A 72,089-nucleotide genomic window follows, 5' to 3' on the forward strand; every position below is an offset into this window, starting at 1 on the left:
AATTACTTGGCCTGATAAAGAAGCTGGACATGCAGACTGTTTTACAAACATTTGTGAAAGAATGGTCAGCTCTCAGGAGCTCAGTGAATTCCAGCATGGATCTGTCACAGGATGTCACCTGTGCAACAAATCCAGTCATGAAATGTCCTCGCTCCTAGATATCCCACGTCCAACTGTGAGCTTTATTATCAGGAAATGGAAGAATTTGGGAGCAAGAGCAACTCAGCCATGAAGAGGCAGGCCACATGAACTGATGGAGAGGGTTCAGCAGATGCGGAGATGCATAGTGCAAATAGGTGGTCGACTCTGCACAGTCACTTGGATTTCCAGGGCCGAGCAGCTGCATCCAAGCCATGCCATACCCTTCAATCATGGTTCGACTATGGTTTAACTATACCCATACGTAAATTAACCATGGTTTTACTCTGAAAACTAACCATGGTTTAGTGGTTGGGTGGGATTTCAACCTGCAACCCCTTGGTCTTAAGTCCAACTCCCTAACCATAACACCACGGCTGCCCACATACATGAGGCACTGTAAAGCGCTTTGAGTGCTCGAAGGAGTGGAAAGGGGCAGTATATATGCATCAGTGAGTGATGATGAGTGATGTAAAGTTACTCACCATACAGCTGCCGAGTTTCTTGTAAGCCCTCACCGTGAGAGACCCAGCTGTGATGTACTGAAAGATAGAATTATCAGTTCTATTAATTGTAGCACTCAAATGAACTGTTTTTTTTTTAAATTTCTTTTCTTTAATATTTTATGTACCCAATAATGGCAACCCAGCACATGCACAAGTATGGATTAAGTTAACAATTGTGTTAGTATGTTTTGTGTGTTTTGTAGAAATAATAAAACATAATAAAACAATAAAATATTATATAATAAAAACAATAGGATCTCACAATATAAAATATTATATAATAAAACAATAGGATCTCACAATATAAAATATTATATAATAAAACAGGATCTCACAATATAAAATATAATATCATAAAACAATAGGATCTCACAATATAAAATATAATATCATAAAACAATAGGATCTCACAATATAAAATATTATGTAATAAAACAATAGGATCTCACAATTGTGGCTCCCCAGAAGGGAATCCCGATGTAAATGGACAGAGTTGGATGAAATGCACCAACGATGCCAAACAGGAATATGACAATTCCTATCATTATCTGGACAGCCTGCAGAGAGAGATAGGGGGGGGGGGTGGGAAGAGAACGAGAGAGAGAGAGAGATTTCATAATGACTCCTTCCATGAGAGCAGATTTCGAAATCACAGGAAGGAAGTAGCCTACTGGACTTCTCAAGAAATTGGCAAATAACACATGATGTCAGCCAGGGTTATGAGAAACTTACGCCCAGGATAGACGGTTCCCCTTTCAGGAACTTCTGAAGCCGAGAGGAGGGTGCTGGAGCAGCTCCAGTCTGGGTTAAGCCACTGCCTTGGGCTCCTTGCTGGAGATACACATGGCCATCGCCTTGGGCTCCTTGCTGGGGGTACACATGGGTGACTACCACCATGCCACCAGTGTTGTATGGGACTGAGGTGGAGGCCATGGTCGCTAATAACAGAAACAGCATAATACCAATGTCAACTACAACATCATATTCATGTTCTCTTTTACACTGCCAATCAGTTCCCTACCACACAATGACAAATAATTAATTTAGCAAAATCAACATGAATACTCTACCAAGAAGAGGTTTAATTCGGTTCCCCTGCGCATAGTCTAGCATTACGCGCCCTCCAGTGCGCGTCTCCTGTCAACAGGATGTTTATCTGGATCTCTGAAGGCAAGAGAGAGCATGGCTGGTTGTCGGTAACAACAACTGGTTGTTTGACCAGACACGGCATTCCTAACCCAAGATCAAACTACTATGAAAACAGTACAACCATGCACATTAGTAACCGCAGTATAGTAGGTATCCGACTTTCACTCAAAGGCGCACAACATGGCCATTCATGGAGTTCGCGTATTATTCACACCAACCTTCCAAGTTAGTCTGTGTATTTTTTTAAACAACAATTCCACCACTCCTAAACCAGCCAAAAACAAAATCGTAATTCCTTACGGTTACTTGAAACTGCCTACTTTCTAATAGTAGCCTACCATTTAACCGAAATTAATAGACTGTTAGGCCTATACAGAGTACTTCATGATATTTAAAGAACACACTCACCTTTGGTTGATGTAGGTCTACAACAAAAGTTCTGCTACAATGCAACGCTTCCTAAAATCCTACTCGTTCCTTGCTTGGTAGTGACGCTTCTCTGGAGTGACCATCTGCGTCACTTACGATATTTGTTGTCCCTCTAGTCTAGCAGATGTTGCACAATGGTAGGTACACCATCTGGTGGTAAGAATGAGTATTGCAGGTCCTGTTGTAAGATGAAATGAAGTCAAAGTGAAATAAAAGCCCAACTGGGAAACTCCAACTCCCATTGTCTTTGTGACACAGCACTCCACAGCAAAAAAGTGAACACACTGCGCACAAGAAAATTACATTCATGTCTCACCCGTGCAATATAATGGTAAGACTGTACAGAACAGTCAAAAGATGTAATTTAAAAAATTAAGTAATATGAAAGCCGTGAAAGCCCATTGGGAAACTCCAACTCCCATTGTCATTGTGACACAGCACTCCACAGCACACAAGTGAACACTGCACACTGCACACAACGAAATTGCATTTATGCCTCACCCGTGCAAGGGGAGCAGTGCGGTGGGACGGTACCATGCTCAGGGTACCTTAGTCGTAGAGGAGGATGGGGGAGAGCACTGGTTGATTACTCCCCCCACCAACCTGGCGGGTCGGGAGTCGAACCGGCAACCTCTGGGATGCAAGTCTGACGCCCTAACCGCTCACCCATGACTGCCCTAATATAATAACCAGAGATGGAATCAGGCCTGGACTGGGAGAACAAAATGGCCCGGGCATTTTTGGCCCAGNCCGGCCCCTCATAATCAGCGGAGCACATGCGATTACTTATTGACCAAGCGGCCTATGCGAAAAGGCGCAATATTCATGCATGAATCTCTCTTTCAGCTACCAGAAAACACCAGGAAATGTGTGCTGACTATATCAACTATTTATTTAAAATGAATCTTAGTTTGGGCAGTGGTTTAGAAATGCAATAGATGACCACACTCACAGCAAAAGTAATCTAGGCCTACTCTACTTCTCTCTCTAACTCAACCTCATCCTGGCCTGGTTTGACTAGATGAGAAGAGGGAGATAGATTATTTATCACAATGTATGCAGCACTTGCAAAATATTCAAATTAATAGGCTATGGTATTCAGTGTATTGTTTGTCTAGTAATTTATACAAGAAAGATGTTTGTGTCACAAGTCTTATTTTCTCTTGCTGACCCATGGGCACCAGAGGAGGTGTGACAGGCAGCAATGCCCAGCAGGTATTAACAGCTACCTGTACAATCCTGAGTGTATAGCCTACTCATAAATTGACCTTGATTAATGTTAAATTGAGGGTTTCNTATGAGGCGCCGCCTAGCCAATATGTCAGGAATTGCATACACATCACCGCTAAAAGCTTGCATGTACCTTACTTTTCCTCGCACATCACCGCTAAAAGCTTGCACGTACCTTACTTTTCCTCGCACATCACCGCTAAAAGCTTGCACGTACATTACTTTTCCTCGCACATGCACCCGAAAGGTTTGCACGTACACTGTTATTTGCTTGCACTCGAACAGGAAAACGTTGTGCATACGCCACATTTTCATGCACGCAGTAACAAAAATCTCACACACAAACTACTTTGACCTCGCACACACACCACTTTTGCCTCTCACACATACACACATTACACTCATACGCACAATACTTTTATTTGCACATGCACGCCAAACGCTCACACATAATTAGACTTTACTTCGCACATATCCCACTTTTCTATGCACATACACCCTTAAAGCTCGCACACATACCAGTGTTACTACGCACATGCTTGACTTTTCCCTCACGCACATACCACTTTTTTCTTACACATCACTACCATTCAAAATCGAGATTTCAGATGGTGTTTATGACAGGGAAATGGTATGTGTGCGACGACGTTAGTGTTGTGTGTCTCTGAGAAAGTGGTGTGTGTGTGTGTGTATGTGAGTTGTAGTGTGTCACACAAAAAGTGTTGTGTGTGCGAGCTAACATGTAAATTAAGGGCCGAGCTCCGCCCAGGTGCCAGCTCATTATGCAAATGCAGACCGAGTAAAGAAAACATTGAATGGTGCCAATTGGTGTTGGTGTCGAATTATTAGAACGAGCTAAATTGTTAACACCTGCCTGGATGTTAACGCCTGAATTTCCAGGAGAATCTATAATTGTGTTTAAAAGCCCTATAGCCTGATTTAACATGGCGTCCCTGTCCCTGGTATGCGCAGCCATTTCGAAGTCCGTTCGTCAGTCCGTTAAATGTGCGAGCAACCCACGTTCAGGCAAAGAAAGTGGGTTGGGCTGGTTTTCCGGTTGTTGTTTTTTCACTTCCTGTCTTGAGTGGACGCTAATATTTTTATTTCTGAAACTGTATCACCATTCATTTTATTATTTATATATATAATTATTTTTTACATAATAGAAGGGTAACGTTCAGAATGGTCAGAATATTCAATGTTTTCTTTACTCGGTCTGCATTTGCATAATGAGCTGGCACCTGGGCGGAGCTCGGCCCTTAATTTACATGTTAGCTCGCACACACAACACTTTTTGTGTGACACACTACAACTTACATACACACACACACACACCACTTTCTCAGAGACACACAACACTAACGTCGTCGCACACATACCATTTCCCTGTCATAAACACCATCTGAAATCTCGATTTTGAATGGTAGTGATGTGTAAGAAAAAAGTGGTATGTGCGTGAGGGAAAAGTCAAGCATGTGCGTAGTAACACTGGTATGTGTGCGAGCTTTAAGGGTGTATGTGCATAGAAAAGTGGGATATGTGCGAAGTAAAGTCTAATTATGTGTGAGCGTTTGGCGTGCATGTGCAAATAAAAGTATTGTGCGTATGAGTGTAATGTGTGTATGTGTGAGAGGCAAAAGTGGTGTGTGTGCGAGGTCAAAGTAGTTTGTGTGTGAGATTTTTGTTACTGCGTGCATGAAAATGTGGCATATGCACAACGTTTTCCTGTTCGAGTGCAAGCAAATAACAGTGTACGTGCAAACCTTTCGGGTGCATGTGCGAGGAAAAGTAATGTACGTGCAAGCTTTTAGCGGTGATGTGCGAGGAAAAGTAAGGTACGTGCAAGCTTTTAGCGGTGATGTGTATGCAATTCCTGACATATTGGCTAGGCGGCGCCTCATAGTTTCTTCTAACAGGTGCATTAGAAGAGGGGTTAATTTCCTGTTATCAAAATGCATCTCTCATTGCATAAGGAAGCTACTTTAATAGCTTGAATGATGAAAGAAAATCATGAACTGCCTATCACCACAATGCTTTAGTGTGTCGAATATGTTAAGAAAGCATTAACATACTGAAGTTTCAAAATGAGCAGTGCTGAAAGTGGTAGGCTACATAAAATAGTCTACAGATAAAACTGTATCAAAAGCTTATTCAAAAGAAATTCTTCAATCATTTATCATTTCTAATTGTCCTGGATAAAATAACAGCTGAGAGAGATAGAGAGAGAGATGCTAGGTCTTTACCTACAGAATATGGTTTGATTGTGCTCCAAGAATTAAAAAAAAAATCCGTTTGGCAAACCTTTTCCACACGCGAGACGCGACAACCGTTATATGGACATTTTCACTGCGTGGTAAATGTGATTACGCAAACGATCGCTGAATATTTAGTGAGAGTAGGCATGAGTTTGACAGTCTTCGAAACGCATTTGGTACACGGAATGCTTTAGAACAACACCACTGGTGTTCCATTTAATGCTATACATTTGGCACACTGCCGTGGCTACTATATTGTTAATATTATTCACGTCAGTGGTTTGGTGTATGGAATGTTTGTCTTCTCAAATGTCCGTGAGTCGTGCGACCGGTTCAAAGCACTCAAGCACACTTATAGTGGTGGGAATTAATGGCCTATTTAATATTAATGTTTAATGCTGAAGTGAGAGTTGGGGAGAGGCATGGAGTATCCTAAAGTTTGAAAGACTTGACTCATACCTGTCAGGGCTCGTAGAGGCTACTACTGCCGCTTCCACTTGCTGTCTCCTAGCGTGCTCCTTCATTTCCAACATGCAGAAGTTGTTGTCCCTCTCCTGCTGCTACAACACTATATGCGTGAACACATTATCTTGCCTCTGCTGCAAGTTTTTTTTTATCCCTTTTCCGCAAGCTTTTCCACTCCACCTTTTAGTTTTAGTCTCTCCATGTCTCAAATTTGCGCGCGTAATGCATGGTAGGGGTGGGGCCGCAATGAATAGTTAAGTCCGACTCAGATGCACCAATGGGACACCCCCTCCCTCTAGCCCCTTTATGTGTGGGCTGATGTCATTGGAGGAGGGCCGAGGGCCGTCAGCACGAAATTGTGGGCCGCCGGTCAATTAAAAAAAAAAAAACATTAATAACAATTATTTTTAAAAACCGACATCACCGGCCCTCTAGGGGCGTCGGCCCACCGGGATTTTGCCTGGTTTGCCAGATTGCCAGTCCACCCCTGGATGGAATTATAATAGCTAGCTGTAGGTGACAGACAATTGCTGCAATAATGTGACAAGTTTGTCTTGCGTCCCACTAGGGCTCATTGGTCACAGCAGTATCCCTTTATTTATTTATTTATTTATTTATTTATTTATTACAGTATCAAGAAGATGTTACACTAGTACCAGTATCTTCTCATGGAGAGACGTCTTCTTCAAATGCAAAAGGGCTTCACTGCTCTGAGAGTAAATATTATCACACACAAACCGGATTCCAAAAAAGTTCTGGAAATCTGCTCATTTATAATGGTACACGACGTGGAAAAATCTACAATAAAAAAGTAACTGGGGCAGGGCCAATAAAATGTGGTTAATTGGATAACACTAACGAGGACACTTAACAAAAACAAGTCGAGTCAAGTCAAGTTTATTTTTATAGTGCATTTCATACACAGGCGCCATTCAATGTGCTTCACATAAAAAAATAAAGGTAAAAAAAGGAAAGGAAACAAAAAAGTACTAGAGTTAGAGACAATTGTTTTTATTACATTCAACTTTACTCTTATTATTTTTTTTAGGGTTTTTAGAATACAACCATGTGCCACTTTTGCATAGATGTTTATAGTTAGTTGAAATACTTGAAAATGTCAAGGTGTTGCAAACTGTCTCGAAGTCTCTGAAATGCCTTAGATTCCAGAGATGTAAAGCTTTCTATGGTGGGTGCATTTTAACATCACCTGGAAGCTGGTTCTAAAGCTTTGCTGCATAGAAGCTAAAAGCTGCCTCTCCACAGTTTGTGTTAACTTTTGGAATACCAGCAAATTGTTATCCATTGACCTTAGTGACCTGGTTGGTGCATGCATACCGCTGAAACATATCCTGTAGGTAGCTTAATGATTTAAACACAAGAAGCAATAACATCAACTCAATTCTGTAGCTCACTGGGAGCCAATGCAGTGATCTCAAAATTGGAGTAATGTGGTCGAACTTCTTTGTTTTCATAAGAACCCTTGCTGCCGCATTCTGGATTAGTTGAAGTTGTTTGATGATCTTTTTGGGGAGGCCTGTAAAAAGGCTATTGCAATCCACTCTACTAGAGATGAGGGTGTGTATTATCTTCTCCAGATCATGTTTTGACATGAGTGAGGCCTCTAAGTTTAGCAATGTTTTTCAGGTGGTAAAATGCAGACTTAGTAATGGCTTTTTTTAGGTCGCTGTCAATAAGGACAACAAGGTTTTTAACTGTATCCCTTGCTTTCAGTCCCTTAGTTTTAAGATCAGTGCCACTCTTTAGTCTCTCCTCCCCTTTCCAAAACACAATTACCTCAGTTTTATCTGAGTTCAGCTGGAGGAAATTGTGAGACATCCAACTGTTAATTTGGTCAATGCAATGATAGAGTGATTCAAGAAGGGCATAGTGATTGGGGGACAGAGATAAGTAAAGTTGGGTATCACCCGAATAGCTGTGATAATTTATTGAGTTATTCTTGATGATTTGTCAGAGTGGCAGCATATATAGATTGAATAATAGTGGTCCCAGCATGGAGCCCTGATGGACCCCACAGTTTAGAGATATTGGTGAAGAAAGAGGTATGGCTTCCAATGGTAGGATTTTAACCAGGTGATTACAATGCCTGTGAATGTGTGAAACCAACCCAGTGTACCAGTCTATGTAGTAGTATAAAAAGAATGACTTTAAATATTGTCTACAAATAGTATATACATCATCAAAGTAACCTGAAAATAACCTGAATATATGGGCACAGACAACAATGACCAGCTAAGTCCAAGTACAAGTGCACTATTTGACATCCAGTAAGTGTCATACAGGGTTGTGTTTCTCAAAACCATATTTGCTAGCCAGTTAGCAACTTGGGTAGTTGCTATGGGAAATTTGCATTGCAACCAACAAACAAGCTAATATACCTATTTAACAACTATGGTTATGAGAAATGCACCCCAGGGTTTTTTTTTTACATACAGCCCCCTTTAAATTGCACATTAATTACCAGGACTTCCCCTTTAATTACTAGGAATATGGCTTGAATATGACTCGAAACAGTTTTTATTTCATTGATTCCTTATTATTACATTATTACCCCTTGCTTACACACATATAAATGACACATCTACCAATTGACACAAATGTGTTGTCCCTGGGCACACACACTACACGAGTTGAAATTCAACAGTATTAGTCTGATTTCTGACACTGTACCTATTTGAGTGTAGAGCTGGAAAAGATCCATACTGGGCTTGAACTTGTGTGTCCGCATATGAATGGCATGGCTGCCCAGCAGTGTGGCATGGCACCTCCCTCGTGCTCTGACACATTTTCACATTACATTACATTACATTACACGTAGCTGACGCTTTGTTTTCACCAAAGCGACTTACAGTTATTTTAAATACAGGGCATTGGTTACAGTCCCTGGAGCAGTGTGGTGCCTTGCTCAAGGGCACTTCAGCCATGTAGTGAGGTAGAGGTAAATCACCTAATAGAAGAGCCCAGCGTCCTCATTTTCTCAGAAAATGAGGACTCCAGGCTCTTCTATTATATGATTTAACTCTTAACTTAACCTGGTTTACTCCTTAACCAGCTTCTTAGTATAATGTTGCATTCACAAGCTCGGGACCTCTCTAGACAGCTGACGACACTGCTCACATGACAACCGAGTTCTGGAGTTTGGCGCATGAACGCCACTGATCGCGGAACAATCAGGAATCATGCCTGTTTTGTTTTGGTCCTCTTTTCTTTTTTTCACCTCCACTTGAGCCTCCACATCCACGACATATCATTTTAGCTGAAGTAAGCTAAATTAAACAGTCAGATGCCAGCATTACTGACATATGTGCATCTGCAATTGAATGACATTAACTGGTGTTGTTGATAGTGATTACAAAATGATATTTTAGCATTTATGATACTGTTTACATGCTAGTTGCAAGCATGGGCGCCATGTTGATGATGCGTGTGTCGTCACACAAAACACAAGCTCGGGAACTCGTTGTTCTATACTTCCGCCAGAGATCAACCTCGATAACGGGGCACCTAAGTCACGCCCTCTACTTCCTGGTTCATGGGGCAGTCAAAAAATAATTACTGTGCTTGAAAATGAGTGTTTTTTTGGACACCAATACAAACCTTGGACCTCCACCTATGCACCACAAATCCAAAAATCACAAATTTTCAAGCCCAGTAATCATTTTTGACCCCCTCTGCCCCATGAACCAGGAAGTAGAGGGCGTGACCCATTATCAATCTGACATTGCGTCACCAAATGTTCACTCCCACTTTCCCGAGGTTTTAGGTCGTCTTTCTTGGGATTCTCGACTTTATGAACGAGCCATAAGCCCCAAGGCTGTCACGCCACCCATCGTCTCTAGAACAAAACCAGCCTCAAGATTCTCTAATCCACTTCCATGTGAAAGTGGCTGACTTTTTCATAACCTGCCTTCAAATGGCCCTTCTTTCACGCCACCTGTTTTAAAGTGCTCCGTCCGGTGGGTCCTTAGAAAAGCAGGATCCAACTAAGCCTCAAGATTCCCTAATCCACTTCCATGTCAGGGTTGGCTGACTTTTTCATGGTGTCATGGTGAATTTGAAAGTGGTGGTAAGTATTCATGAAAAAGGTAACATTTCTGAATGGGCAGCATGAATTCTGGAAATAAACTAGGCCTACTAAAATATATTACAGTGGGTGCATTGTAATATGCGGACTTCCGTCCTCCCTTCCTCACTTGCATGCTTTGGGGCCTCGTGATGACATCACCAATGGCAGAAGTTTAATTCTCTTGTCAATTCTAATGTCATTTTCTCATTTGCAATCGGGATGGTAAAAGAAGAACAGCTCCCCAAACGTTGTTGTGGCCAGGCTGACAGCAGGGAAACCTTATTGTTCAGAGGCGGGGCGTCAGTAAAACGCGAGGCCACAAGCACAGGCCGAGGACGGGAGTCCGCATATTGGAATGCACCCAAAGTGCACCTTTAAAGGGACACTGCAATCACACAGGAACCTGCCAGTGTTCAGTCTCTGGTGCCACCATGTGGTCAAAGTGGGGTAGAGAGCCTCTGCCAAACATGAAAGCCGACACTATTTGGCTGCGGTGCCTGTGGCAATAGCAAGTAAAAAAAAAAGGTTCTGCATTCCCCGGGGCCCATCAGCCTCATTAGTGCAGTAGGTAACTTGTTAATCTCAAGTCAAGTCAGCTTTAATTGTCAGTTTCTTCATATGCACAGGTCATACAAGGAAATTGAAATGACGTGTCTCTCAGGGGTCCCCAAACTAAGGCCCGGCAGCTGGATACGGCCCGCCACGCCCCTTTGACCGGCCCTCCCCTCTCTGCATCACACCATTTGAATTGGCCCAAAGAAGTAATCCTCACAGAAAAAAAAATAATGATGAAATATATTTTTTAAATATTGTATTTTGTTTATCAACAGGCCTTAGTTTAATTTCTGTAAAAAATGGTGCATATTATGGAACTCTGAAAGGACTGTATAGGGTTGGTTCAGGGAAAAATAGTAAACTGCACAGGTTGTCCGGCCAGAACAAAAATAGATAATCCCAAATGAAGAGACACACACACACGTTGTAGGGAACCCTTGAAACCAATGAACCGTGGTTTACTATAAAAATAGAAAACAGAAAATACAAAGAAGACATGAGTGAATCATACATAATAAACATGAATATACATAATAGTCCTAATTACACAAATGCACAACATTCATGAATGAAAATACAATATATACAAATATATACAAGGGGAGATAAATGCTGAGAGCAAGTATCTTACCATAAGAGAATGGATAAATGTCTAAAACAAATATCCTGAACCTACATACATGTGTAAATGCCTACAGCAAGTTACACAGTGCAAACCCAATGAAACACACCGAGTGTGTTGCATAAGGAAAAAAGGAGCGTGGCTCCTTTAAATGGGACGAGACAAGCGCTCCCTGCGTGACATCACGCACAGAGGAGAACAGGTCACGCAGCTCTTGAATGAAACACTGACATGTGTAACGCTACTCTGCCAAAGTAACACACTGCGCAACATATCAGCGACATTCTGATAAACCCGTGGCATGGAAGAACAATAAATGCTATTACAAATATAACAAACAAACAGTGAAACACGGACATACTCGCGCTGCCGTCGCGATGTTGCAAAATAACAAACAACCGCGAGTAGTACACAAACAATACAGTAACAACACAGTAATAGCAACTTACGTTCTCAAAGACGCACGGTATAACACAGAGAGGTGGACATTAGGAGTCTGAGATGTCCGTGGAGTAAAGAGAGATTGAAAGAAACGGAGAGAAAAGGTAGAGATGACTCCTGCATTAACAAACAGTCCAGCGTGGACTCCTGTTCTGGTCACACTGCGCTGCATCGCATAGCTCCGACCCTGCTGACCAGTTTGTGGCGCGAAAGTCTATGCAAATGAGCTCGTGTCCAGCTCGTGCACGAAGGTCTGCACCAATCGTATGAGACAATAACAGCGTGTGCAAAACGTCACTGGTACAGACACAGACACAGACACAGACACAGACACAGACACAGACTCAGACACCCTGACGCCAGAATTCTGAACAGCCGCCCCCAACTTTGGCAAAAAAGTTGTGTCCATGAATGTCAGGCGTCAGGCAGAAGCGTCCTCAGGAAGTGCTGGAAGTCTCACCAGGCGTGAGACTGGGCCGGTGTAGGTCCACGGTCAACAGCTCCTGGCATGGCTGCTGTTGGTGGGTGATGAGTCCGGTGTCTAGGCCGCCCCATCTGCCCACAGAGACTGGGTCGATGAGGCTCTGATGCTGGAGTGGAGTGATGCTGCTGATGCTGCTTCCCTTCCACACGGCTATGTGGGACTGCTGACTTGGGGTGGTGGCAAGACGACTGACGCTGCGTGGCGGCACGGCCGCCGGCCGCCCCATGACGGGCTCTGATGGGTGTGCGCTGTGGCCCCTTCCTGACCTCATGCACAACCGGAGCTGATGATGACGGGTGAAGCTGTCGCGGAGGGAGGCGCCAGTTGGGGCTGTCAGCTGGACTGCTGGCAGAACTGACTGCCTGATGTCTGTTGGCTGCTGCCTGAGCCAGCCTGCCGGAGGTGCTGCGCTGGTGATTGGCAGACTGCTGGTGGCTAGCAGGTGCCTGTGCTCCAGTGCACAGGCTGGAGGAAGTGGAGGAGTGGTGCTTCATGGCCTTGGCAGGACCTTGAAGTGTCCATCCGAGTCGTGTCTGCAGGGCCACAGGACAGCCAGGAGGGCCTACGTGCACTGGCTGGATGGGCATGAGGAGGTCTGGGTAGTCCGAACCGATGAGGAGAAGTGGCTGGACTTGTGTGAAGGTGTTGAGAGGCAGACCTCTGAGATGGCGGTAGGTCCTTTTCAGAGCCTCAACTGGGTGTGAGTGGGGAGACAGTCCAAGATCGGGTGATGTGAAGGCCCGCTGAATCTTGTACTGCCTCTGTGGGTGACTGATGGAGGACACAGAGAAGGACACTGACATGCCAGGCACTCTCCTAATGTCATGTCGAATGGTGCGGAGGGCCAGGTCCTCACTCGGTCCCTGTAAGCCAAGCTGCTGTGCTGCTGGGTGGAGGAGCATGGTGCGCTCGGAGCCGTCATCGAGGATGGCGTAGGTCTCCATCCTCTTGCCCCGGTGATGCAGGTGCACCTTCACCATCTTCAGCAGCACGCTACTGCCTCTCCTTGCTGGGTCGAGGTAGTAGGTAGCGGGTTGGCTGGCTGAAGACGGCGCAGCAGTCTCTGGCTTGTTGCGGTTGTTGACCTCGTGCAGGATCTCCAGGTGACGGCGGTCGCACTTCCCACAACGTGCCTTGAGGTAGCACTGGGCCGCCTGGTGGCCGCGTCCACACCTCCAACACTTGTTCCCAGCCTTAACCCACTCTGAGCGGAGCTCAAGAGACAGGTTCTTGAAGGCTGAGCACTGATTGAAATAATGCTCCTGACTGTTACAGAAGGGGCAGTACTTCTTGGGCTGATCCTCCTGAGGTGATGGCGGAGCTGGATTGGATGGGGGGTCTACCAGCAGGACTGTGGTAGGCTGTATGGCAGCAGACTGTTTCCCTCTGGGGCCCCGCTGCTGCTCCGGCTGGCTCGCTACTGCTGTTGCTGCTTTCGTCGGGTCGATGGTGTCATCCATCTGCACGGCAACCTCGTGCTCCAGCCAGTCGGCTAAGTCCCGTAGAGTGGGGACAGGCACACGAACAGGATCGATGTACCGCCTGAAAGCTGCACGCAGTTCGTGGGGCAGTTTGGGCAGCAGTCGTGACACATGTGACCCAGTCCGTAACTCCAGCTGCTCCTGAGTGCCCATCTTATCCAGCATCCCCACCAATGACTGGACCTTCAGGGCGAAGAAGCGGAATCCTTTCTGGTCACCACTCTTGACGGGGGGTTCCAACAGTAGCAGATTAATCTGCCTGAGTGCCAGCTTACGGGGCTGGCCGAATAGTTTGGTGAGTGCTGCCATGGTGTCGCTGTAGGGGGAGCTACTGTGGCAGTAGGCGTCAGCAACCAGGGCAGCTTCCTCCAGCTTCAAGTGGTCCAGCAGCACCTGATACTTGAAACGCTCGGTCGCGTCATATGGCAGGACGTTATCGAGCGCGAGCTGCATCCTGTGGAACTGCCGTGGGTCGTCCTCTGTGAAGAGTGGAATCTTCATTTTGGGCCCACGGTAGGTCGTCTCCCGATAGGGCAGTGACTCCAGCCGGCGTGGCGGTGGTGGCAGCACGTACTGCTCCGGAGCCTCTGCAGATGCGTGGGACGATGGCTGGGGTCGCGGTGCAGCTGGGGGGTGCCGCGGGCTGTACGGCATGGCATACCCTGGCGTGGCCACGTTGGATGGTGAGGACTGGTGACCCTGTGGCAGGTGCATGCTCCGAACGCGCTCTGTCAGTTCTGCAATGAGCGGCGATGTGTGTAGGGGAGCTGCCCTCTGGTGTGGGGTGGACGTCACTGCATCCGCTGTGGTGGTGGCGATGACGTGTGGCCGAGGTAGAGGTGGCTGGTCTTGCAGCTGTGGTTCTTGCAGCTGTAGCTCTGGCAGCGGCGCACGGCGTGTGGCGCTCACCGGATGAGCAGGGCTATGTGAGTGGTCCTGATGCAGGGGTGATGAGGTGGCTTGGTGGAAAGGAAGCTCCATGAAGAGTGTCCCTCCTTCGGCGCTGCGGTTACCACCTGGTGAGTGGGTTCCAGGTGTAACTGTCTGCACCTGGATGTCTCTGGCAGGTGAACGTGGCGGAGTGACGCGGTACTGCTGCATCAGGAACTGCACTTCCCTCTGTAACTGCTTACAGTCCTCTCGCACTTGCCGATTGTCCTCCTTCATCTGCCTGCAGTCCTCTCTCACCAGCCGGTTGTCCTCCTTCATCTGCCTGCAGTCCTCCTTCATCTGCCTGCAGTCCTCTCTCACCAGCCGGTTATCCTGCTTCATCTCCTGGCGCATATCTTGGAGTGCAAGATAAATAGCTGCTGACATGTCTATAGGAGTCTGTCCAGCAGGGGGTGTGTGTGTCACCTCCCGAGGCCTGCTGTCTTCCGTATCAGACTGGTCAGCAGTGTGTGTGTGTGACTCATCCTGTGGCAGGCGTCGCTGGGGCAGGTCCACCAAGTAGTCGTCCAGGTGGCGAGGCTGGTGCTGCTCACGACGGGGATGGGTGTTGCCATCAGGATTATCCATCTTCACTGTGCAAAAATACTATATCCGGCTCGAAGGACCATGTGAAAAATGGTGCGTATTATGGAACTCTGAAAGGACTGTATAGGGTTGGTTCAGGGAAAAATAGTAAACTGCACAGGTTGTCCGGCCAGAACAAAAATAGATAATCCCAAATGAAGAGACACACACACACGTTGTAGGGAACCCTTGAAACCAATGAACCGTGGTTTACTATAAAAATAGAAAACAGAAAATACAAAGAAGACATGAGTGAATCATACATAATAAACATGAATATACATAATAGGCCTAATTACACGTATGCACAACATTCATGAATACAAATACCATATTTACAAATATACAAAAGGGAAAATGAGAGATAAATGCCTAAAGCAAATATCTTTACCATAGAAAAATTGATAAATGGCTAAAACAAATATCCTTAACCTACATACATGTGTTGCCTACAGCAAGTTACAGTGCAAACCCAATGAAAACACACTGAATGTGTTGCATAAGGAAAAAGGAGCGTGGCTCCTTTAAATGGGACGAGACAAGCGCTCCCTGCGTGACTACACGCACAGAGAAGAACAGGTCGCGCAGCTCTTGAATCAAACACTGACATGTGTAACTACTGCCAAAGTACACTTCTCAACAAATCAGCGACACTTTGATAAAACTGTGGGCGGCATAGAGGAACAATAAGTACTATTACAAATATAACAGACAAACAGTGAAACACAGAGAACATACTCGTGCTACCATTGCAATGTTGCAATATAACAAACAACCGCGAGTAGTACACAAACAATACAGTAACAACACAATAATAGCAACTTACGTTCTCAAAGACGCACGGTATAACACAGAGAGGTGGACATTAGGAGTCTGAGATGTCCGTGGAGTAAAGAGAGATTGAAAGAAACGGAGAGAAAAGGTAGAGATGACTCCTGCATTAACAAACAGTCCAGCGTGGACTCCTGTTCTGGTCACACTGCGCTGCATCGCATAGCTCCGACCCTGCTGACCAGTTTGTGGCGCGAAAGTCTATGCAAATGAGCTCGTGTCCAGCTCGTGCACGAAGGTCTGCACCAATCGTAGGAGACAATAACAGCGTGTGCAAAACGTCACTGGTACAGACACAGACACAGACACCCTGACGCCAGAATTCTGAACAATTTTCACTAACCTAGTGTGAATCACCAGAAGTTTCTTGTCTTGATAGTCTCTAATCTATCCAATCATTTCTATTGTATCACTCATAAACTGTCAATCACCATATTTTTCTAACCTTCCCTTGCTATTTTCACATGGCTATTAGAAATTAAAAGGAATACATGTGGTATTTCAAATTGAAAAACATGTGAAGTACTCACTTCTTTTGCAAATCACTTGTAATGATGAACTATTTTGTGCTAGAAATTATGGCTATAACAGGCAGTGGCCTAGTATACAGCCCACATGATTGATCCTGGCCCCTGATCACAGTCAGGAACGCTAATGTGGCCCCCAGAGAAAAATGTTTGGGGACCCCTGCTCTATACCATGAAAGGACATAGACATACACAGGACTGACATTTACAAACTGACATCAAAGTGCAAGACAGGACAGTAAAAATTGTAGTGGCAAAATTTCGTTCCTTTGTGTTCATTTAATTAAACCACTTCGTGTGGGCAGCCTAAGGATTTCTGACTCGTCTCCATATCCAATGCACCGTCATTCATTTCAGTTTCAGTGTACTCACGGACCAGTTGAGTTTCCTTTTAGTTTTCTTTAATTCTCGAAGTCTTGGTAACACAAAAACATCTTGGTACAAAACATAAAACGTAAAATGAAACAGGAATATCACTCGGTCACAATATTAATCTTTCTTTCTTCTTTCATAATGCACGGAACACAGACATGGGAGCACGGTCAAAAAGCTATGTGCCTTCGTTGCTGCACACGCGTCGACTGACCAGCACGTCTCTCATTCTAAATTACACATATCCCATGGAATTCGGTACACATGTCATGTGTCATCCTTAAACACTCCCTTAACACTGCCCTCTCAGCCTCTCCGTCAGATTCAACGGAGTGAAGTGTAAGTTGAGTGGAAACCTGTTGTGAGTGACGCTGCGCACAACAAGCCTTCCCGCTGCACTAGCCTACTGAATACAAGTTTTGGGACTTTTAAATCAACTGAAGTGCCTGGACCAAGTTTTTTCCCCCTTGCTTTTTTTTAACATTGCACGCTCCAAGAGCACGAGTGGTTTTTGAGGGATACTAGGTGGAACCCCTGGGGGCCGTGAGGGGATGCTAGGGGGTCCGTGGCAAGTTGGAAGAGAAAGTATATCAAAACAAAATAGATAATTTAATAACTGATGAACACCAAAAAAAACAAAGATATGCTTAATGACATTCCCATTAGTTAAGATCTACATTTTAATAACCTATTGCGTCTCTGAACATGACTACTATTATCATAATTTTATACAGTATATTCCAGTGGGTCACTGACAAAGACTATGGCAAGGGTGCACACAAAAATAGTGTGGCACAACCCAAATTAGGGTGGCCTTGGCAGGAATCTACTGGTATTTGGAGAGGGGCTGGTCATGGAAAAGTTTGGGTAGGCCTATGTAACAGAGGCCAACTAGCAGAGTGGGATATTAGTAAATCTCCTTCCCGAACCCTCATACAGTATCGGTAGTGCTGACCTATTGGACCGCTCCTTTAGCTCAGCAGTATCATGCTGTACGTCTCATTCCCAAACTGATGCATTGACTAGGAGGTGGCGGGTTCGAGCCCTGTGTGGCAGTCTGCGCTGTTGGTGTCCTGTGTTGTTCTTCTCTTCAAACTATTGGACTTAATTTCAATGTTGTTTTAATAGTAGGGAATTTCATTCATAAAAGAGGTGTGCCTCCCATGTGTTAAGAAGTCTGGAAGCCCAGATATCCTTGATGCTTTGCTGTCAGCTGTTCTTGTTGGTTGACCTGGTGTCCCACACGTCACTCTTCAATATACCCTGTAGATTTCCATGCCACGTTTTGGCACTAACTCACCAGTTTAATTCTAAATCACCAGAAATGAAACCCTATTGAAAATGAATGGGGTTTTATTTCTGTCGAGTTAGAATTAAACTGGTGAGTTAACACCAAAACGTGGCATGGAAATCTACGGGGTAAATTGAAGAGTGAAGTGTGGGACACCAGGTCAACAAAGAAGAACAGCTGACAGCAAAGCATCAAGGATATCTGGGCTTCCATAACTCCCATGCACTGTTTCTGCCATTGACTTCAATGTTAAACGCACCATGGCCGTTATTAAGACAGAGAGAGTCCTAACCAAGTATTCAACATTGCATGTTATGTAGAAAGTACCAAATTCCAACTGATTTAATGTGACCCGAATTTTGATGAAGGAAAATGTGATTTTATTACAATATTCTAATGATGCGAATTCCCCAATTCATGGGTTTTTTGAGCTGGAAGGCCAACGTATATAAAAAGAAAAAAATGAATGATTAGAATAGTTAAAAAACTGGGCCATGAATCTACAATCCATGACAGTTTGACATTATTGATGGAATTATGGAAATAAATCAATGCTATTCATGCTAATCATGCTATTCTAATAAAAAGGCCTGGAGCTGTATTTGGCCATACGGTCGGGCAATTTCTTTGGCCCTCAGACTCATATGCGCTACATGATTTGGCCCTTGGCGAAAAAATAATTGGAGACTGTAGTAGGCCTATATAGTTGGCCTATAGTCTATGTAATATATTTTAATTCATGCTGCCATCACACTTACACAGGGACAAAAAAGGGCCGGGACATTTTTGCACAGCCGACTTTAAATTGTGGAACGAAGAAAATACGAACAGCCCAACAGTATTTGCCCCTGAGGCCCGTTGGCACATACAGTAGGAAATGTGCTGTATGCCGGATTACCATCTTTCAGTACAATGATTTAGGAACATATGAATTACCAACCCTTGTCACTAGGAGGCAGAAGCAGTTCACAAAACTTGAACACTGCTTTTCTAAAGCTTCATCACACTCATTTCACGCATGCACGCGCACGCACACACACACACACACACACACACACACACACACACACACACACACACACACACACACACACACACTCACTCACACACACTGTGACATACACTGTGACACACACACACACACACACACACACACACACACACACACACACACAAAGACACACAGGCTCAAAACCCAGAAAAAACCCAGAAAACCCAGAAAGTTGAGCGGTTTCTGGGTTTTGAGCCTGTGTGTCTTTGTGTGTGTGTGTGTGTGTGTGTGTGTGTGTGTGTGTGTGTGTGTGTGTGTGTGTGTGTGTGTGTCACAGTGTATGTCGTATGAATTACCAACCCTTGTCACTAGGAGGCAGAAGCAGTTCACAAAACTTGAACACTGCTTTTCTAAAGCTTCATCACACTCATTTCACGCATGCACGCGCACGCACACACACACACACACACACACACACACACACACACACACACACACACACACACACACACACACACACACACACACACTCACTCACACACACACACACTGTGACATACACTGAGACACACACACACACACACACACACACACACACACACACACACACACACAAAGACACACAGGCTCAAAACCCAGAAACCGCTCAAGAACGTCTCCCCCAGCTTCAACAAATCTGAAAATAAAAGTGAGTTGGTCCACATGTGCAAGATCGGGAGTGGAGTCAACGATAACAGAAAAGTATTTGGCCTCTTTTATCTCACTGATAATCGCTTCCTTTGTTCTTTCTCCCATTAAGTGGATAAATTCCCCACAGATTGTGGATGAGAGATAGGACACAGAGCCTTTGCCCTTGCCTCCAAACCTTTGGAGATGGTCAGCTAGAAAAGGGTCAAATTTGGCCAACAGTTTGATAATGCCTAAGAAATTACCATTGTGAGGTGATCCAAACTGCTCGTCATCTCCCCTGAACGCAAGGCCCCATATCCCATGGCTCAGGGGCCCTTTGATAGCCGTCCCCCGTGGCCCAGGGGCCCTCTGATTGCCGTCCCCCATGGCCCGGGGGCCCTCTGGTTGCCATATCCCGTGGTTCAGGGGCCCTTTGCCATCCCCCGTGGCCCAGGGGCCCTCTGATTGCCGTCCTCCGTGGCCTAGGGGCCCTCTGGTTGCTGTACGACATGGCCCAGGGGCCCTCTGGTTCCTATGTCCTGTGGCCGAGGGCCCTCTGACTGCTGTCACTCCCCCCAGCCCATTTCAGTTAACCCTTATAGACTAAAGAAGTACAACTAAAGAAGATCCTAGAATAGAGGGCTCTATCGCAATCAGCATCAACATCGGTATCTGGATTGTTGTTGGGCCCCCCCTGGGCCCCCTGGATCCATGGGACCCGGGGGGCCAGCCCCACTCGCCCGGTCGGTGATACAGCCCTGGCCTCAGGTCAGTTGACCAAGGCCTCCTAATCGTGCCCCCCTTCAGACTGAAGAGTAGAGGAGACAGAGCCTTTGCGGTCATAGGCCCAAAAAGTCTGGAACGAGCTCCCAGCCCACATACGTTCAGCCCCATCCCTATCGGTTTTTAAAAACCATATTAAGACACATTTTTATGCCTTAGCTTTTAACTCTTTATAAACTTCCTAGTTTTTCTTATCTAGTGTTTTACTTATTGTTTGCCCTTCTTTTAATTTGTTACATGAGCCCTCTGTAGTTTTAGCATATTTATTGGCACCTTAATTAGCCTCTATTTTTTTTTTTTTTTTCAGACACTTCTTGTACGTATATATGCACTTTCCATTGGTTATTATTGTTTTTAAGTGTTTCAAAGATTACACTGTTTCCATGTTTATTTTTATTTATTTTTTGTTGTCTTAGTGTGTCTTAAGGGGTCCTCAGTCATTTTATCTGCCTGTCCAGCACTTTGGTCAGCTATCTTGTTGTATTTTAAAGTGCTCTATAAATAAACTTTGACTTTGACTTTGACCATAACGCTGTCATGTGCTGCCCATTCGGCAGCATGATATTGCCTCTGAAATAGGCCTACATGTTTATTTATACCAAATAACCTTATCAGTATTGTGTTTACAGTAGGTGTGGTGAAATACCAGTCTCATAAGTGGCCTCTTCCTCATGCCCCAGTGGCGGCAAAAAGAAGCTTGAGCAGGCTTAAAAATGTAAACACAGAGCACATGGCAGGAAGTCACTCGAGGGCTACGATTACACATCAGCCCACTAAAAGACACACCCCCGCGTGTCTGACGCAAGCACAAGTTCAATGCAGAACCATTTTCTGCGTATGCTTGTAGTACGCTGATCAGAGAGAACGCGCAGTAGAGTCTGGTCGTTGTAGAACAGTTTCTTAACAGGAGTAGGCTACCATAGGCGAATTGTAACAACCGCAATGGCAACAACTGGAAGTGTCAACATTTTCCACGGTAATATTCCGATATTTTTGAAGTTTGGTTTTGGTTGTAGTTTTGGTTGTAGGCTACACCGATAGTCTTGTCTAGACTAGACAGAATCGTCTGTTGTGATTTGACGTTTGATAGCATAGGTTAGGCCTAGTTTTGAGTCGAAGTTTCAGATGTAAGCCCTTTTTAAAGAAAGATCTAAGATTGTCGCCTTTGCCACGCAAAACGTAAAGAATGTGCGCGCAGACCACGCAGATGAGTAGTCTAGTCGAGAAGAGATGGGTTTCTTCTGAGGTGATCTGGGCGAAGTTACAATTGTCTCCCGTTTTAAAATAATCGAGGTGTTTTCCGTTACAGTATAGGCTTTCCTTTTGTTTTTTTATGACATTGCGCTCATTTTCATTGTTTCGTTTTCATTCCATTGTTTTTCCACGCTGTAAAACGTGTGCTGAGGGATTTTAGACAGACTGTCTTTGCACGCGCGCTGTTGTGAAAAACAGAGTAGAACGCACAGTCCGATCCGTCTGTCATCCCGTCGACTGTCAAAATTTGGCCTTTAGAACATTTCCAGAATTTTGGCTTAAAATATGAGAATTTTCCCGAATTTTGGGAGCTCAAAGTTGACAGGTATGTTCTTGGGACGTGACCATGTTATGTGTCTTTTTTTTTAAAGTTCTCACCCAGGTCTTGATCTTCGCCTGGCTTGTTGGTGCGGCTCCCCTTCTGCCTCCATACGAGTGCAAAGGGTCTGAACAGCCTGATGGCACCGTCACGTTCAACCTTCCTGGAAACTTTCCAGACCTAGTGGCCAAGTGTGAGCCTGAGATCCTTATTAAGGTAGGTCTAGTCTTTCAGACACATGGTCATCTTTAAGACAAAACTTGTCATCTAAAATGTGTCAGATCTGAATTGTATTGGGCGCGGGCACACGTGTTGCATTATGGGATATCGGATCCATGTTTCGTGCCTTACCGCTAGTAAACAAAGGCAGACGCGAAACAAAGACCGAGGAAGAAACACGATTTTACTGAGAGAGAAACATGCTAAAATGCAAGAAAGGGTGTGGAATATATAGGGACACGTTGCAGAAAGAAGCCAGAGATCGGTATATGGAGAAGATTGGCCTTATAAATGGACTGGATCCGTATGAAGTCCCTAGTAAGGAATGAAGTTGCCTTACTGCCTAAGTTCACCCTTTCGGATATCATTGCTTATCTAGTCTGCTCTGCTGTGTCAGTGCTCATACTCTGAACGAGTTTAAGTGTTACAAGTCAGTAGAAGCCTTCAAACAAGTGAACGCTGGACATCTGAGTGGTATGGAGGTCATTAAACAGGAGGAGAATGTCGTGGTCAGAGCAGCCCTTACGGAAGGAAAATATATTTTTGAATATATGAAATGAAAATATATTATAATATACTACAATATATTGTTTGCCAATATATCATTTTATATTGTACAGCAGTATATTGCACAATATAAAGTGATATATTTTGCGGTATACGAGAATATAGACATTATTGCCGTTTTCGTATATTGACTTATGTATTGCATTATACTGTGAAATATATTGTTGGATATATGGAATTATATCCCATATAGTATATGACTTATTGATAAATCATATATTGATTTATGTATTGTATTATACTGTACAATATATTGTTGCATATATTGAATTATACCCCATAGTATATGGCTTATTGATGAATCATATATTGATTTATGTATTGCATTATACTGTACAGTATATTACTGCATATATTGAATTATACCCCATAATATATGGCTTACTGATGAATCATATATTGAATAATGTATTGCATTATACTGTACAGTATATTACTGCATATATGGAATTATGCCCCATAATATATGGCTTATTGATGAATCATATATTGATTAATGTATTGCATTATACTGTAAAGTATACTGTTGCATATATTGGATTATATCCCATAGTATATGGCTTATTAATTAAATCATATATTGACTTATGTATTGCATTACACTACACAATATACTGTAACGTACTTTATACAAGGCATTTATGAAGTAGACCAAACATCAATTCAATTCATTCAACTGTTGACATTGGTTTATTAAAAACATGAAACCAACCGACCCTTTAACACCACCGCTCACACATGCAGAGACAGAGGGGCAGACAGGCAGGGAAACGACTTGACAACGACACCGGCCAACAGGCCAAATGCTGGTGAAACTTGCCTGTGGCCAGTAACAATTTCAGTCTCCCACTTTGGCCAGTAATTTGTACTTAATGTAAATGCAGAAATATTCAAAAAAAAAAAAAAACCCAAATAAAAAAAAAAAAAAACCCAAAAAAAAAAAAAAGAAAAAAAAAAAAAAACTGTGGCTGTGGCCGGTAAGCGAAACACCTCACATAAAGCACTGGCACACATGCACGCGTGCACACACACGCGCACACACACAAACACATACGCGTGCCCGCGCCCACACACACACACCCGCGCGCGCGCACACACACACACCTTCAGATATATTTAAAAAAATAAATAAAAAAAAAGTGAAAGTGAAGGTGAATTCAGGGGCAGACCGCCCGCAGCCTCAGTCACTCAAGGTCAACAAGAGGGCTCATAGGCCTGTCCATGGACTTCTTTTTCTCTTGGTGAAGCAGTTCACAGATTCTTTTATTTAGCGACATCCGGATCTCCCCCATCCTCGCACCTGGATGTGCCTGAGCAACAGCATCTGCAAAAGTAAAGTAAAAAGAATGTTAACTCTCTAACCCATTGTGCAGGCGAGACGTTCCATTTCTTTTTCCGTTGGGAAGCGACAAGGAAGCAGAGGCTAGTGACGTAAACAAGCGAGGCGAGCGGGCGGGAAAGTTGGGCTCGGCTGAAAGATATGCTAATGAAACGTAGTGATGGGAAAAAGTTCAGTTTCAGTTACAATCTAGGGCCACACAGACCCAGGTTTTCAGCAGTGATTTGCCGCCAAATAGTAGTTCATGCTCTATGACCTCTTTCAAGTCACTCTGGATTAAAGTGTCAGCTAAATGTAATGTAACAAGTGTACTTCTTGTTAGAAAAAATGGAACAGGTGCACAGAACGCTGAAATTGTGTTTGACCAATGTGCAGTTGAAACTTGAAGGGTATGCCACTAGTTTGGGGCCAAATACACCGTTGGTTCATGAAGGGTTTTATTTTTCATGTTAAGCATTGTGTTACATTCTCATACTCCTTCCTTTCAATAGTCTGAAACAAGTGCCCAACATTGCCCAGCTTTGTAAACCCAGGTCAATGATTTTAACCACATTTAGCCCAATGAACCCTTGAATGTAACATGTTACATCAGCAAGTTTCACACATTCAATGTGCAGTTAATAATGTAGCTCAAGTAAACTCTAAATCTGGATGTCCTAACCCACTGCCCCTGACCCATCCAGTCTCAGTACCCCCAACCCCCCCACCCCCCCCCCCCCCCCCCCCCCACACACAACCCACACACACACCGTCCTACAACCAACCACACCTTCACCCTGCAATAAATAACTAGGTTACATCCATTCCATAATTAACATAAAAATAATAAAAACAGGGATACATTCATGTCTACATATCCCCCTCCCAACTTTTACCCTAGCTTCCATCCCCACCAGCAGTACCAACACTAGCTGCAGAGGTCCATTTTGTCCCACTCAATCTCTCTTATTCCCGGTTTATTCAGTAGCTTGATTGAATGAGGTATAAAGGATTTTTTGAAACGATTATATTTGCACCAAGGGAGTCTGAACCTCCTCCCAAAGTTCAGATAGATGTATTCCCCATTTAGTGCATGATCACCAGTGAGTGAGCATAGTAAAGGCACAGTATTGCTTACCATTTCAAGTACTGGAATGCACACCAGTCCATGTGACTATTTTTTCCTCCAGACCATCGCTGCATACCTCTCCAGCAACCTCTGCAAAAAAAGTTAAAAGAGCAACAGAAAATTAACATTCACTCACACACTTAACCTTAAATAGGCACAAGGATACCCACCAAGCTCATCACTTCTATATCATTGTCAGAATTGTGAGCTAAATCTGGGGGGGGGGGGAGAGAGTTCGGTAGACTGGTGGAACTACAGCATTCTAGCGAGCAGTCGCAGAGCCTCGTAGTGGCACTCTGTGTCTCGTCCCGACAACAGGGAAGACAAGACATTGAAATCGCAGCAGCCAGCATCGTTAACAGTTGCACGTCTGTTCTTGGCACGAAGGCACTCTTTTATGAAGATGATGAAGCGAAGGAAGACTTAAACTCATGCATGTAACTGGCGAGAATGAATTCCGATGAACAAGAATGACTCGCGCATTCGTTTAAGAGTAAACATGAACACCAACATGACTCAATGAATGCAATTGCTGTGAGCAAAGCAAACTCCGAACTATCACAGAGTAGCTGAAGACAACGACGTGTAGGCTACCGTTTTGAAATTCACCAATTTGACGACAAGGCTTCGTTAACCTCTAACAATGGGGCACCTAAATCACGCCCTCTACTTCCTGGTTCATGGGGCAGAGGCAGTCAAAAAATAATTACTGGGCTTGAAAATTAGTAGTTTTTTTACACCAATCCAAACCGTGGACCTCCACCTATGCACCACAAATCCAAAAATCACTCATTTTCAAGCCCAGTAATCATTTTTTGACTCCCTCTGCCCCATGAACCAGGAAGTAGAGGGCGTGACTTAGGTGCCCCATAGCTCTACAAGAACGGTACAGTGCAGTTAGTTCGTGAGCAAGTTGCTCAAAAAACCTATTGATGTTACCACAATGGGAAAACCGAAGCAGCAACAGCTATGCTTTACCAAAAATAATGCAGGACATTGCCTCGTCTTACTTTACTGAAGTGCCCATTTTTTAAGCAAGTTAGCGATGTGCATTTAGATCTTGTCGCACTTCACTTCTGCTTTGATTCCCTTGCGTTAGCCGAGTAAGCTAGGCGGCTAATTATTTTTTTTATTTTTTTTATTTTTTTTTTTTTTAATTAGAAAACAGACAAGTACAGAGACTTAGAAACAGACAGGGAAACGAAACATCTACGCCAGGGGTATGAGACAGAACAAATATACACATCTATTACACAATTTTGAATTTTTTACATAAATTTACAGTTTTGATTGCTTTTTTGTTTGGAGCGGCACATATTGTTTTAAAATAAAAGTCCACATCTTTTAAAAAGTAAACAAAAGAAGGCCTCGTTTTGTTAAATTTGCATTTGTGAAAGTTATATTTAGCTAGAATAATAAACAAATTAATAAGAAAATATTCCTCCTCAAGCTCTTCACTATAATTGGTGAAACCAAAAAAAACATTCTGCAAGCGTAACTGAAATTGTTCATGAATATGATCTATAATAAAACAGCAAAACCTTCTCCAGAATTCTCGGGAAAAATCACAGAACCAAAAAAAATGAATCAGTGTTTCTGTGTCTGTATTACAAAAAGTACAGTGAGTTTCAATATCATTACTGAATTTAGCTAAAACAGATTTAACAGGATAAATACGATGAATGATTTTAAATGACACTTCCTTTACTTTGTTAACTAGTAGAAACTTGTTTGGTAGTGTCCAAGCCTTTGTCCAGCATATATCAATGGCATGTCCACTCCATGCTGAGGTTGCACAAGGTACTGAAACAATGTCCTTTAGGAACAGATTGCGCACAGTCCGGTTATTATTACAGGTATTGGACATCAAACATGTTTTACCAACATATGTCTGAAGAGGGTCAAGCTGAGGAGCAACATAAGAACAACCTTTCAGGAGCATAATCACTCCCAGTGGAATTGCATCAAAAACAATGGCAAATTGTTTAGGAGTAACAGGAATTTTTACACACTCAAGAAATTCTCGGTAGTTGAAAAGGTTACCCTGTTCATTAAGAAGTTGATTTACTGCAACAATTCCATTCCTGAACCAATTATCAAAAAATATAGATTTCTTTTTATAGCATATATCCCTATTATTCCAGATAAAGTAATTATTTGGAGAAAAATTATGCTTGTAGATAATAGACCAGGACAAAAGAGCTTGCTTATGAAAGTTTGACAGAGAGACAGGAAGCCTGTCAATATTGTAATTACAAAGTAGAATGAACTTTAAACCACCCAACTGAGAAAACACATGACTAGAGATGAAATTCCATATGGAAGCAGGCTCTTTTAAGTGGTTTTTAATCCAGTTAACTTTAAAAGTGTTATGTAGCGTACTGAAGTCAATAACATTGAGCCCACCCTTGTTGTAGTCATTCATCATAACAGATTTTTTAACATAATGTGTTCGGTTTTTCCAAATAAAATTCAATAATAGTTGGTCGATACTTTTACATGTTTTTGTATCCACATCCAGTGCTATTGCAGCATATGTTAATCTGGATATTCCTTCCGCTTTTGAGAGTAGAGTCCTACCCTTCACTGACAAATCTCTTTGCAGCCACATGTTAAACTTTTTTTTGGTTTTATCAATTATAGGATTAAAGTTAATGCTACACCTGAGATTCTGATCCTTAGTTATAACTATACCCAAGTAGGTAACTTGCTCCTTTACTGGTATATTGGAAATAGACACAGCGTTACATTCTTTGACTGCCATTAGTTCACATTTGTTCACATTCAAATGAAGACCTGACGCTGAGGAAAACACCTGAATAACGTCTAGTGCAGCAGAGACCTGTGTTGCGTCATTTAAGAAAAGTGTAGTGTCATCAGCCAGTTGACTTATAATAATCTCTCTATCTAGCACAGACATTCCCTTTAGCCCACTGTTCTTAATATGATTTGCAAGTAGTTGGGTGCATAGCAAAAATAAGTAAGGGGAAATGGGGCACCCTTGTCGAATGCCACATTTTTGTTCAAACCTGGGAGATGAGCCATTCTTTAATTTAATTGAACTATTACCATTACAATACAGGGTTCTTATAGCTTTACAAAAGAAGTCACCAAAGCCAAATTTCTTAAGTGTCTTAAAAATAAATTCGTGTTCAATTGAGTCAAAGGCCTTGTAAAAGTCTAAAAATAGTATAAAACTGTCATTTGGAATATAATCCGGATAGTCCAGTATATCTAGTACTAATCGAATATTGTTAGAGATGTGCCTATTTTCCATAAACCCTGATTGTGTTTCGTCTATAATGTCATGCAATGTAGATTTAATCCTTTTGGCTAATACAATGGCTAAAATCTTATAGTCATTATTTAGCAAGGTAATTGGACGCCAATTCTCTATTATTAAATGGTCTTTTTTAGGTTTCGGCAATAGAGTAATTAATCCTTGTGTTAAAGTTGGCGGGAGAGTGCCATTAGAGATACTTTCATTGAACACTTGTAATAAAAAGGGGGCTAATTCTTTACAAAAGGCTTTATAAAACTCAGAGGTGATGCCGTCCACACCAGGTGATTTATTAACTTTCAGACTTTTTATAGCATCAATAATCTCCTCAACAGTAACAGGGCAGTCACCGAGCTCTTTATCAGTCTTGCTTATTTGGTTAACACTTACTGAATCTAGGAAAGAGTTGGCACTTTCTTCACAATATTGAGAACTGTATAATTTTTTATAGAAGTTAGAGCAAAAGTTTGCTATGAGTTTAGCATCATCACAGACTGTGTCTCCTATTCTAAGTTGCTCTATAGTGTTGTAAACAGACTGAGATTTTTCTAGTCTAAAAAAATAGGCTGAATTTTGCTCCCCTTCCTCCAGCCAGCGTCTTCTAGATCTTACAAAAGCCCCTTCAGCTTTAGCTTTATATAGATTATCAATTTTACCTTGATAGTCCAACAAAGTCTCTTTGTCTTCAGTGGTAAGTTTATCCGGGCATATAGAGGATAAGGTGGTAATTCTCGCTATTATATTTTCCTCTTCAGTTCTTTTTCCCCACTGAATAAATGCACTTGTATTGAAGGTTGGATTTTTCTCTTTTTTTCTGGCTAGGCGGCAGTACTAGGCGGCTAGGCGGCTAATTAACTGAGGCCTGGCTTTCTAGGCTGACGTTGGGGCTCAGCAGTATTAGCCAGATAGATGTTGCTAACGTTCTCTGACAAGCCAAATAAAGTGGGCTCACCTGAAATTGACCACTACAACCATATAATATCGACCCAAGTATTACGTTTACGTTTTCAAGATGTGTAGAACCAGACCTACTGTCAATGAGAACTACACACCATTTCGACAACGCAAATATCGCTAGTAGTACAATAGCTTGGTAGCGCGGGAAATTCAAAAAAAAAAAAAACGTATTTCTAGTCCTTGGGGGAAAAAATAAACAAACATCCAACTTCGATAACCACTTGGCTAAACTTTGCACATCAACCACTGTAGACGTTTCAGACTATATGCTTGTATATTTATGTTAACAAACTACTCTTTATAACTTACCTCGAGGCGGCTGGTTGGTTTGTGTCACTGTGGTGGGGAGTCTGGCTGGCGACAGTGTGGAGCTAAAATCCGGACCGCGCTCGAGCCGAGACGGCTCTCTCGCCACTTTAGCTTCAGGTTGAGACAACGTGACGTAGGCGCGTCATACGTGATATGAGAGCTGAGATGATTCAATCAGAGACTCCTGTATATTGATCAATATATTATATATGGCCATATATGGTCCACCTAAAATGACTTTATAATGTCGAGTAAATGTCCAATGTCGTGCAAAATGTGCTTGCTGAACTAAAAACATCAAGAAATACAGACTGAATAGTGGAATACAGTTTTGTTTTGCCAGCCATATATTTTAAAATATATTGATCAATATATAGTAATATGATGTTCAATAATATATTGCTATATATTTTCAAATATATGAGCGTGTTTGTGATATATTGTGATATATTTTCTAATGTATTGCAGTATAAATTGTAGTATATTGCAGTATATTTTCCTTCCGTAAGGGAGAGGTAAGCTAAAATCTGTTTCTACTGCTGTACAGCTGCAACACGTGTTTTCAAGTGTTCTAAACGGTATTTAAGGCAGTGATCTGACTAGATGTAATGTAAACATTCAGTGGTTGTCATGCACGTCCTAAGATATACAAAGAAACAGTATATTGTACATATTATTACAAAAATAAACACAGCAGTAGGCTATCAGGCATTGATGTTAACTTTTGCTCACAGGCTAGTAGTTTTTATGGTAATGGTGGTCAATCTACTAGTGGGTAGCAGTCCTGCATAGAGTGAAACTTTGTCATTGTTATGAAAGTGAACAATGCCTATCCATTTTTTTGTTTCCTTAGGTCATGCACTCCCAGCGCGTAAATGACCCTCCGCTGAAACAGTGGATCATCATAACTGGCAGCTGGGAGGTCAGCTGTGCCCACTGTACCTGTATGGCTGGCATTGCGGAGTCCTGTACGCATGTTGGGGCTCTGCTGTTCGCAATAGTCAACTTACCGCAAACGAGAGGCAAAGACTGTGACAGCACTATGCAACTCAAACAAGGCCACAGGTATTACGCACAGGTGCAGACACAGATCTTTGTGACAGGTTCCTCTTACTGTGACTTTGTAGTGTGGACACTGAAAGATCTGGTCGTGGTCAGAGTTGTGCCAGATGTTGTGCCAGATGTTGGCACAGGAATTTTTCCGCAAGGTTTCCCTCCCTGAGCTCATCTGCCGGTACTACTGTACACCCGAGACCCCTCTACACCACAGCGCACCAGAGTTTTTACTGTGAAATCAAAGAACAGCAAAGCAGCCACAGCACCAGCACCAAAGCAGCAGTGGAAAACAGTGAGGAACCCAAAATCAGCAAGGAATGAGACCAACAAAGAATATGTGTGGTGTGTGTACAGAGTGCCTGAGGAGCTAGACACCATGGTTTGCTGTGACAACAGCAGCTGTACGACGCAGTGGTTCCACCTCACCTGTGTTGGACTTGATGCGGCCACTGCAGAAGAGAAGGCATGGTATTGTGATGCTTGCCTCTAATCACAAGGTGGTAGTTTTGCAGAGGTATTCCTGCACTGCACTGAAGTTCTGCACAATTTCTTTTTTTCTTTTTTGAATATTTTTTTTTTTTGTATACGGTCTGTTAAGATAATTTGTCATTTAATATAATTTGCCCCCCCCCCTTTATAGTACTCAGGTGTTCTGAAGTTGAACTACTACTGTTAAGATATTGCAATAATTTCCTTTGTCCCCCCCTCCCCACCATTACATTAATATTTTGCCTTGTACTTTTTCAAATGCACCGTTTTGTGCTCTCAGGTTCTCAAGTTGCACTGTGAATTTATGTCAACACTACTGTTAAGATATTTCAATACAATTACAACATTTTTACTTACTGTACTTACAGATCTCAGGTTATCACTAGTTGCACTTTCAGTATTTACAGTGATTCAAAACGACATACTTGAAATGACTTTTGTCTTATTACTTTACTTGTGAATAAAATTATACACACTTGAGTCTCAAAGCACATTTATTTCAGTCAACTTCAGCTTTGCACAACACTCCTGCTCATGATGGTCAGAGTACAACATACAGACACAATCTTGTCAAGGAATGTTTTTTCTTCACCTTCACATGGCAACACCATGTTGATGGGCACTTTTGCAGACAAAATTGTGTATTTGTTTCAGACAGTTCCAATCACCCTTTCCACGTGAATTCGGAGATGAGCAATTGTCCTTGTGTTTTCCACATCTCTTGCTTCCAATTGACAGTGTCCTCTTGTGAAGGCGGGGATCTTTACCTCAGCACACACCGGCCCCTGGTCAGCTTCATCCTCTAGGCCTGCAGGTGCTGATGCTGATGCTCCCCCAGTTGTCTCCACTGTGGACCAGATACAGATTTTATTAGCCCAATGTGTCATGCAAATACAATGCCCATGCAAAAGGGACAAAACATATCTTAACAAGGCTGATGAGCAGAATCAAAACCACTCGCCGAAGAGTCAAAATAATCATTGTTTTGAAACACTTAACATTTCATTGGACAGACATAGATTTAAGAGATGCACCCAATCTAGATGGAGAAAAGACATTAGAGCCTTAGAGCCCTCATTGTTTTTAATTTTGTCAAAGGTATGTAAGGCTTACCTGGTGTAACAAGGGGTGTCTCATCCATCGACGCTATGCTCTCAGTCCTTCGTCGTTTTCTTTGTTCCTGTCTCATAGCGAGAAGTCTCGGTGGTGGTGGTGACTGTCTTGGTCGTGTACCCCAAGTGCAGTGATAGTGCCCAATCCGGATGGGAGGTGTTCATTTCATTTGCTGGTGTACCTAGTGAAACAACCAGTGTTATGCTGTGCAGCTTACTAATACGTATGTAGCAGAAAATAAGAGTGTTGTAGAAAGGGAAATCGGGTGCTACACAGTCCTCTGATGAAGACGCATATCGAAATCTTACTGATAGTAGGCCTACTGGTAAAATAAACAATAGGAAAGACAACCGTGTGGCACCAGATACCTTTCCACTTATGATGTAGCCCTGCTCTAAATGCACCTGGTTTATCATTTAAAAGCATGGAGTGCACATTTCCTTTGTTTAAAAAGGGTGTTGTTGTGTTTCAATGGACCTGGCTAGCTATGCCAGCTACAGTAGGCTGTAGATTAGCCAACAGTGGTTGATGAAAGAAACAGTGCATTTAACGAAAACTATTTCACTTACCAAAATGAAAATGCAGAGAGCACACTCGTCAGGATTGAGTGGAAAGTTATTTTTGGTCGTCTTACAGCAGCGACCCATGCTAGCCGACGACACTTTGTTATGTCCCAGACTTGGTCACCATGGTGCTGCCTCCAAGAAGGAAATGAGTAGAAAGATAATCCAATTCCCCCTTTCCTATGGTGGCTTGCGCTATTGCACCCCACGACACAACAACGATGGACAATAGTGGCAAAGAAAAGTGAGCAGCAAGATAGTTAAAAATCACAATTAAGTAGCAAGACCAGGCGAGACTACGTCCTGCGCTGCGCTGGAAAACAATGGGGAAAAGGGACGTCTATGCACTAAACATGGCAGATCCAGCGCGGTGACGTCATATGCCCGTTCCCAATACAAATTTGAAGGGAGTGTGTGGAGTCCACATACTTAGCCTATGTTCAATGTTGCCCTTAGGACACTTCTCTTGAAGACATCATTTATATGATATATGAGAATGGGAATGTTACATGTATTCCGCCAGTGGAGCCACTATGCACAACTTCACCTTAATCCACTGCCCACTGTCTGTCAAGATTGGCCTGGCCTGTCCATTTCGGGTAAGAGAGGTTTTAGCTTGTTAAGTTACATTTCACTTGGTTCAGTGATAAGAATAGTAATTTCAGGCTAAGCACAAGCTGTAGGCCTAATGGTATTCTAAGTATCTGCTTGTTTTGCAGTTTAAGAAGTCCATAAGATGCTCCTGTAATTATAGGCCTATCTGCTTTTTCTTTTTTTTTACTTTGTCTTAGAATTGAAAGCTTAATGCCTCTGTGTATATCAGTCTGGGCTTCATTAGAGCAATTGATGTGGTAACTCTTCTCTAACAGTCAGGTGTGGTAGAGTGCTCAGCACATTATCTGTTGGTGTGTTATGCTGGTTGAATGATGTCTCTTTGTTTGCTCAGGTGAGTCCTCCATGAACTCAACACAGAATCCGAGTCTCACAACAACCGAGGCACCTGCTTCTGACCATAGCTGTAAGTCCTATGAAACTGTCAGCAATGATTAGTTGAAAGGCTTTGCATAGAGCAGCCAGGCCTCAAGTTGCCTTGCTCTCATTGTTTGGTGAATTACTAAGTATCTAAACAGACTTATACAGGTAGCCTATATCATTTTTGGGAAGAAAAGGGAGACGACGTCTTCTTTTTCTGGACAAACGTTTTATTTAAAACAAAAACTTTTGTCAGCAACGTGTTCTCACTTCAGGAAGTATAATGTAGCCGAGTTACCCGTGACATGCATTATAACATTTGGTTCTTTCCGTTGAAGAACACTAATGACCTGTGGGCTAGAACAGAGCTACCTGTGTGTACTAAAGTGTCGACTTATTATGACTAATGCTTTAATATGTGTCTTCATTTAGTAAACGACAGCCCCCATCGTCGAGTGGGTGTTGCCTCTGCTGGTGTGATCATCGCACTGTGTGGCTGTCTGGTTCTCTGGATTGCTTTGTGTCGGTATGTATCACTTCCCAGCATTTCTTTTTTAACCAAGAGATGGAGAGAGCCAAAGATTCAAGTAGCCTACCTTGTTCTAATTTCATCCAAATACTACTAATAATGTATTAACATTAATTTCATTTAATAACTATTCCAGTAAGAAGAGGGAGAAGGACATGGACCACCCTCTGGGGGACTCCAGTGCCGAGACGTCGCCATCGAGCTCCAGTGAGCAGCTTCCAGGGTCTCAGAATCCCACTGATCTAGCAGCTCCCATCATGGGCCACGATGACCACGGAGGAACCTGAGAAGTCCCCATGAGTGTCGGGCGAGAATGTGGAGAAACACATAATAGATTTGTTTGTAAGACTGTGGTGGTATCACATGTATGAGAAATACATTTTTAACGAGTGAATCAGTGAATGGCCGGTTGGTTAATGAAGGTCCCGGCCAGCAGTCATGGTTTCAGGTAGGAGAGAACAGGGCTGCCACCTGGGACAGCATGTATGGGCGGTGGCATGAGCACTTGAGAAGAATATAGTTGTCACATCCCTGTTTTTACAAATGCGTTTCAGTCATTTGAATTTTTTTGTACAGATTTTACGAAAAACAATTTTAAACCTGATGCTGCGTTGACCTACACAGTAAATGTTGTGGTGTTAATTCAACACTTAAAGAGTTCATTTAAATCCAAATGATGCCAAATCAACTCTTTAAGTGTTGAATGAGCACTGAAGAATTTACTGTGTAGGCACTGGAGTGACAAAGACGCTGCATTCAGGCGCTTGAGATATGAGTTTGTCAAATGCCGGAATGTAAGAGCTGAATGAACACATTCTAATGTAAGATGAGGGTCCTAGCTTTTAAATGTAACTTTAAATGTAATGTTTGTATGTGCTTCGGTGCTTCAGGTTTTCATAGGCTGAGGGCACCTTTTCCCAAAAAGGGCTTAGGCATTCAGCAGGTATTTTCGCAGGTGCCTTGGGCTTATAAATGAGTTAAGTGTAGTGGGAGGGACATGAATGATATCACATTGGAAAAGTTTGAGACTGCCGTTTACAACAGAATGTGAATGAGGTGTGGGGGACATAATTGAATCCTTATTACATTTGTGTACATTGAAATAGGGTCCATTTCAGATGTAGCCTTTGATGTGTTGGTGCACTAATTCATTCCGGGGTAAGGTAAAGTCTATGTGCGTGTACAAAATGATCTGCTATTCAACCACAGTGCAAATAGAAACTCAAAACTCATGTGGTCCTGTTAGATTAGTCTCTCTGATTGCACTGTTACAATCCTGTGCTACTTTTCTTATGTCTCCTATTCTGTGTTTTGTTGTGTCCCTTTTACTACTATTTCCAATGTTAGCAGATAAAGTGTATTTTTAAATTATTATTAAGTGTACTGTATCTGTAGGCTACTGTAAATACGGTTACGGGTAAATTCACTATTAGTTTCCATGCTCATGCTTTGCTTTATAGCTGACTGCCTAGCGCATATTAGGGAAAATACACTTAGACGCTTGGAGCTTATAGTCTCTCTCTATGTTGTGGCAGTTAATATACAAACCCCAACTCCGGTGAAGTTGGGACGTTTGGTAAACTGAGAATAAAATCAAAATGCTATCATTTTCAAAACATTCAATACATTCCTTAGATGGAGAATAGTGAAAAGACAACATATAAAATGTTAAAACCGAGAAAAAATATTGTTTTAGGGGACATATGTACTAATTTCTAATTTGATAACTGCAACACGTCTCAAATAAGTTGGGACGGGGATCAGTGAAATGTTATAAAGATCCAAATAAGATAAAACAAAAAGGAAGAACATTTCAAAATGAATTGTACTGATGAACAATTTGAATGTCCAGGTATAAGACAATCACAGAGAGGCTGAGTCACTCAGAATTAAAGATGCAGAGGGAACAATTACCATAGTTATTACATAAAGTTTTGAATTCCCTTGATTTACCGTGATTGAGTGTAGATAAGACATATTTTTGTCATTAAAATCATTGTATAGGTTCATGACATCATGAAATATACATTGGCTGTAGTCTCACTAGCACTCCGAGAATTACAGCTAGTGAAAACTTGACCATATTAAGGACGCTTCATGTGTGCAAATGATAGAGGGGTTTAACATTCCCCTATCCACCCGAGCTCACTTGAAATAGACCCAGAAGACATGGGAAACTGTCCTTTGCTTACAGAAGTCAGCAGCAGATGCAGAAGTCTTTTTGAAAATAATAGTCTTGCACATCCTGTGCAAAGGTGAAAATTGACCATGCAACGTGTGTTAGTGCTAACTTCAAAAGTCAGCCTCCATGATAGCATGGGGGTGCAGTAGTACATTGGTTAAGCTGTTCTAACTCAACTGTATAATTGAATACAGTACTGAATGAAATAAATGGGTTTTAAACAGCATGAAAAGCCACTCATGCAATATATTTTGAAGGGAGATCTTCGATTACTGCCACATAGTAAGGACAAATTGTATTCTCTACTATGTTTTAACAGTTTAACTCCAACATAGGGACCAGCAGGACATAAAATGACAGGCTTTTGGTCAAGACCTGTCACACTGTAAGCACTACAGAAAGGAAAACATTGCAAAACATGACAAGGAATACACCTACCATTTAAGCTGTTGAAATCATGTCCAAGATAGGAATCAACACTGTTTTTATATAAAATCATCTCATCGGTTAATGCTATTAACTGTTAAGTGTTGTCTTTTGTTTTGTTTTTAGTCTTCCTCGTCATTTGCTGCCTTTTATTGTCCCCGTCCCAATTCTATTCAGACACGTTGGATTTACATATTCATGAATATCCTTTTTTTGTCAGTTTTGATGGCTGATATGTTTTCTTTGTACCGTTCTCCAACTAATATCAGAACCAGACTTCTGAAAATGGCAGTATTTTGTTATTATTCACAATTAACCTTGCGTCCCAACTTCTATGGAGGTGGGGTTTGTAGAAGAGGCAGTGTAGAATGTTTGAGTGGTGACGACGTCAAACAGTTTTCAGCTCGTCCGAAAGGCAGCATGCTATGTATGGTAATTTCTGGTCTAAAATGTCCCTATTTCAAGTAAAACAACAGCTAGGAGAGAGAGGAGATAACAGTAGGAGCTAGGCATAGAAAGAACAAATCTCTAGACAAAAAACTTGTAATGTAATCTTTAATCATTTTATCTCCTACCACTTCAGCTGGATCATGAATGTGTTTACAAAACAAAAAAATCTGCCCTGAGTTTGAGTGTGTGATCCAGATGTTAGAGAGATACGCTCAGGACAGCCAAATTATGCAGGCCTTCTCAGTTGATGTGAGTCACAGGCAGCAGTCAAAAGGCTTTAGTTTAGAGTAGACCACAGCTTGCTTAAGTACCACAGCTTCAATCTCTGTTGGACGCTGTGTTTACTGGAGTGGGTTTAAACATACCACATCACACCTTGTTAAATAAACACACTCACCACAGTGGGTTTTAAGGGTTTTCCCACTGTGGTTTGCTTAGTTGATGTGGTAAATACATCTGCCCTATTGGATGAATCTAAACGGAGTTGTCTGTTGTTGATCTAGAGAAATTTATTTTCAAATGTGTCTCCTGCTGCTGAAAATATCTGAAAATAAATGGAACCATGTCAAACAAACAAGCTAAAGAGTGCAATACATCTTTCCATACATCTGTTTTGGTGATCTCCCATCATCAGCTCTGAAGTCTGACATTTTTTTAAGCATTTTTGGGGGCTTTTCAAGCCTTTGTTGGTTATTATCTGACAGGACAGTGAAGCAGAGACAGGAAGCGAGGTGGGGGAGAGAGAGACGGGGAAAGGACTGCAAAGGACCCGGGCCAGGAATCGAACCCGGGTCAGCCGCATAGTAGAAAATCTGTGACTTGCAGGTGATTTCCAGTGTAAGTAAGTGTATTCTAAGGGATCTCAATTCACACGTGGGCGGGAAATGGTGCAAGAGTCCATATGTGTGAATTGACTTGAACTTGCAAGTCACATATTTTAAAAGGTTGGAAAGTCAATTGAGTCCAGTTGACAGAAATAAATTATATGTGCTCACCTATAGGGTAGGGCTATAATAGACTATAAGCCTACCCTAGGTGAGCATATACTATTTCACATGAACACAAAATGGATATTTCTCATGATCGCTGTTTTAAATTTGAGTTAATCTCGGCCAGTGACCTTTTGCTATGTGATGCAGTGATGTATACCATTCACCGTTGGCTGGGCCTGGGACAAAGTCATCGGAAAGGCCCCCCCACTCAATACAATGTAATGGGGACCGAATTCTGGTGAACTGTACAGTCATTTAGAGATAAGCAGTAACACATCAATCCCTGGGGTGGATTTGTCGAAACCAAAGTTGCTTACTACATTAGCTACTTTGTTGTTTTCAATGCATTTTCCCATTGGCAACTACCGAAGTTGCTAACAGGCTAGCAACTTCTCTTTTGAGAAACTCACCCCAGCAGTATGTCTGTCTATACAGGAAGTCCACCACATGTCCTCCTCCCTCTTCCTGATGACATGTTTGCTCGCAGAAACCTATTTGCCTACTTCATGCTAGCACTTAATTTTAGTTCATTATGAAAGCAGATGTGACTAAGTGGTGTTATTATGCAAGACATTTGCACAGTATCTTTTGAAGCCCCGTCATGCAGAATGTCAGGGAAGTAAACGTGACATGTTGAAATCACAAAAACAAATTTCCTTGTGGAGGTACAGTATGTCTTTCGGGGCCTTGCCTCACCTCTGTAGATCCTATTTTCAACACATGCGTGCTGCTGAATATATCCATGTCACATGTGGAGGAGGAGGCAATACATAGGCCTACTTGCAACATTCAACATTGTCTTTTCCTGTAGAACAAGGTGAGGTGAAGCGTTCTTAAACTTCAATGTTTTGGGAGGCACAGCATGATACCGCTGAGCTAAAGGACCAGTCCAATAGCTAAGCACTACCGATACTGTGTATGAGGTTTTGGGAAGGAGGTTCACTAACGTTCCACACCACACTCTGCTAGTTGGCCTCCGTTACACTCACCCCCCTACACCACACTCCCATTCCAGGTTACGGCACCAATGTAGCTGAGGTGTTCCTACGCACTCCGCCCCTCGGGTCTCGAACTAGCCACCTCCTAGTCAGCGCAATGGTTCGGGTATGGGAGGCACAGCACGATACAGCTGAGCTTAGGACCAAAATATAACTCTGTATGTGTATACGTATTGCATTTCTATTATGTAAATGTTTCTCATGTCTTGTTTGTATTTCTTTACTTTTATAGTAAAACCACGGTTTTCACTTCTACATCTGTGTGTGTCTGACTTCATTCGAAATCTTCATACTGTTCTGTCCGGACAGGCTGTGGTGTTTGTTGTATACCTGATCCAGCCCCTTTTCAATACAGTCATTTTTCGGGTGTATCACACAGCACTTTTGTCAAGGTTTACTTATGTTCCACGCCACACTCTGCTAGTTGGCCTCCGTTACACCTATGGGAAGACTGCCAAATGCTTGACAGGTGCACTAGGGAGGAGTGCACTTAGGGGCAGTACCGTACCAGGTGAATTTTGACCAGAAAAAAAGCCTGCCATTTTGAGTGGTGGCAGCCTCCTCTAAATTGTGGGCCAGTCTCTAAGAAATGACAACAAAAAAAAGCATCAGCATCGACCCCGGAGGCCCGTATGAGGCCCTGTATGCTGGATTACCAGTCCAGGCCTGGGCAGTGCCATGCCCAAGGGAACTCAGGGGATGCGTTCCAATATGCGACCTTGCGTCCTCCACTTGTGCTTGTGGCCTCGCACCAGGAAGTAATATGTCACGATGACATCACTGACAACAGCATTATATTTCAATATCTTGCAAGGGCGCAATTGAAAAGTCGTTTTCTCATTTGCAAACTGGATGGTGAATGAAGAATAGTCCCACAAAAATTGTTTTGGCTTGGCTGACAGCGGAGAAACTTAAATGTTTTCTCCACGGAGGAGGGGCCAGGAGGCGGGGCGAGGCCACAAGCACAAGTGGAGGACGCAAGGACACATATTGGAATGCACCCAGGGAATCTGAAGAACAGCGCTGGTCACTCACCCCCAGGGCCGCCACTAGGCATAAGCAGAGTAGGCAGAGCGTTTAGGGCAGCGGTTCCCAAACTTTTTTCTCTGCGCACCCCCTTGTACATTTCAATGTGGTTCGCGCACCCCCTGAGTGAATATTTTGGTGTGCTGATGGCCCCGCAAGTATGGATTCACTGCTCATTCACTGCACATTATGCACAGTTGTTTTGGGAAAACCTCTCTTCCAATAGTCTTGGAACTAAACTACAATTCAGATGGACCCTTCCAGCATATAATGCACCATACTATTAAAAACTACTTAATGTTCATTAATGCTAGATAAAAAATCACATATCCACCATTGCTCTATTCAGCTCGTGCACCCCCTTATGGCAGGCCACGCACCCCCAGGGGTGCACGCACCCCAGTTTGGGAAACCCTGGTTTTGGGCATCAACCACTTTGCCCCCAAAATTGGGGCCTCCTAAATTGAGATAGGCTGAAAGATGCATTATTATTAATAATTATGAGGGGCCTCCTGACCAGTTATGCTCAGGTCCTACAAAACAAGCGGCCCTGCTCACCCCCTCCACACCTGTCGGTGTTGTGACTTGATCCTGTGACTTTCAAGCTGCAACTTCCTGAACACCTGCTTTAGCCAGGAACTGCCATGAACTGGCAGTAAGAAAAAAAATCTCGGATCTGATATAGGCTATGTACAAGTAGTAGGCTATGACTTTTTGTCATTACGTGGTTTGTATACAGCAGGCCTAACTCCTCGGCTACGTCTGGAGGGGGGGGGGGACTGTTTATATTATTATGTAGCTCAACTTTGGCAGCAGAACTTTCCCTATTCGACAGCATGGGATATTCTAAAGGTCTCGATGAATGGGTTTCGCCTTGGGAGCTCACAAAGACAGGCAAAAATGCAGGAAGGTCTGGCCAGAGTCAGGCTAGGATGATGATGAATGAACATTTTATTTTAGGCCTGGGGCATTAGGATTCCCAGGTAGGTTCCGCTCTCGCTGTGACGCGCCACCTTCGGCTCGAAGATATTTGAAAGTCATGATAATGGTGGGGCAGGCCAAAAGGGGAGTGTCTGTTTCCCAAGTAAAAAAAAAAAAGTAAACACGGAGCACGTGGAAACCACGTGGAAACCACGTGACCTTCTTTAAACACCCACAGCCTACTACAGTGTTTATTTAGATTTGTCCTAGTAAATATGCCTATGCACTAGGTGATAGCCTATCCAGTCAGTAGAACCTACAAAAATCAGCTCACCTCGCTTTTCTTCACACCAACATCGCCGATTCACCACATGCGCCAACATAACATTTGTGTTGGGTCCTCCCTCGAATTAATCTCAAACTGCAGTTTTCAGAAAAAAAAATGCACAAGCTATGCCTCAACTAATAGCCTAAGACAACGGTAATACGAGCTCTGTTAATGAGAACAGACATTTCCCTTGACAAAATTACGGAGGCATGTGATTATGATGATGCAATCTTAAAACAAACTCTGAAACACAAGCAGAGACGTAGAAGATCACGCCAGGGGGCGGGCAGACGAGTTTACAAACAGTAGGCCTAGGTAACTTCATGTTGGAGTGCAGATCACCGTAAGCACCCCGCGGATGACAGTGGGAAAGTCGAAAACCAAAGCCGAAGAAAACTAGCTCTAGACTGTGGCATAGCAGTATCCTAGGATATACCACATCAATACCACATACAACCACAATGGCAAACCCTCGAAGCGTCCTGTTCTTTTCTCAAGGTAATGTTGTAATGTGTAATGCTACGCAGAACTATTGCGATTCTCCGCGGAGCCGACTGGGGATTTTCCTAGAACTAGAGCTGTCGGCATGAACCTGCTCGGGGGGTTTCCTGCGACGCGCGCCCGCTGTGCCGTCGTGTTGAAGTCGGTGCCTGGAGAAGAAGGCTTATCAGGCAATGTTGTCATAGCGTATCAGAGAGTAACTTTGTCCGTCTCTTTAAAAAAAAAAACGGTTGTGATCCGAATGGATATGGTGCTATGATCATGATATTATTTATGTTGTTTCATGATGTTATTTTGAATGATATTATGAGTTCTGCTGATATAGTGTGTGTGTGCGTGCGTGCGCGCGCGCGTGTGTGTATGCGTGCGTGGTTGTGTGTGTGTGTGTGTGTGTGTGTGTGTGTGTGTGTGTGTGTGTGTGTGTGTGTGTGTTGTAGCCTATTCTACATGTCTATATCAGTACGTTAGTGTTTGAAAAAACTGCACATGTGTGAGTGTGTATTGTCTGTGTGTATGCTGTGAATGAATGTGTCAGAGAAACAATAGGCTTAGTAAACTTATCTATGAGTAGGTTAATTGTGTGTGTGTGTGTGTGTGTGTGTGTGTGTGTGTGTGTGTGTGTGTGTGTGTGTGTGTGTGTGTGTGTGTGTGTGTGTTTGAGAGAGATTATTGTCAATGTGTTATTTAAATGTTTTTAGTTAAACTGCACATTGGAGACTGGTCAATTGCAATTTCAAACTTCTGTGCTAATCCTAACCATAGATTTTTGACAGTTTCGAATGTCATCCAGGCAGCAGATTCTAAACAGTTCTACTCAGGGAAGACAGGGGGTGTAGCAGAAATGCCTTCTTACTCCATGTATAGCCTAATGGTGTGTGTGTGTGTGTGTGTGTGTGTGTGTGTGTGTTGGGGAGGAGGTCCTGGTCCTACTACACTTTCATAGGCCTACTAACAAATGTTTTAATTTGGGACATATATGGTTGGAGTTTTAATAATAGGCAGTGTATGTAGGCCCTAAATCCAGGACGATGGGGACATGCATGGCTAATTCTTTTTTTTCCTTTTTTTCCAGTCCTAATAACCCTGGTGGTGGTCCTCCTTGGAATTCTTGATGCAGCTCCCCTACAGACACAACCGGAGTGCAAAGGTTACATTCAACATGGCGGCAATGTCACCTACATCCTCCCGGATAATTTTCCGGACCTAATGGCCAACTGTGAGGAGGCTGAAATCCTAATTGGGGTGAGCCAAGTCTTTCACACAGACACACAGATTATGTTTTCACTGAAGACGATTAGCCTGCCGCAACCTGGACAGCTGTCATTCAGAATGTTCAGTCATGAACATGAACATTCATGAACTCACAATTGCATTGTGTTACCCCTCTTATACCACTTCAGGAAAAGGTGTCTGCAATATTCGAGAATGGGAAGGTTCCAATCGAATTGATTCCTCCTGTGGTTGCAGTCACAGCTCACAACTTCACCTTAAGTTCCAACCAAAGTTCCTACCCTCAGCCCGTGGATATTGGCCTGTATTGTCTCCAGGTAAGAGAGTTGTAGGGTATTCTACTTTATGAGTGACTTGGTTAAGAAATGCAGGCTGTGCCTAATACCAAAATATTCTAATGGACGAATCTACTTGTTTTGCAGTCTCACACGCGCATAAGTTGCTTCTGTAAGTATGCCTTTCTTTCTTTTCCCATTTCTCTTGTCTTAAACAAAACAACTACATGAATGTCCTCATGCATGAGACCCTTAAGCTTAACAGATTAAGACTGGGTCATTACAGTTTTGGTGACAAAGATCTGCAACACAGATCAATGCTCCCCAAGTTGAATGGAACTAAGTTTATAACATAGTCCTTCACCACAGTACAACGGTTGAAAATGTGGGTTTTAAACTTTGAGAGTATTAATTAGGGTTGCAGACCTTTATCATTTCTTTTCAATGAGCATTAGGCACACTATTTTGTTTGTCTGACTGATATGCTGGCTGGTGTCTGAATGATGATGATTCTGTTTGATTGTAGGTGATGCTTGCATCAACTCGGTGAAGAATGACAGCACCATATCAGAGCCTCCTATTGATGAGCAAAGTGGTAAGTCCTTTAACTAGCTGGCCTACTCACCATCACCAAGAGCATAGGCTGAGAAATATAACTTGTACTGTATACTTTTAAAAGGATTATCAGTGGACTTGTTTTACATACAAAATGCCATTGCAGTTTTGTCACTGTTATATATTTGTAACCTTTATTTGCAAAAACATATTATTTTCACTCCCAGAAGTAACAAAAAATCACAATAAGGATTCTTGTCTGTAAGTAATGAGATGTTGATTTATAAACAATGTTTTTACATATGTCGTCTTTCTTTAGTATCTGGGACCCCAGACAACAGCAGCACCCATTACCGAGTAGGTGCCATCTGTGCTGGTGTTGGCATGATGATCATCACCCTCGTTGGTGCTTTTGCTTGGATTGTCTTGCGGTGGCGGTAAGCATCCCTTTCTAACATTTAGTGAATGCAACTATAGCAACTGATGAAGGTGCTATGTCTCCGGGATTTGATCTCCTTTCACATGGTAACTTATTCAATTACCTGCACATTCATGTCTCGCTATGTCCGGGGCTCATGCTTCTGTGCGCGATTGGGGGGATTAACTGGGCATGTTCGCACGTCTCCTTCTGTTCACTCTCAGTTGTCGAGCTGCTCGTATTTTCATGCGTCTTTGTCTTCTTAACATGCGCTGCGTCCCATACAGCTTCTGAATCGACAACTTTGCCATGTAATAAAACTGTTCTTGAAAGGCAAGCCATTTTCTTTACAGTTCTTGTCGTCTTTGTCCGTAGGCTACGAGCCAAACGGCGACCTGCTCCAGCAGAGTTTGCTCCATTTTCTTATCCTTCTTTGTCGTTGTTCTGTTGTTGTCCTTCTGTGATTTGGGGCGAAAGTGGGCTGTGCCCGACTGACGTTTCACAAACAAGGCGTGTACCTGAATGTGCCTGGGGTCGGCTATGAGTCCGATCAGGCAAAAAATGGCCCGGGGCCGGCAGCTCCGAGCCGGCCACTCTCCTGAGCCCCGGGCGGCCCCGGGCCGCTGAAGCGCGGCTAATGAGATCAAGGCTATTGTGACACAGCACCCACAAGTGAACACTGCACACAACGAAATTGCATTTATGCCTCACCCGTGCAAGGGGGCAGCCCTCAGTGGCGCCCGATGGGGAGCAGTGCGGTGGGACGGTACCATGCTCAGGGTACCTCAGTCAGGGAGGAGGATGGGGGAGAGCACTGGTTCATTACTTTTCCCACCAACCTGGCGAGTCGGGAGTCGAACCGACAACCTCTGAGATGCAAGTCTGACGCCCTAACCGCTCACCCATGACTGCCCATTTACTACCCAAGTGCGTGTGTGAGATGTGATGTAAATTCTATGCATAGTTTGCAGTAACACATACTAATTGACTCATTTAATTACTTAGTAATTCCATCGAGAAGAAGACAGAGGATGTGGAGTATCCTCTGAGGGACTCCAGTGCGGAGACGTCAGCATCGAGCTCCACCGAGCATCTTCCAGGGTCTCAGGGTCTCATTGAGACAGCTCCCATCATGGATCACAACAACCAGGAAGGAATCTGAGACAAGGAACTGCCGGAATATCCTACGCCCATGAAGTGCCTACTATGCATGCTACTGATTTAAGACATCTGAGCCAGACTGATTCGGTTATGGGATTTTGTGCAGGGCTGCTGGAAGTATCAGTGGGTGGGGGGGTGGGGGGTAATCAACAAAATCCCTTGTATAGTTACAAATTGAAAATAAGGTGCTATCTGGGTCAGTTGATTTAACAGGCACATACCAACATAAACTGATGTATCTCGCTGCCCTTGCATCAGAACGGAAGTGATATCAGTGCCTTCCACATCTCTTTCCTTTCCCTTCTTGGTCCTCTCCCATTCGTTAGCTCTCCCACCTTGAATATCACAGAAGCTCTTCTACAGCTTCGGCAGAGGGTGTGGAGGGATACAGAACGTGAACGCTAGAATATGAACTTCCTTGAACGCACCACTGAAGCCTTGACAACAAGCCCAACTTGTTATTGTCATGTTGCTGTACATTATTTATTTAGTCCGTTTTCTATATTTGTGTTTTTGATAAACTATTTATGATAAAGTATTTTTGTACTTTGATATTTGATAAATATAATATATATACTGTAATATATATATATATATATATATATATATATATATATATATATATATATATATATATATATATATATATTGTACACAGGGCTTGACACTGGCACCTGCCAACCGGCCAAATGCTGGTAAAACTTGGCTGTGGCTGGTAACAATTTCAGTGTCACTAGCCAATTTGGCAGGTAGCTTATTCAATGGTATGACATATCAAAATAGAGTATATTCTTCACTTTGCCCTTTATGTATCAATGGTTTGTATTTAAGTTCAAGAAAAAGCTCCGTCACTCAGTTTCTATTTGTTTGTTTTATTTCCATGTAGAAACCCATGCACTCATCTTGATTTAAGCACTATTCTTCTGAGGTTAGACGTACAGCGTTATGAAAAAAAAAAAAAAAAACATTTGTGGCTCGTAGAATAGCTGAATGGCTAGTGACTCTGGAAAACTACTAGCCACAATGGCCGGCAAGCGGAAAAGTTAATGTCAAGCCCTGATTATATATATATATATATATATACACACACACACACAATATGTAAATATAATTAAAAAAATATTTAAACTGAAGAGAGTGTGCATCTCAGGAGGGAGAGCAAGGCTCCCAGGTTGGCATAAATCACACCTGTTGGTCTGTCATAACAGGAAATGATGGTGTTGAGGTTAAGTAATACGCACAAGCAACATGTTACAGGTTACAACCTTGTTGGTTGCAGTTCAATTTCCCATTGGCAAATACCCAAGTTGCTAACTGCTAGAAATGCACCCCTGAAGTGATATCAGTGCCTTCCACATCTCTTTCCTTTCCCTTCTTGGTCCTCTCCCATTCGTTAGCTCTCCCACCTTGAATATCACAGAAGCTCTTCTACAGCTTCTGCAGAGGGTGTGGAGGGATACAGAATGTGAACTATGTGAATAATATGTATTTCCTTGAAGAAAACAAAAAACACATTGAGGCCTGAAGCCTTGACAAGCCCAACTTTTTATTGTCGGTGTAGGCTACTGTACATTATTTATTAAGTCCGTTTTCCATATTTGTGTTTTTGATAAACTATTTGTGATAAAGTATTTTTGTACTTTTGTATTTTGTAAATAATGTATTTAATATGTAAATATAATAAAAACATTTAAACTTGAGTTGAGAGCAGTCACATTCTTAGCTTTTGTTAAGTCTCCTCAGAAGGTGTAAGAGACTTTATCTCAGGAGGGAGAGCAAGGCTCCCAGGTTGGCATAAATCACACCTGTTGGTCTGTCATAACAGGAAATGATGGTGTTGAGGTTAAGTAATACGCACAAGCAACATGTTACAGGTAGGGCTATGTTACAGCAATAAGCTAGTAGTATCAGTTGTAGTACGCTATGGCATTACATTGAGCAAACATTCTTTAATGGATCATATGTTAAGGTATGAAGATAATACACAGGTTGCCATCTTAGATGTCAAGAGTGACATCTCTTCCCCACACCCGTGCAGCTGTATGTGAATGAACCATATAAGGTCACATGTCAAAAATTCCCACTATCAGAGGCAGTGTCACAGCATGAGGTGTCTTTGAAATGAAAATAGTGTGTGTGTGTGTGCGTGCGTACGCTCTCAGAGAGAGAGAGAAAGAGAGATCGCTACCACCCAATCCCCCACCCCCAACGCCTGAGCTGAGGAATCTGAGCTGGGACTTCCCAATGTAGATACTGTGCACAAGCTGTGCCGGGGATGGGATGACATTGCAGTTGTTTGCTTTGGCAAATTATGCCTTCATCTAGTGCCTGTGCCTCAACCGTTTTTATAGCTACTGTGGCAGGCATGTACGTCGAGAGCGTGTGTATGTTTGTGTGTGTGTGTGTGGGTGGTTATTTTATGTGCCGCATGTCTGCATAAGGCTTTGACTGGCTGAACGCCTGAACTGAACACCTCTTAAATTCTCATCAGCATGACTAATTTGATTGATGTTTAACTGCAGCCCCACTCTTCTCACCCCACCCCGCACATATCTCACGCCAAAAAACAGTAAGGGAGCAGATGCAGTACGTCCTTTCCCTGTTTCTGTCGTCTGTACATTAACGGGGGAACGTGAATCAAACACAACAAAAGCACTATAAAGCACCATCAGCAACAAACCTGCGGGGTGGGGTGAGAAGAGTTAACTGGGCTGCAGTTAAACATCAATCAAATTAATCATGCTGATGAGAATTTAAGAGGTGTTCAGCCAGTCAAAGCCTTATGCAGACAGCACTCTCTCTCTCTCTCTCTCTCTCTCTCTCTCTCTCTCTCTCTCTCTCTCTCTGTCTCTCTCTCTCTCTCTCTCTGTCTCTCTCTCTCTCTCTCTCTCTCTCTCTCTCTCTCTCTGAGGACATGAGGACTGTTAACTGTCTTCCGATGGAATAAAGATGATTAACATCTCCAAGTACACATAATTATTGTTCCAGCCTTCTCTGGATGTGACCAAACGCAAATACTGTATAAACAAGCACCCGGCAGAGGAGCCGGCAGGTGCCGCTCCAATGGGATGTAGTAAACAATAAAGCAGGACACTGATGGGGGAAGGTGTGTTTGTATTAGTCAATGTCCTGAACACACTGATAGCATCTTCAATTGTTGGTTTAACAGCACACATCACAGTTCTCCAGTCATGCATAATTCACTTAAAGGCTGTATGTTACAACTACAACACAAAAGAGGCACGTTGTTATTCAAAATCTTGCAGAATCTTGCATTAGCTCTCTAATTTAAATCCTTGGGCTGTTAGTTGGGGCACATCGGTCTTTCTTTTGTGACAACATTTTGATAGCATGACGACTCCTAATGAATAGAATGACTTTCTTGACTCACCAACAGAACTAGTAGTCGAGTTGTAGAGTAGAGTACTTTTATTATCCCGAGGTTCTGACAGCTTACATAAATACACAGATACAAACATCCACAAAGACATACTTTATTGCATAGGCTATTGCAGTACAGACATATAGCACACACTTGAGTAATCAGCCTTATAACCAAACACATTCTCTCTCTCTCTCTCTCTTTCTCTCTCTCTCTCTCTCTCTCTCTCTCTCTCTCTCTCTCACACACACACACACACACACACACACACACACACACACACACACACACACACACACACACACACACACACACACACACACACACACACACACACACACACACACACAGGTTCTGGTATCCCACATTCATATGCCACTTTTTAACACAACTCGACGACATCATAAGCATCACCTCATGCTACGCGACTATAAACTCCAGTAACCTTTGACGCATCTGTGCACATGAACACCCTGAAAAAAATGCTACTGCAGAGATAACAGTGGCAGGTACAGTATGGAGTAACTGTAGGTTGAGGAAATGGCAACAGAACAGGTTTTTAGGTACCAATAAATTAACACAGGTCGGCATTGTATTTTAAGTACAACTGACAATTCTAACACAATGTCTTTGAGTTTGTAAATTGGAACTCTATCTGACATATGAGTGGTTAGATGTCATGACAACAGCTGAGGCGACCATGGAGTAGTGGTTAAACAGCTGGTCTGATTATAAGTGACTTCGAGTGCTCAGATGAGTGGTATTTCACGGACGGAAGAAGCCATGGGCTGACTGCCAAGGAGCCCGTAGTTATGACTACAGAGAAATACACACACACAAACAGTCTGAATGAATTCACAAATAACCTACTATGTGGAGAGGAAGGGGGGCACCCTGCAACCCGCTACAACACTCCTGAGGGTGTATATGAGGACCAGCTCCCTCATTGCTCAACACTTTATTCATTCATTACAGTTTTTCTCGATTGCCTCCACACAAGTTCTGGTACTTCACACACAATTCTCGGAACATCTCACCCATTTCCCAACTCCCCTAACCAATGTCAATGAACACTAAACACAATTCCTACTTAACACTCAAATTCCAGTTTTAAAACACACTCTTTTCACACCATTACACACAATTCTCTGGATTACACTCAATTTTCATAAAGAAAAACACTGGGTTTCTCATGGAACACACTGTCATTCACAACACTACACTGCAACTATGTTCACTTCCTCATCACATGGGCAAACTCTCTTCATACCGGTTTACAATCTGAAATCATCACCCCATAAGGACACACATTGCATGTCATATTGATGAAAAATGAGTGGATGCAAGGAGAAAACCCATTTGTTTAGTTTTTGAACTCAAAAATATGTTATACAAGACATAACTTTCATGTGGTTACCCAATATTTTACAATACATTAGTGCAATTTTTAAATATTTTTAAAAATATGTAAAATATATACACGTTTGTGTACTCCGAGTCTAAAAACAATATTTCAGTATTTTACTACAGAAAAATACCCTCTTTAGTAAGTAGAACACTGAAGAAAATAAGTTTCTACTGTGTTTCAAGTTGTAGAGTATAGAGTTCTTTTTCATAGCAATAGGCTATACAGTAATGTAATGGTTTTTTTGTACTGCCAAGGCAGTGGGGTTTATCTTTGTGTTGTTTTTGTGAAAAAGACAAAAAAATCTTTCTGTTTCTGTTTGTGTGTTGTGGGAATGAAGTTTTTCCAACTTATGTCACAGTATCCATGCAATCCAGAACAAAAAAAGCCCAAGTTACTAGGAGAAATTAGTTTTACCCTGTGCCCAACAGTGTTTTAATGGGTCTGCAAATGTGTATTGTAGTGACTGTCTGTGTGTGTCATTTGACGACAAAATTAGGTTTTTAGAAGAGAGTACATTGTTTTGAGACAAGACGTGCATTTTTCAGAGGAAGTGAAGAGTTTGGCCCGTTGTGTGTGAGGTTTGGAGATTTGTGTGTAGAGTTTTGAGAATTCGAAGACCGATTCCGAAAATTGTGTGTAGGCAATCGAGAAAAACTGTAATATTGTGTCAGCATGACTAAGGTGCTCAATGTCTAACTGCATTATGAATAGGCCCGCCGGCAACCCCTTCTGCAGTAAGAGGCTACGAATGAATTCTGATGTGATGTCTCATACCAGAAATCTTAACTCTCACTTGGGTTCGTTGCAAACACTCATCCAGAAACTAGATTATCAGGGGTTCCAATCCTTTCATAAGACACGGAAAGTAATAATATAAGAATAGCGTGAGGCAATATGTTTCACGGCTCTTTTCTCAATTAATACATCAGAATATTCAGACTGCTTTAAATTGTCTAAATGCTTTAGGCTACTGTTGCCATTTCCTCAACCTACAGTTACTCCATACTGTACCTGCCACTGTTATCTCTGCAGTAGCACCTTTCCAGGGTGTTCATGTGCACAGATGAGTAAAAGGTTAGGCTACTGGAGTTTATAGTCGTGTGATATGGGGTGATGCTTCGAGTTCCTGTGTGTGAAAAGTGACGTAGGGGATTCTAGCTATAGCCTATAGCAGTGTTTCCCAACCTTTTTTGTCCTGCGTACCCCCTAAGCAATTTTGTCACATGCGGAGTACCCCTTCACTGTTGCTCTATATCTGTTTCTCTATCCCAATGTGACTACACTCTATATATTTGTTATTATTACATTTTTCCAAGTACCCCCTGAGGTGTGCTCGCGTACCCCTAGTGGTACACGTACCCCTGGTTGGGAAATACTGACCTAGAGCTTGAAAAGTGACGTAGGGGATTCTTCTAGCTATAGAGCTTGAAAAGTGACGTAGGGGATTCTTCTAGCTATAGCCCAGAGCTTGAAAAGTGACGTAGGGGATTCTTCTAGCTATAGCCCAGAGCTTGAAAAGTGACGTAGGGGATTCTAGCTATTGTGCAGCAGTAGTGTGTAGACCCGGTGTCAGCAACGTTGTGCCCGCGGGCGCCATGTAGCCCTCCAGGAGCTTCTGAGGTGCCCACCAAGGATGTTAATAAACAGTGACAACTACAAGATTTTAGTAACAGTTAATGTTTTTCTTAATTTATATATTAGATTATTTCTCTGTAACCTATAATCAAATTATCATTCAATCATATTGTGACTTGGGAATGATGTCAAGACAGAGGATTTTGAACAAAAGTAGCCCTCAGCTAGCCCTTGGTAGCCCTCTATAGCCCCCGGGTAGCCCTCAGCAGCCCTCATACCCAGAAAGGTTGGGGACCCCTGATGTAGACAATCCTCCCTGAATACCGAATCTGTGTGTACAGGGATTTCCCATGAGCTTATCTATGAAATGTGTGCTGAACTATGAAACGTGTGTGCGTGCATGTTTGCGTTTGCGTGCGTACAGGTATGCATGTGTGGTCATGTGATGTGCTCCTTATGCTTGTAGATGACAGCAGCATGCTACAGTACTGTCGACCAATTCAGAGAGAGAGAGAGAGAGAGAGAGAGAGAGAGAGAGAGAGAGAGAGAGAGAGAGAGAGAGAGAGATTGTTTGTTTGAAGTATGTGACCTGCTAAATACCTGCACTGAACACCTCTTTAAGTCTTATCAGCATGACTAATGGGTTTGAGCCAGGCACAACAACAACCAATCTTACCAAAACAGTATGGACTAAAATACCTGCTGTATGTTGGCAGATTTTGTGCAGAATTATGTTGTCATGTTTGTTATTGTTTTCTAGGGTGATGAATGGCACATACAGCAAGTGATAAACTTAGACTAACTACTGTATCTTATAAATCATAGTGTAACAAAAAACTGGTTGTTGTATGACAATATAGCAGAGTCAAGCCATGCTTGGTGTAAAATATAGTTTTATCGCATATCGTTTTATCTTCTCAGGTTTGACGCTCTGACGCAAGACAGGAAGCCATGGGCATTTGGCTGACTGCCAAGGAACCCGTAGTTATGACAACAGAGAAGTACAGGCACACACACATACACACACACACACCAGATGCAGCTCAGCAAACATGCAAGGAAGCAACATGATTGAAGGTTCCTGGTTCAAAAAGAAAAGTTAATAAAGGAGCAATGATTGTATGGAATACGTGAAAGGCTATGAGCACATGTTAAGAACATTGACAAAGTCCATGTGCCTAAAGCCCATAAGGTTATTGAGCAATACACAAACACGTAAGCAAACTTAGAAAACCCAAATAAATAAGAAGATAGTAGGAAGGAATAGTTATATTTTATTTTATTTTGCATATATGATGCTGGTAGATGTTGCATTTGTGTATCATTGTAGGCATTGCTCAGCAACTGTTAGTCAACTGATACAAAGAAAAAAACATGGCTGTTTGCACCGATAGTGGAGGGGACGGGGGTTACCCCACTCAGCCTCTGGGTACCAAATATATGCTCTGACCACTGCAACAGTGCACCAAGAGAGAGTCAAACCCTAGTAATGGTCCCATAGTTTCCCCCCCCCCCCACAAACATGTTTCATTTATGCCTGGGGTTCCTCGCCCCAGGATTAAACTATCCAGTGGTCCCTCATATGGCTCAGAAAGTGGATGTTCCTTCAATGGCCTCACAGAAAACCATGTGACACCATTTGTAGGACAGTTGCCCTGCCCGGCTTGGAACGCAGGCCTCCGGGGTACTGAATGTGTACTATGACCACTACACTAAAGAGCACACCACCCAGGTGACATCATCCCCCACCTTTTCAAGGAATACCGGTAACACTTTATTTTAGGGATACATCTATTAGCACTAATACATACAATGTTAATGCCTCCATAAGTAACTTGTAAGGCATGTACTAAGCAAACGCTAAGGCCTACTAGGTCCTTACTAAGGTTAAATTGGTAATAAATCCCTTATTGTGCATGAACAAGAAATTTGCGAATACATGCCTAACAAATGTTTGATTTTGCTTTGTACATGCCTTACAAGTTACTTATACAGGGACATTGTATGTATTAGTGCTAATAGATGTATCCCTAAAATAAAGTGTTACCGGAATACCATATATTGCAAGCCTTATTGGGAAATCCTGATTAAGGAGTTGAACCCATTTAGGCCACCTCTAACCCTGCCAGTGAGGCAAGAATACACAAGCATTCACAATGAAAACAGATTAGATTAGATTTCCTTATCAAGACAAGTGGATTTCAAAATTGCCTGTGTGTTTTTCCCACTACACTACTCCTGGCTGCTGTGATGGGATGCACCCAGTGGTCGAGTTGTAAAATCAAAGCAGGGGGGATGGTCAGGGATTGATTGTGATTATTGGGGGTTCTGGGGTTTCTCCCCCGAGAAATTTGTGAAAATGTAGTTGTTAAAAGTGCAATTTAACACGATATGTGAAGGGAGGCCTGTTTTAGAGGGGGTTTCACCATTTCATTGAGGGGGATGATTTTAGACCATTTTCATTGTTGGGGGATGGCATCCCCCCTCACCCCCCCACAACTCGAGCCCTGGATACACCCGTGCAGCACATACTATGTGAGGGCAAGGCAATGTATGTATGTATGTATGTATGTATGTATGTATGTATGTATGTATGTATGTATGTATGTATGTATGTATGTATGTATGTATGTATGTATGTATGTATGTATGTATGTATGTATTTAATAATAATAATACTAGCCTACCTACATTTTAATAATAGGTCAATTTTGTCACAGGTACAGTATTTAAGTGAATAATATTGCATATTCAAAATATCTGATTTATCAATTGCTTTACATAGCCTACAGTAAATAATACAGTAAATACATACAGTTAATTGTTACATTAATGATCTGTTTAGGCTACCAAACTAACATAAAATACAATTGTATAACATACAATTCCCAGTCATAAGGGCTATGGACAACTTCACCCTGAGTTTCTGTCCTGTCTGTTGTGTTGGACATTGAGTGCTAGTTTCAAAAGGAGATTCAACTCACGATTGTAAGAAGCCAAAGACGTTAGATTCTTCAATACTCCCCATGGTTGTACACGGTAAACAATTTCAAGCTAGTTAAACTTTAAAAAGCAAGTTGCCCTGCTGCCTTCAGTTTAAGTTCACTCAACTCGAGGCTAAGCTGAACTCAAGGCTCTCTCAAGTTGAGTTAACTTGCAAACTGAAATACTATATGTTTAACTGGCTACAATGTTTTACAGTGTACAATAATCTATCGTTAACTAATTGTTATGAATTTAAAGTAACATATTTTCACTTTTACTCCCCCCTCCCCACCCCCAAATAACAACAATGACATTAATATAGCGGAGAATTATCATACATAACATAACATAATAAGCAAGCCATCTGAAACACAACCAAAAAACTATCAGCAAAGCGAGTGTTTTATATTTGGCAGAGCCCTCCGGCCAGCCAGACAACATCTACACCTACTTTACATCGGATGTAGTGATAAAATATAGTGATATACAGACCACTGTGTATAGAGAAGGCCTTAATCTCCTTGACAGTTTATAAACCTCACAGTAAAATAAACCACAGAGTAAAATAAAACTAAAACTCAAAAATGAAAGGCAGCTCAGGATTTAGTCTGGGTTCTCACCCATATCGTAGTTAAGAGAGAATTATGCTCACCATTTTTATTTGTCCATGTGTCCACTTGTGAATCCAATGTGAATTCCTTTGACAAAGAGTATAATAGCTGTTTGGCAGATATATATCCACATGGTGTAAACAATCAGTGTAATTTGTGGTCAAAAAAAAGAGTAGAATATGAAACCATCTGCCATAGACTATGTGGCAGAGACCGTAAAGAAACTGGAAAAAGTAATTCCACAAATACTGACTCACGCGTTGACTCTAACAAACACACCCTTGTGATTACAAGGCAACCTTTGTCTTCATGTTTGTGCCTTCACACACAGGCATTCAACCTCTGAGGGACTCAGCTGAGGGACTCAGCTGAGGGACTCAGCTGAGGGACTCAGCTGTCAGCATCGAGCTCCAGTGAGCAGCTTCCAGATTCCCAGGAACCAACTGAGGCAGCTCCCATCATGGGCCACGATGACCACGGAGGAACCTGAGAAGTCCACACAAATAGTAGAGAAACACTCAAGGAACGTTTCTTAATTATGACTTGTGAGCGTTGGTCTGGCCAAGTTGCCTTGAAAACCCATTTCTCAAAGTGCCAGAATATCCCACGTCCATGAAGTGCCTATGCATGCTACTGATTTAAGACATCTGGGCCAGTCTGACTCTGTCATGGGATTTTTTCAGGGCTACTGAAGTATCGGGGGTGGGGGTAATCAACAAAAGCACTTGTAATATAATTAGGCTACACATTGAAAAGAAGGTGCTATCTGGGTCACTTGATTTCACAGGCACATACGGATTTATCTCGCTAGTGCATCAGAACTGGGGTGCATTTCTCAAAAGCGTAGTAGCTAACTATTTTAGCTACTTTGTTGGTTGCAGTTCAATTTCCCATTGGCAAATACCCAAGTTGCTAACTGCTAGAAATGCACCCCTGAAGTGATATCAGTGCCTTCCACATCTCTTCCCTTTCCCTTCTTGGTCCTCTCCCATTCGTTAGCTCTCCCACCTTGAATATCACAGAAGCTCTTCTACAGCTTCTGCAGAGGGTGTGGAGGGATACAGAATGTGAACGCTAGAATATGAACTTCCTTGAAGAAAACAAAAAACACATTGAGGCCTGAAGCCTTGACAAGCCCAACTTTTTATTGTCAGTGTAGGCTACTGTACATTATGTATTTAGTCCGTTTTCCATATTTGTGTTTTTGATAAACTATTTGTGATAAAGTATTTTTGTACTTTTGTATTTTGTAAATAATGTATTTAATATGTAAATATAATTTAAAAAAAACATTTAAACTTGAGAGCAGTCACATTCTTAGCTTTTGTTAAGTCTCCTCAGAAGGTGTAAGAAACTTTATTTCAGGAGGGAGAGCAAGGATCCCAGGTTGGCATAAATCACACCTGTTGGTCTGTCATAACAGGAAATGATGGTGTTAAGGTTAAGTAGGCCTAATACGCACAAGCAACATATTACAGGTAGGGCTATGTTACAGCAATAACAGAGAGACTGGATAATACTCTTAGAATCTCTGGTAATAAGCCAGTAGTATCAGTTGTTGTAAGCTGTATCATTACATTGAGCAAACATAGTTTAATTCTTTTCAAGGATTATGTTAAGGTATGAAGATTATACACAGGCTGCCGTGTTGGATGTTAAGCATGATCTAATTTTAGACCATGCACTCACTACATGACAAAGCAGTAATTACTACAATTAACTGTAAGCAAAGTAAACTGACTGGCTTTGCATCTCAAGCGAAAGTGTAGTCCAGAGGAAAAGGCTGAAAGAGGTTTGTTAGAAAAAGTAAACAATAGGATTCAGAAAGTGGTAGCCAATGTGTAAACAGTGTCGTGTGGATAGGATATAGTAAGCCTACATGTACGGATATGTGAGTGTAAACAATCTTTTTTTCTGTTTACATACAAGTAGAACAATACAATAGGGAGCAGTGATACTGCTTGAGCTACTCAGCCATGCAAGTCAGTTTATAATTATGTAATTATTGGGGAAAAAGTTCAAGAGCTCAAATCAGTGTTGCGCAACAGACATGGGTGAGCGGTTAGGGCGTCAGACTTGCATCCCAGAGGTTGCCGGTTCGACTCCCGACCCGCCAGGTTGGTGGGGGGAGTAATCAACCAGTGCTCTCCCCCATCCTCCTCCATGACTGAGGTACCCTGAGCATGGTACCGTCCCACCGCACTGCTCCCCATGGGGCGCCACTGAGGGCTGCCCCCTTGCACGGGTGAGGCATAAATGCAATTTCGTTGTGTGCAGTGTGCTGTGTTCACTTGTGTGCTGTGGAGTGCTGTGTCACAATGACAATGGGAGTTGGAGTTTCCCAATGGGCTTTCACTTTCATGGGCTTTCACATTTCACACTGTACACATGCCCTTTAGCACACCCACCAAATTATATTCCCTGAAAACTATTTATTACCATACAAGAAGTATGGTACTGTTAATGTTGGGAAGTCTTGGATCTTAGGACCACCTTCCTAACCATTAGGCCATGGCTGCATAATATTAGTGGTATTAATGACTAACTATGATAGACATTTGAAGTGATCTGGCCAAGTAAAATGACACCGATTTGTCGATTTGTCTTATGCCCCCAGGCCCGCTGAACAACATTCGCTCCTTCCTTACGTCTTTATACGTGTCATACACGCAATCAGTCCCTCTTCATGTGCTGTCACTCTCGTCAGCGCTGTAGTAGTTGTAGTGCACCCTGTACTTACTGGACTTTCCACACACCCATATTTTTCAGACTTCTCCCACACAGAGCAGGACATCTAAAAACTACAAAAAAAGGTAAACAGAAACCCCGATATTATTCCTAAAGGCAGAGAGACTGACTCACTGCCAACAAATAAATTAACTGATCCACTGCCAACCTACATAGTGCACTGTGTTAGATCATTCTGTAGGCCTACTGACAGAGAGAGAGAGAGAGACAGACAGACAGACAAGACAGACAGAGAGAGCCTCTGTTTAGGCTCCACCATCACCACCAGCAGTCTCAATAACCATGTTGTGACTAAACGGATGTGACTCTCTCTCTCTCTCTCTCTCTCTCTCTCTCTCTCTCTCTCTCTCTCTCTCTCTCCTCTCTCTCTCTCTCTCTCTCTCTCTCTCTCGCTCTCTCTCTCTCTCTCTCTCTCTCTCTCTCATTGTGCTTTATTAACATGACTATTAAGACAGTGTTGCCGAAGCATAGCATACAGTAAAACAAGACAAAATAAAGGTGTGTGTAGTGTTGCATTTACAGAATGTGTGTGTGTGTGTGTGTGTCTGTGTGTGTGTGTGTGTGTGTGTGTGTGTGTGTGTGTGTGTGTGTGTGTGTGTGTGTGTGTGTGTGTGTGTGTGTGTGTGTGTGTGTGTGTGTGTGTGTCTGTGTGTGTAGGGCCGCTGACAGCTTTGACCAGGCCCGGGACAAATTCATCTGATAGGGCCCCCCTCGAAATGCTAAGAGAACCCATTTCTGGGCCCCCTCTCTCTCCCTGGGCTCGAGACATCTGACCCTTTCATCCCCCCTGGCTTCCCTGTGTGTGTGTGAGTGTGTGTGTGTGTGTGTGTGTGTGTGTGTGTGTGTGTGTGTGTGTGTGTGTGTGTGTGTGTGTGTGTGTGTGTGTGTGTGTGTGTGCGTGTGTGTGTGTGCACAAGGGTGTGCCTGTGGCTGTGTCTCTCTCTCCCCCTCTCCCTCTCCTTGCACCAGCCACTTCCCCTCTTTGCCTCTCTCTCTCTGAGGCTGTGACGGTATGATAGAGGAGAGGGGGAGGGGAGATCTAGAGATCAGAGTGGAAAATTACAGTCATGTACCCTGTTGCTGTGTCTGAGAAGTCACAAGCACAAGCACCAATTGCAAACAATCACCCACACAATTAATCATCAAGAGCTCCTTTCATAAGATACAGGGGGGAAAGGGATAAGAATAGCCTGGGTCAACATGCCTCACAGTTCATCCATTCATTTGTTCATCTAAGGCCTCTGAATACAGGCACTCAGATTACTTTTCAAAATGTCTACAGAATGTTACAGCTGTAATGTCCTTAACCAGCATTTACTTCACTAATTGCCACAGTTATCTTGTCAATAACAACTGCTTATTATCTCCTTCTCCTTCAAGACACAGAGAGAGAAGAAAACTAAGCACACATCACCCCTCAGTGTCTGTTGGACCTGCTGAATAACAATTGGCTGACTCACCTCATAATTCCATAGTTCACTGTAGGCTACCATTCACTTATTTGCAGAATGTTTGTAATAGTCCCTGGCTAAATCAAATGTCTGCAAAGTGCAGTCTTTAAAATAGGGAGGCCCAAACCCGTAGGCCTATGGTCAGACAGGTTCAGTTCATGTTTGGCAGGACTTCTGACACACACACTGACTGTTTAATGTCTACTGAATCACAGTACTGTCTGTGACCTGTATCACCTCATTGCATAGTTCCTATACCATTCAGTCATTTGAAGACTTGTTTGCAACAGTCCTCACTCCCATCCAAGTTTGCAACAGTCGCTGGCTTGGAAACCAGAATTAAATGTCTTTAAAGTGCCATCTTCAAAGTAGGTTAGTCCATGCCCATATTTGTCCTATAACTATACTGTTCAGTTTGTGTTTGTTAGGATTTTTCACAAGCACAGGCCCATATTTGTCAGACAGTTAACTTTTGATATAACTTTTCCCACAGAGAGAGAGGGAGAGAGAGAGAGAGAGAGAGAGAGAGAGAGAGAGAGAGAGAGAGAGAGAGAGAGAGAGAGAGAGATTGAGAGAGAGATTGAGAGAGAGAGAGACCAGTGAGAGCAGGAAAAAAAGAAAGCTTTCATCCGTTTAGTCACAACATGGTTATTGAGATTGCTGGTGTCTGAATAGGCCGCACTACAGGGTAGAGTGGGCACCACGTGCATTATAATCCAAACACAGATATACACCCTTTTTATTCATGGGTGAAAGATGTTTTTGGGCTCAGACGTCAGGTGGAGTAACAGAATCTAATGCATATTAATTAAATTAGTAATTGGTGGATGATATTCTGCATTTGGATATGCTTCTCAGATAGTCCACTAAAAACAAAAAAAAACAAAACAATCTGCCGTTGCACCGCCTTGACCTGAAACGTCATTGGCCCAAATACATTTTTCATTCCATCACCCCTTATCTCCTCTCCCCCAGCCAGGGAAGGGGAAGCGAACACAACAAAATAAGCTTTGGACACAGTGGCCCACTTTACTTTCACCTTTATCACACGACACAACACACTCTTGTGGAGCCCTCACCCATTGAAGATGGTGTGTGTGTGTGTGTGTGTGTGTGTGTGTGTGTGTGTGTGTGTGTGTGTGTGTGTGTGTGTGTGTGTGTGTGTGTGTGTGTGTGTGTGTGTGTGTGTCACAGGCCTTTAATAAATATACTGTATACAGACAACCCGTGATGATGGTCAGTGGTGTAGTCTACGTAGAACGCAGGTATTTCAGTATACCCACTTAAAATGGATTGATCCATTATTTAGAATAGCACAAATATGTACAGCATACCCACCTCAAAAAGGACTTTGACTTGACACAGTGCACCCACGGTATACTGTGCAAAGGATGATGATGAATAGAGAGTGTCTTTGTGTCTGTCTCCTCAGTGTATGGGTGAGGCTGTGTGGGTGTGTGTTACTGTTGGTGTGTGGGTGAGGGTGTACCGAATATAAGGGTGTGGCAGGCTGTACCTGGTCTCACATAACTAAACAGCACTGTAACTCCCAAATGTTTGTACCAGCATGACTAATGGCTTTTATTTATGTTTAATTGCAGTAGAGGTTTGTCATCCGACCAATAATTTGGTCTGGAGTGTCATGTGACATATTGTTAGACAATGACAACAAGTGTCTACTAGCCTGATTATCATGACTCAAATCTCTTCGAGACTTGTCTGACCAGGTCTGACCAAGACCATAACAACTAACGTTCTCAAATGGCATGGTTGACCCACCTCCCTTGGTTTGCTACTGGTCGAGGGCAGAAAAGGCTGAGCCAAAGTTTAAACCAAACATTTTCTTAGTCCCAATAGAATGTCTCTGCTTAAACCTTGTAACTGTCTTGAACATGCCTCTACCCAGGACCACTGGAGATGTTCAAAGTTAATTGGTTCCCCACAAAGTGCGTGGAGTTCCCTAGCCTGGCGGAGTTCAGACTATACCTGAACAAGCTCTTTGCCTGAGTAGTAGCAGAGCTGAAGGTGTTGAGTCATTGCAATGGCATTGCGATGGCATTGCGAGCCTGGGTAGTGTCCACACAGTAAATGTAATATCACTCCTCTCTACTACAGCACCTGCCTAGCACCTGTGCCGCTGTGGCCTAGTGGATTGGGAGTTGGTCTTTAGGTAGGAGGGTTGTTTAACGGATGCCAACTGGCAGAGTTTGGAGTAGAATGTTAGTAAATGAGAACGACAGGAGTTCAAGCCCCGAGTGGCGGACTGCGCAGGAAGACCTTGGTTACACTGGTGCCGTAGACCCAGATGGGAGTGAGGTGTAGTGGAAGAACATCAGTAAACATGAGATAGCGCTGAGCTATTGGTCTAAATGTTTACCTCAGCCTTCTCCTTCGTGGCACGAAATGACTCAACTCCCCTACACAGAGGTCAGCTAAGAGGTCCACCTACTCTCACTCACACAGGCAAACACACACACACACACACACACACACACACACACACACACACACACACACACACACACACACACACACACACACACACACACACACACACACAGGGGCGGTCCTAGGGGCGGGCCGACCAGGCAATTGCCCGGGCGGCACCTGAGAGGGGGCGGCACCATCAAGAACCCCACCCCCCGCAGTGAAATCCCTCCCCCAAATGACATCGTGAAAATCTACACTATCATCACATAGTTGGAATAATAACATTACTATTAGTGGTTTTGTCAGTTATTATAACCATTACTTTGGATCTTTTGGCTGGAGGCAAGGCCTCCGCAAAATGGGTGGGGCGTTGCCTGGGGGGCGCAACTCATTGTCGGACCACTAATAACTACCTAACTAACCACTAACACGCCATTAAGCTGTTGTACTTTTTTGAGGAAAATGCACACAGTTGGTGTAACAATAGCCAGGCCATGCCCTCCTAGTGACAACACCTTCTCCGTTGTTTCTAGTCAGGCCAAGCCAACCATGCCGTATGGGAAATGTTAATTGTTATTCTCTTGGTCAGACCAAATCTCGAAGAGATTTGAAAGTCGATGATAATCAGGCTCGTGTAACACAACCACTGCAACCACCCACCACCGCCAACACCTGCCGTTTTGGCACTTTCACAATATGCTGAGAAATGGTTTCCCCCATCCCTACAGTCTGTGGGTTTTTCGTGGAAGAGGAGGATGGTCCACTCCTACTGTGAAAATGCAGAAATGGATGGATGCCAGTCGTCCACTTTTCACCCGCTTATAAATGTCAGCCCTCTATCTAACTGCTGTTAAGAAAACAATGAAAACGAATCCATAAGTGCTCCATAAACACATACCGAGGCAGATAATGGCAAATCATTGGCTTTATACATCATGTGATTAAATTAATTTCACCAGCTAAAACAAGTGAAAGTGCTGCACTAAAATCCATTGATCAAGACATGTCATAACACAGTCTACGAGTCCAGGGTATAGGCCCTATCACATGGGTATGTGGGGCTGTAAGGTCAGCTCACTCTCACTCACCTAATCCCTGTTGCGGAGGCAACCAGGAGAAGATGATAGAAACATCTGGCATTATTCCAAATGAGAGCAATGCCGTCTAAGTACTTAACACTTGCCTGAATCAAGCCCAATCACCTGTGCTGTCACCTGGCCTCAGTAGAGGCACATTAGGAGGAGGTCTTTATCTAAACACAGTGTGTGTGTGTGTGTGCATGTGGTGTGCTGCTAGTAGATGGCTGCAGCATACTACACTACTGCTCAAATGAGAGAGAGAGAGAGAGAGAGAGAGAGAGAGAGAGAGAGAGAGAGAGAGAGAGAGAGAGAGAGAGAGTAGCTTTCTGTCTGCTATTCAAGAAGAGTGGAAAAATACCAACACACACTTTCATTCTCTTCCTGCATTTAGCTTTTAGCTCCTGCCAAGTAGCTGTGTGTGTGTGTGTGTGTGTGTGTGTGTGTGTGTGTGTGTGTGTGTGTGTGTGTGTGTGTGTGTGTGTGTGTGTGCGTGTGCGTTGAGTGCGCGCGTGCATGCGTGTGTGTTAGACTAGTGCATATTCACATGATGCCTGTGCTGATGATTGACCGTTTAAACTATAAAAGTCCCACGCACATACAGGCAACACCTGGGCTAAAAATAGAGGAAGGTGTGGTTGGGCATCGCTCTATGAAGTGTGTGGGTCAGGAGGTGCGTGTGTTTGTGTTTGAGAGAGAGAGATACACCCTCATCCACTCATACGCACACGTGCACGCACACGCACACACACACACACACACTAAAGAGTCAGGGAGCAGAAAAGGCAATTGCATGTTTCTGTAGTAATTCTAGTCTGTATAAAAGGATGTTGAGAATACAGCAAACCGAGAACATGAATCAAAAACAACAAATAGGCTCGCCCTTTAAATCACTGTGAGCGACAAACCATGCAAAACAATGCCAGGATATGCTACTGTATTATGCAACATACACCACATGACGCCTACTCTCACTGTGTCAGTCGGCTAATGTGTGGTGAGCATGTCAGGCACGTTTCCGCTTAAGGCTATCACAGTTCAGGTATGAGGTGACCAAACAGCAGTCAATGAGATGCCGTGCAGTAGAGGAAGTCAAGTGTGAGTGGTTAAGAACGTATGACGGCATGACGGGAGGTTTTTTTTTATATATATTTGCTCAAAATTGCATCATGCATTTGTGTGCAGCTACCGAAAAGCAAGCAGCAAGATCAACGATAGCAACTTTACGTTACAACATCCATCTAGATTTGCGAAAATAGCCTGCATGATGAAGATTTTTGCGCACACGGTCTACCGCATAATCCTCCCAGGTAGGTGCAACAACCAGCCTCACACAGTAAATAAAAAATGCTGTGTTAATTCAGCACATAGTAACCTGGGACCAAATGTACTCTAAAAGAAAATGTGTTAAATCAACTCTTTAAGTGCTGAATTAACACTGCATTTTTTTATTGTGCACCTAAACATCTTGCAGTATATATGATTTCTCCTTTATTTTACTTTACAATACTGTATTTAATAGAGTGTGTGTATAATCTTGTGCCGAGATGTGTTGGCATGTTGCCGCCATGGAGCCATTATAGTGAATAGTTCATGTATTTGTCTAGTGTGGATGTTTATTTAGTCTTCATATGCTGAGTTGTGAGGTTGTGAAAGTACTATCAAATCTGTTGCTTTGTTTTGATCCCAGAGTGTGGGCTATGCTATTTAAAAATCCATGCGTGAAAGTGAAAGCACACATGCCGTTCCAATCTCAGTTTGATTGAGTCATGTGCACAGTGCACTCAAGGTATGATTCCCACGATCTTCAACCTTAATACAGCGCAGGCAGGGTGAAGTCTATATCCATCTGCGTGAGAACCAGGTTAGGTGAAGTCAGGTTAATTGGGCTATTTGTGTCAGATTTAGAACATCCATGAAAAACAAAAGCCAGAAAAACGCATAGTTGATTTTCCCAAGTCATGATTAACTTTTTAAATTTACAATGTGGCATGTACTCTTTCCTGGGAGAAAAAAATGTTTGTGATGTTCCGATAAAAAACAGGGGTTCCCAAACTTAACCATGATAAGGCCCCCATATAGGCTATTCGATTCCAGCCCAGGCCTCCTTACATGGGCCGTGTCACACCATTTTGTTTTTTCTGTGTACCCCCTTTCACAACCAGAATCAAGGTCCGTAAGTCAGTGACCCACTGGGATATACAAAATAATAATAATACTAGTAATAATGCTCAGAGATGCAACAGATTATGATAATGTAATTATTACTTCGCTTATTTTTTTTACATATTTATTCAGTTACTTTATTTTGTATTTTATATCCTGCCAACCTGCTGCACCTCCCCTAGCACCACCTCAAGGCCGCCACTTTTAAAACCACTGGCCTAGAAACTCTGACCTGATGACCCTCAGTCTCCAATTCGCCTGCCTGTTCTCTCATTCGTAAATTCTCCAGTTCACTCATTGAAATGTGTGTGTCACACTCAAAGAGTGAGACTTGAGAACACTGAATGGTTGCGTTTTTGTCATTTGTCTCTACAGCACTCATTGTGGCTGCAGTGGTGGCATGCGCCAAAGCTCTAGGTCAGACATGTCAGGGCATATCCTCTGCAAACGGCTTTGAGTTCAATCTGCCCCTCAACGTCACTGAATACACACGCCGGCCTCAGTGTGAACTTATGCTTGATATAGAGGTAATGAACTCTGCAAGGACAACAATTTTTTGTTAATAATAGCAAGTCTTTTATGTGATGGGGATACTGTATTTAACTGTACACTAGCATTACAGATTCCATCAATACCTGATTTACCTAGTAGCCCATTTCCATGGCCTTGCATATTTAAATAGAAAGCTACGTCAAAGCTGTGTACCTAATATGACTTTGCCTGATGTTCTCTCAATGAAGGGCCACAACAGGGCGGTATACGAAAATGGTATGGCACCAGTCAGCATAAGATTCCCAGTCGTGGGGGCTACAATGGACAACTTCACCCTGGCTATCTGTCCTCTGTCTGTGGTGCTGGACATTGCATGCCAGTTTAAAGACAATGAGTTTCATCGTCAGATTGTAAGTACAGTTTGTAGTTATACCAAAGACATTCGATTCTTCAACACTGGTTTGATTATTTAAAATAGTTGTTCAGTAAATTGAAGGTAGCACATATTGACTTTATCCCGCTTCCCCCATCCCCATTCTCTCAGCTCAAGAAGATGCACTGCTCCTGTAAGTACATCATCATTTGATTCTTTCCTTTTCAGTTTTGTAATAACATCTGAACTAATAATGTCTGTGTTTGTGTTAATTTATCTGACTGTCTGTGTGAGAGTGATTGTGTGTGTGGGTCCGAGTGAAAGGAAGTCAATGTTCCTAAGGTGCTATATACTGCTTCACAGTGTTAACTTAGTTTTACTTTCTCTTCAGGTGTCAACTCTACTGGCAGTCCCATTAGTGGGCTCACTACCTCCACATCGACAAGTGAGCAACGCTTTATATATATATATATATATATATATATATATATATATATATATATATATATATATATATATATATATATATATATATATATATAAATGATATTGGTACAGCATAACATAATCAACATAACATGATTAGCAAGCCTTTCGAAACACAACCAAAAACCCTCAGCAAAGCTACCGTTTTTAGGCAGAGCCCTCTACTCCACCTCCTCAGTCATTGAACATCTACTGTACACCTACTTTACATCAGTTGTAGTGATAAGATATAATGATAAATATACCACTGTGAGTAGAGGAGGCCCTAATTTCCTTGACGAGTTAACCAATGAGTTAAGTCTAAATAAAAATAAACAGTTGACAGACCAGGATTTACTCTGGGTTCTAACACACATCATGGCTAAGAGAAAACAGGCACTCACCATGCTCTATTTGTCCATGTATCCACTTGTGAATCCAAGTTTACTTTGCTAAAGAGTGTAGTAGATGTTTGGCAGATATATCCATGGTATAAATATTCAATGTAATTTGTTAAAAAAAATAAAGAAAGAAAATGAAATCATGTACCATAGACTACGTAGCTTTGACAATAAAGAAACTGAAAGCAAAAGACATTTCAGAAATGTTTTCTCACTGATAAGATAACTTACTGTAAACGGCACTCCCTCGACAACCTTTCCCCCTTTGTACCTCCTTCACAGAGAAGCATTCATCCTGCATGTAACTGAAATTAACAATTCAGATTCTTTACTTTATAGTCTTGTCTTGGGGAAATGCTTTTACACTGAGCTACCTTCGATACTAAATGTTACTTAAATTTGTACAGCAAGTTCAGTCCATGGCCTCTCATGTTGATCAAATACTCTGGCAAATTACTCCCCCCACCAATTTATAAAGCTTGCACCAATGCAGTATAAACACTACTTACTGCATGTCACTGCAAACTACCTTTAGTGTCCGCTGCATCTCACAGCATTTCTAATCATTACAGTCATGAATTAGAGTTGATGATTTTTTTTGTCATTTCAGAAGACTACCATAGAGCACATGTTGGCATATACATCACCATTGCCCTTTTAGTCATGGTCATTCTTGGACTGGGGAGCTGCACGTTGAGGTGTGTATTTGATTTGTGCACTGTGTTCGTAGTACCATATAGCTTTTCTATGCTGTAAGAGGCTAAGTATTTCCCCCTTTAGTGTAATGATTAGTGTTGTAATCACATCAGGAAGAAGACGGTGACCCACGGAGATCAGCATGACAACGTCAGCTCATCTGCCAAGAGCTCCACGGGTGCCTCTCAAAGTCAAGAGATTGGCATGATGCCTTAGAATAGATCACAACAAACTAGCATTATGATCCGTATAGCTAACGATTGTGAAGGTTATTATAACTCCTGAAAGGCAGGTTTACTCACCAAGCTCTGTTACCTCTGAGTGAGTGGCATATCTTCTAGTAGAAGAGGCCTTTTACTTGAATTTTGTTTGAGGAACATCATCACTTCTATTGGACTTGTTACCACTTACTGTATGTTATCTCAGCTGGATAAGGCACTAAACCGCCTTAGTTGAATGTTTTGCACTCAGGCTGTATACTATTATATATATATATTATAATATATACTAGTATATTATAGTATTGTAATAGTGATGTTATATTCACATGCTCACACCATTTCACTTTCACTTTTACTTCACTTTCATACTGGGAGCAAAATAATTCATTTTAGACACAGCTTTACTTTGTGGTGCTGTACACACGGCCAGTCTATCCCTCTTACGTTTTGCTTTTTAAGTATTAAGTATTATTTAAGTATTAAGGATGTTTCTCAGCACTTAAGCATTTCTTCTCAGAACATTTCGCAGCCAGCTCTGATTAAGCTTTTTATACCCTTTGTATCATTCAATTCATTCCAATCCATTCACAAATGGACATGCTGGTTTTCAGTGCACCGTTACTTATAAAGTAGACCTCACCTGACCTGACAAGCATGCGGTCGCGCACGTGTGCACACACACACACACACACCCTGACCAACAGTCATTACTATGACGGGCTGGGCAAATGGTTCCGAATCTAATGGATCAGTTAGTTAAAAGGTCAAAGCATACAAGTACCTACTGGGAATTACATTCGCATAGTGAAATCAAGTGTCGTGAAAGGGCTTGGCACAGTAGTATTTTATTTATCCTGGAGGAAATGAAAAAAAGAATGTGAAATAAATGGCTAGGTAAATGTTAACTGTACTATTTGCACTGATACCCTTTGGCACTTTACATGACAGGGATGAGATCAAATTATTATATTTTTGCGACACAGAACCACAAACATGGTAAGGTCAGGGATAGCTCTTGAAATATGTTCTCCTTGTGTTTGCATTGCCATGCCTTGTTAATGATTGGTGCAGCTGCTGGGAGAATTCTCCCTTGTTTCTTCATAACTGTTTCCTGTTCCTTGTATGAAGACCTGTTTATTTTTAAGAAATAAATATCTTTTGTGATACCAAGATGTGTTTTGATGTTGAGATATGCTAAGGTTCATAATGTAAGGGTCCCTTTGAAAATGACATCTCTACAAAGGGAGCGGCACCTAAAATAAAGAGAACATGTTTTTGTTATGTCTTGTCCTCTTCCATCAGGGACCATGTTGGAAATAAGTGTTCACGCTTTTACATGTTATCCCTTGGATACCTTTTGTCTTCCTATATCCATAAATGAACCAAACCAAACCAAAACAAAAACATTACTCCACTAGCCTAGGGGTTATTCCAAGCAACTGGCATAGTAAACCAGGTTAAGTCACCCTTGAGGTCGTGGTAAATCATCCAATAGAAGAGCTTGCAGGCCTGCTTTTCATAACAGAATGACACCTGTTGTCTATCTACAGGCAGGTTTACCACTTCCCATAGGATAACTTACCACGTAACCACGCTTATCACTCAACCAGCTTCTTGGAATACCCATCTCGTGTGGTGTGAGAGCAAGATAGAACTCTCTAGAAATCAAGTGCTTGTGGTCATATAAGTAGGTTTATAAAAACGTTTTCCCCACCATAGCAGGGTTTCCCTTCCTCCTCTTTTGTTTTTACATTTTTGTGTTGTTTTCCAGACACCCCTAAACATACATCACATACCTTATGTAGGCCGACATGCCCTACTCACTAGGTTGTGCTAGTACTGAATTTGGAAGGCAATAGTTATGTTAGACCCGAAGCATTTCCTTACACACCACAAATAACTAATAATAAGTGATTCTCCATTTCATGCAGGCAAACCTACAGGGCAAGTGACATGATGACCTTCTTTATGCAAAGTAGGTGAGGCATGCTTTGGTGAACGTTTGAAGTAAAGGAGACGCGCTCACACTATCGCCTATACTATTTAATACAGATTGTAACTGGGTGCTGAATCCCACATAATATATTGATGAAGAAAGGAAGCGAAGGACTGCACTCTTCAGATTTTTCTCTGTTTATTCGCCTACGAACGTTTCGGGCAGAACCCATCTTCAGCGTGTAATGGCGATTCATTACATCTGAAGAGTGCTGTAATTCGCTTCCTTCATGCTTTGTTGAACCACATGTATATACACATTCACACACAAGCACACACTTTTCTTGGTTTGCATTGTCTCGCTTTCCACATCACATCATCTGTGTGGTAATGATTCACGCTGTATATGACTTTGATATTCCTAATTGGAACAGGTTATACATCATCCAGCAAATTAAGCAAGTCAACCACACTGTAAAAAATGCATGTTGAAATTACGGCAAAAAACTGTCAAATTGCAACAGTCAGGGACCGTAAAATGTAAAACAGTTTATCTCTGTACTAAATATGGCAAGCCACTATTTAGTCAAAAAGCGCTACATAACTTTATTTTTGACAGGTGTCATATGTAGAAAATACTGGACTGTTCTCTGTAAACGAAGATATTGGAAAATACCGTTAAGTGAGATGAAGTAGTCAAGAAACGGTACATAACTTTATTTTTCACTGGTGTCAATATGTACAAAATACTGAACTGTTCACTGAAAAGAAAATATTGGAAAATACCGTTAAGTGAAGATGAAGTAGTCAAGAAACGGTACATGACTTTATTTTTCACTGGTGTACACATATGTACACAGCAAATTTGTCAGAGTTCGATTGATCAGAGTTAGACTGGTGTTAAACTGAACTTCCCATTTGCTCTTTGATGTAAAAGTGCCCTTCAGCAGAGGTGTCTTTTAGTGTTTAAAAGTGAGCTAGGAGGCCTAACAGCAATTGCTGACATAGGGTAATTAATTAATAATTCAATAATTTAATAATAGGCCTACTATTGATTTAATAATTAATACTACTACTAATAATGATAATTTGCATAAATAATACTACAACCATGTATAATGAGGCCAACACTATCTGATGTAATCCCCCCCCCCCCAAAAAAAAAGAAAGGCCCTGAAAAGTAGGGGGGGGGGTGTTGCGCTCCATGCGGCTCTCCTCCTGACTTTTTTCCCCTAATGTGGCTCTTGAGGAAAAAATAGTGAGTATCACTGGGCTAGTATAATCTGAAAAAGTCTACCTGGGACAGTAATCCCTTGAGC

General features: G+C 42.5%; 2 protein-coding genes and 3 long non-coding RNA genes across 8 annotated transcripts in view; 2 read left to right on the forward strand and 3 right to left on the reverse strand.

Annotated features, from left to right (window-relative positions):
* LOC134448905 (membrane-spanning 4-domains subfamily A member 4A-like) overlaps nucleotides 1-2,488 on the reverse strand; it is a 24,371-nt gene extending 21,883 nt beyond the window's left edge. The window contains exons 1-5 of one of the 4 annotated variants that reach the window (XM_063198606.1): nucleotides 2,202-2,367; nucleotides 1,715-1,808; nucleotides 1,377-1,582; nucleotides 1,094-1,201; nucleotides 624-680 (exon numbers count right to left, since the gene is read on the reverse strand). In XM_063198606.1, coding sequence (XP_063054676.1) covers nucleotides 624-680; nucleotides 1,094-1,201; nucleotides 1,377-1,582; nucleotides 1,715-1,757 — 414 coding nt within the window. In that variant the 5' untranslated portion in view covers nucleotides 1,758-1,808; nucleotides 2,202-2,367. Of the gene's footprint in view, nucleotides 1-623; nucleotides 681-1,093; nucleotides 1,202-1,376; nucleotides 1,583-1,714; nucleotides 2,175-2,201 lie in introns of those variants that run through there. The other 3 variants (XM_063198608.1, XM_063198611.1, XM_063198612.1) reach the window with 3 other exon arrangements.
* Nucleotides 2,489-24,140: 21,652 nt separating this feature from the next.
* On the reverse strand, nucleotides 24,141-30,275 carry LOC134448262 (uncharacterized). Its single transcript, XR_010034700.1, has 3 exons — nucleotides 30,171-30,275; nucleotides 25,634-25,714; nucleotides 24,141-24,501 (listed from the first exon to the last, which is right to left on the reverse strand). It is a non-coding gene; the product is annotated as an uncharacterized LOC134448262 (long non-coding RNA).
* Nucleotides 30,276-32,191: 1,916 nt separating this feature from the next.
* LOC134448263 (uncharacterized) lies at nucleotides 32,192-33,778 on the reverse strand. Its single transcript, XR_010034701.1, has 3 exons — nucleotides 33,398-33,778; nucleotides 32,829-33,009; nucleotides 32,192-32,562 (listed from the first exon to the last, which is right to left on the reverse strand). It is a non-coding gene; the product is annotated as an uncharacterized LOC134448263 (long non-coding RNA).
* Nucleotides 33,779-42,608: 8,830 nt separating this feature from the next.
* LOC134448265 (uncharacterized) lies at nucleotides 42,609-46,904 on the forward strand. The gene is made up of 7 exons (XM_063197962.1): nucleotides 42,609-42,713; nucleotides 43,789-43,958; nucleotides 44,117-44,263; nucleotides 44,369-44,393; nucleotides 44,748-44,816; nucleotides 45,096-45,213; nucleotides 46,200-46,904. Exons 1-7 carry the CDS (start codon nucleotides 42,677-42,679, stop codon nucleotides 46,354-46,356), a joined length of 723 nt encoding a protein of 240 aa, XP_063054032.1. The 5' UTR covers nucleotides 42,609-42,676; the 3' UTR covers nucleotides 46,357-46,904.
* A 20,017-nt stretch (nucleotides 46,905-66,921) lies between these two features.
* LOC134448266 (uncharacterized) lies at nucleotides 66,922-68,602 on the forward strand. The gene is made up of 4 exons (XR_010034702.1): nucleotides 66,922-67,089; nucleotides 67,224-67,245; nucleotides 67,444-67,497; nucleotides 68,529-68,602. It is a non-coding gene; the product is annotated as an uncharacterized LOC134448266 (long non-coding RNA).
* Nucleotides 68,603-72,089: the final 3,487 nt, after the last annotated feature.

The sequence above is a fragment of the Engraulis encrasicolus genome, chromosome 5, assembly GCF_034702125.1.
Source record: "Engraulis encrasicolus isolate BLACKSEA-1 chromosome 5, IST_EnEncr_1.0, whole genome shotgun sequence".
In the NCBI taxonomy this organism is placed as follows: Eukaryota; Metazoa; Chordata; class Actinopteri; order Clupeiformes; family Engraulidae; genus Engraulis; species Engraulis encrasicolus.

Bases quoted from the DNA above. Each gene is read 5' to 3' on its own strand.
- LOC134448265 (XM_063197962.1), top strand. From the start codon at position 42,677: ATGGCAAACCCTCGAAGCGTCCTGTTCTTTTCTCAAG. The intron at 43,959-44,116 runs GTGAGCCAAGTC...ATACCACTTCAG, and splicing joins AGGCTGAAATCCTAATTGGG to GAAAAGGTGTCTGCAATATT. The intron at 45,214-46,199 runs GTAAGCATCCCT...TTAATTACTTAG, and splicing joins TGGATTGTCTTGCGGTGGCG to TAATTCCATCGAGAAGAAGA.